The 72,089-nt window shown below is 36.5% G+C and overlaps 1 protein-coding gene across 1 annotated transcript; it reads left to right on the top strand.

The window, feature by feature from the left end:
- Window positions 1-42,979: 42,979 nt before the first annotated feature.
- On the top strand, window positions 42,980-61,455 carry LOC131048159 (probable galacturonosyltransferase 13). The gene is made up of 6 exons (XM_057982034.2): window positions 42,980-43,921; window positions 44,253-44,308; window positions 46,283-46,435; window positions 59,859-60,446; window positions 60,570-60,872; window positions 60,961-61,455. The coding sequence occupies exons 1-6, from the start codon at window positions 43,711-43,713 to the stop codon at window positions 61,237-61,239; spliced, it is 1,590 nt and encodes a 529-aa protein (XP_057838017.1). The 5' UTR covers window positions 42,980-43,710; the 3' UTR covers window positions 61,240-61,455.
- The last annotated feature ends 10,634 nt before the right edge of the window (window positions 61,456-72,089 follow it).

Below are 72,089 nucleotides of genomic sequence, written 5' to 3'. Positions count from 1 at the left end.
CTTAAACAGTATAGGTTGGTTAATGTTGTGTCTAGATTTTGTGATCCAGAAAAATTTATTAAAGTTGCAATGCCAAAAATGACACCTTGGGCCACAATAAAGGACCATGAACCATTGGATGATGAAGATGTGGCTAGAAATCTACTGAGAAAAGATGAAGTACAAGAAAGGAGAAGAAAATGGAAAAATTTGATGAGAGTTGAAGTAGAATTGAAGGCTACTGACCCTAGTTTCTCAGGTTTTTGCCCTGATAGCCCGTACCTAGAGAGGATTAACAAAATGCTGAGTTTATATGAAACTCTGATGGAACAAATGCCTCAAATTCCAGAAGTGGCTACTCGACAGCAAGACCCCCAAGATGGACATTCTTCACATGGCAAGAGGCCACTTAGTGTGTATGTTGATGATGTAGAGAGTGGGGATGAAGTTCAATCTACCCGAGTGCCAGCTGCAAAGAAACAAAAAACCACTGAGGTTGGTACAATTGTGAGGAGAGACCCTGCTAGAGCAATTGTTATAGAACAAGGACACTACTTTCATCAAATAAGGACAAATCTTACAGAAGTAGGGCAGAATGAAGAACAAGGAGAAACAAACGAAGCCCTTGCTCAAGGCTTTGATGAGTGTGTGATGTTGTCAAATGAGTTCATGAAAGATGATGACTTTGTTAAGTCAGATGAATTTAAAAGTTTTTTGACAAGGTTGAAACAAAATCAATTAAAACAAAATCTGATCATAGAGGAAGCAAATAAAGAAGAGAAAGAGGAGATCATCAAGGCACTGCAGGAATATGATCCTGATAGGGAGGAAATATTTGTGGAACAGGCAAGACAATTGATAAAGAGTACTGGTATGATTATGATGCCTGACTGGGATATCCAGTCTATTTTTATTATTGATCAGAGTAGGAAGCAAGAGGACCCAGTGTTTAGAACTGAATTTGAAATTGGAGATGTAATTAGAGGATCAGGATTTAATCCTAAGTCAAAGACACTTGCTGCTTGGTCTTTGGCCCATTCCACTCAAAAGCCCCACCTTCTAAATATCCAAGTAGAAAAGAAAGCTGATAGAATGATCTAGAACTTGCAAAACACAACTGACACGGAGATTGCCTCATTTTTTACTCAAGTTTCTTTCATGAATTTATCAAAAATAGAGGATTTGTCAAGAAGATACACAGAAACATATGCCCAATTGATTGGCTTGTCTAAAAAATATGAAGAGACACTGATGAAGAATGGTGCTCTGGAGGAAGAGTTAGTGGAGTTGAAAGAAAAAATTGCAAATGAGGCCCCTCCAATACAGATTACAGAACAAGTACAAGAAATACCAACTGATATGACAGCAAAAATGGAGGAATACACAAGGAAAGTTGAAAAGCTTGAAAAGGAACAAAATGTCAAGGCTATCTCTGTTGTGTCAAGAATTCTGAAACACAGGATTAGTGTGTTGAAAGACAAATTGATGGTTGTGCATGATTTGCATATTTCTTTGAAAGAGGCAAGCAAAACATCCTTTGAGGCTGTCACTTTTCTTGGACCTTTGTTCAATGTTTGGTCAGGAAGAAGCATATTAATGGATAAGCTAGATATTGCAATGATGTATAATGACGAGTTCACTCCCAAGATCAGTGACACTAAATACATGGTGGAGGTAATGAATGCAACTTATGCATTTTTCACAAGGAAGGATGTTCTTATAAATGAAAAATTGCAGACATTTGGGGAAGGTTATAATAAATTGGTGCCTTCAATTTATGGTAGTAATGGAGATTTGAAATCAATTTCTGATTGGACCAGCGAATTTGATTTGATTCTGGAGAAAGAAGAAATAATCAAGCATGTAAATGAACAGGTTCTGGTTGATACTAATTTCCTTAACGGTTTGCTTGATTCACTATTCAAGGTTGAGGTTGACCATGCAAAGTTTATTGTTGAGTCCAGGGCAGTTACAGATGCTAGATGGATAGATTCAGTTGCAAAGTTGGAAGAGGTAAAGGCATTCAGGTGGCCAACAGACAAAGAGGTGGACAAGTGGAAAGCCATGCTAAAGCCAAAGAAGAAATCTCAGGTTGAGGTTGCTACCCAAGATTCCTCACAGTAATCCTAAGCTTGGTGAATCCTCGGGTTGAGGTTGCCACTTTTATTGATCAATGATGTTGATCTTGAAAACTCTTATATAGTTATAAATTATAATAGCTCAACTGTTCAAGAATTTGATAAGTGCATAGTTGAATCGAATTGTGAATTTACTTTCTGATATCATTATGAATATAATATCAATATCATTTGCACTTTGAGCAATGAGATCTTCACATAATTGTCTTTGTGTTGAATTTATGTTTTCACTGTGAATTGAATGGTCAAGGGTTTTTCTGTTTACATATGAATCTGGGTTGTGTATGTAATGACATTATTCATAATTTCATTCCTATTTATCTGCAAATGAATCTTATTGAAGTTTATTATCAGGTTGTCTTGATGTTTTACTAATTATGTAATATGTTGTATTCCTAACTAATAATCTATTGTGGTGTTTAATACTTTCATTCTTAATACTCTTATGATTTTATATGCTATGGATGTTTATGTAATATATATGGAGGTGTTCTATGACTGTCTATAATCTGCCCACCAATTACAATGAGGTGAATCCTTAATTATTTAATATGATTCCAGACTAACAAAAATTTTGCATTCCTGGGCATAGTAGGATTAATAAGCATTAAATGAAAAATTACATACACTATACACCATAACAATGCAACAAATGAAAAAAGTTAAATCTCATGATTCTGATCATTTGAAAGAGATAGAATTATACACAAAATAAATTTATATATAACTCCTTCAAGAACTTGCACAAAGCTTGAAACTAAATGCTTTCATTTTCTCTGTAAATGACTATATAGTATACAGAATGCAACTTGCTCCCTTCACCTAGAGTCTAGAATCACTACTGTAACCAGAAAAGGAACCCCAATGACTATACAACTTGCAAAACTGCTTGAGCCATGCCATTATCACCCTGATGCCTTCATTTTGGATGGAATGTGAGATGTTACGTTCTGTCCAAGTCCAACAGATCATTTCCAAATAGAGGAGGAAGCCTTCATGCCTAGGAACAGAGAAAATGGAAAGAGGAACTTGAGCCTTCATGCCCATGATCAAGGAAAGTGGAAACATGAGCTTTAGGGTAAATGTAATATGTTGGGGAGGGGTCGCAGCTTCCATGTTGTCACAAAGATGACTGGCTGCCACTCCCCACCCAAACAAATCCTTCTTTCATTCCTCTGCAGGCTCCTTCTTCAAACCCCTTGCCATCCTATGGCAGAGTAAAAGCAGAGGATGTGCCATGCTTGGCCCTTCTTGACAAGAAAAGGCTTTCACACCCCCTCTGGCAATCCTTCTCACTTTCACAACCCCTCTGACAATAAACAAACTCACATAGAAGAAAACAAAAAAACACCCATCCGGTATCACAGAGCACACAACAACTCCATGCACGATCCTGCTCAAACATCATCCTCTTTTTTGAGGAAAAAATCACTCTCAGAAAATAAAAAAAAGGTTTCTTTTTTGAGTCTCTCTTCTACCAATTAAGTCACCACTCTATTGTATTTATAATATTTTCACACTTCATTTGGTGATGCTCATTCACGTGAAAAATCATCATTTTGGTGTTTTTCAACATGACTGTATACTCTAGAAGTCATGCCTATCAAATCAACTGCATCCTGCTAAGGCTCATCTATTGTGAATGATTTTGTTCTGATTGTATTCCTCCTTGATTGGACAAATTCTGCTTCAGAATACCTGACAACAAGAAACCTAAGCTCTTATTTCTCAGAGAAATCCATGATCTCCCATCTCTAACTCAGAAGCTATCAAATCCTTTTATGTCTCTGAAACCATCGTCCTCACTTGTCTAATCAACCTCGACTCAAGAGAAACCTTCAAACTAGTCCCTCAAGAACGAGTCAACATCCAAGCCTTAAAAAATTTAGGTTGTGAGCTAGCGACCAGATAGTTTGTGGTTAAGTTTTATGGTTATCGCCAGCTCGCGAGGTAAAATATCTGAAGATGTTGTCAAGCTGCGAGCTGGTGACAAGTTGGTTTGGGTTTTCATCACGAGGTCTCTAGCTTTTTGGGTGTTAGCGTTTTACGTTATCGAGCTGAAGATTGTTAGTGAAATTGCTTTGGTCGCGAGGTCTCGAGTTGGTCTGATGTCATACATTATAGCCGCGAGAGTTAGCGAGCAACTCATTTCATACAGTTGTCTCTAGCTCTCATGTTTGTTTAATGTTAGCATTTTTAGGTCACGAGCTAGCGACTAGATAGTTTGTGGTTAGGTTTAATGGTTATCGCCAACTTGCGAAGTTAAATGTCTGAAGACCTGATCAAGTCGCGAGCTTGCAGGTGAAGTGCTAGCGGTTAAGAGATAAATAGTTTTATGTTGGCGAGTACATGACAAGGGTTAAAGTTACCACTATCTCCAAGTCGTTGCAGTGACGAGGACTTAACATTTGTGGTTGAGAATTGCCGAGTGCCAGTTTAGTTTCCCTCAGTCGCTAGATCTCGAGGTTACGAAGGCTTACCATTTTCAGCTTGCAAGTTGGAGATAGAGAGAGTCATAAGGGCTTGTCGCTAGGTCGCGAGATTTTCTAATGGGCAGTCTTCCAAGCAGAGAGTTGACGACTATGTGCCACGTGTTTTAATTACTTAAAGTTAATATCTTGAAATCACCAATATTTTCTTTTATGGTTTGAAAATAGCTTGAAATCGCCAATTTTTTATTTTTATGGTTTGAAAATAGCTTGAAATCACCAATATTTTTTTTAATGGTTTGAAAATAGCTTGAAATCGCCAATATTTTATTTTTATGATTTGAAAATAGGTTGAAATCACCAATGCAAATATTTTTCTAGTTTTAAAAACATTACAATTCGCCCATGCAATTATTTTTTGGGTTTTAAAAACAGTAAAATTTGCCAGGATTTTTCACAAACTTTGAGCGATCACGGCTAATTCGCTAATGCAGATTATTATTTTTCTCCGTAAACCGCAAAAATTTGCCAGTAAAATTAAAATTTTCTTCGGAATTATACAACTTTTGCCAGGTTTTTACACCTTGTCCAAGGGAGGGGTTTCTTAAAGTTTTCCTTGCTTTAGAAAGAAACAGTTATACCAACAGTTGGAAGAATTAATGATAATTCAACCTCTACATTAGAGGGAAGCTCCTCATATGATTTACAATGAATTAACTGTACAATTGATTTTAGTAACACTTTTAACCAGAAAGTATTGAAAAGGCTTCAACATTTATCCATTAGCACAAATAAACGCCTAAATTTTCCTGAGAATTTGCTCAAAGAGGAGTTCACAGACTCTGATTAATATATATTTACTGCATACATTCAAAACAAAATGGAAACTTAGCAAGAGAAACTAGTAGCTTAATCAAGACTCTCTCATGCCTCACAGGCCAAGGGGGATTAAGCAGATTAACACCATGTGAGTCATTCAACAATCTATAATAAATATGAATCGAAATTAAAAGAAATGCAAAGATAACTGATTATCAGATTAAATTATGCCCACATAACAACCTAAGAAGAATTACGAATCTTAGAATGTACAGATTCAAACATATCACAACATTCCATTAATAATCAGCCATTATTTCATTTCCCACAATTTGTATCAAAAAAACTTTTCTATTGTTTCTAAAATCACAGTTTCAGAACCCATTCAAAGGCAAGATTTTCAACTTAAATAGCCACTAGGCCATAGTTTTTACATAATTAACAAATAACATTTACTTTCACTTCAGTGAAAGAAACCATTCAAATGACACAAAAGAAAGCTAAACTAATAGCCACTGAAAGGCCGACATTTCATTGTAGCACAACTAAGCATCTACCGCAACTGAGGAAGTTACAGGCTTGTCCTTTTTTGTCGTGGATCCTCGCCATTCTAGGTGTGTAGTCAAAAAGTTCAAGATAACTTGGAAATAGGGCAGGCCAATGTTAATGATCCTCTACTTCCACACTTTCTTGTCCATATTCACCTGCGTGACCTTCACTTTATGAACCTCCAAGTGATCCAAACAAACAATGAGCATTGATTCAATCCTTGCTACCTTCAAAAAGTCATCAGTAGTCAAAGATTTTGTGGTCTGAATGGAATGAACTCTATCTCGAAAGACTTTAATCATGTCTGCAACCTCCTCAATCACCTTAGCTCCCTCCTTCATGAGTTGGATATCAATACATTTAAGGTCCTTATGTATAGTGTCAATCAAATCAATCAATCCCCTGAGTAGCTTAGTGGACTCTTCATGGCCCTGCCCAATAATTGAGTTGCACCATTCCACATTTTTCTTTGACATGTATAGCACATTATCATCTAGGTTCTCCACCGGTTTCTCAGCTAGGAACTTCATCACTCTGGATACTTCTGAACATCATTCATTTGTGCAAGAACCGCTACCCACTTAATCCTTTCCTTTTCCCAGATGACTATCTCTAGCTCGAGCTCTTTACTCACAGTTTCTGCATCCTTATAAACCTTGACTAGATTAGTAATAAATTATGATCCCTGTTGAATTATTAGATCCAGCCATTTGTTGAACATCTTCATCGCTACCCTGTTCCTTTGAACTTGATCAAGCATCTTCTCGTTTGTTGGAGACTTAGGGTCAAATGACACTAGTATCTGCGACAATGGTTGAGGATTTGGATGATGAATAGCATTGATGTACTCTGCCATCTGTGTGACCATTTGCTTCATTTCTCTCTTGTATTTTTCATCTTTCCAAGTCCTTGAGATTATCCTCTTTGTAGAAGATTCCAAATATTTTACATCCATGACCCTTGATGCAACACCCAAATCTATTTTCTCCATTGTATAATCTTCCTCTGTGGCCTTATCTACATCTCTCCTAGGAATGGGCTTGGCCACTTCAGTTGTCCAGTGTCCTGTTGTGTCATCCACATCAAGCATTTCTTGTGTTTTGAGCTTTTTGGGCTTTAATGCTTTTCCTAAGCATTTACTAACCATGTCCTCCAATGGAATGGTGACCGACACCACACTCCTCTTCTTTCCAATGGCGGCTTCCAGCCATCTTGGTGCATTGGTAGGTCCTTTAGGTGGCGGGGTGATCTATGCATCTGGGGTGGTAACGATTACTAGGGTATTCATGGGATCCCATTGAGTTTCTACACCTTCATTTGTATCCACTTCTTGTATCCCATGCTCGCTTTGATCCTGTGGGTCCATTATTTGTTCAGGCTCTTCACTGGGGTCTAAGTCCACCATGACCTATTGTAGAACAGGCTCTCTAGTCTTCTTTTTGCTTCTTGACCGGGTTACTAGGGCAGCTGTAAGACCGAATGGTGACCTTCCTGACCTTCTTGACGGTATTTTCTCTATAGTGGGCTTTGAGACACCTGCAATATCAGTAATTTTATTAGTGGCCAAAAAAGGAGATTGAACCAAGATGTGTGAATCACTTCTTGATTCATGTGGGGACATGGAAGGACCCTCCTTGAATTTCCGTTTCCTCAACCATCTCTATGTTCTCGTGACAACATTGAAGGTCCTTGTTTTAATCCTATCATCTTCGTTTTTGTTCCAGTCAATTTCTGGAATTGGTTTCCCTTCAATCTCAGTACCAAACTCATGGTCCAAGATATCTTCCTCTTTATCTTCCAATACACCTGATGTATTAATTGGGAGCCTCAAAACAACTATCTATCGCAAAGTGAATCTTGACCACAACCTCTTTCTCACTTCATGCTCATCCTTGCAGTTTTCCCAATAATCCTCTATCTGAGGTTCATGGTAGAAATGACTGTCTATATTAAGATTCTCCCTTGTATAACCTTTGCTATCAAATCTTTGCCTAGCCACATATGGCTATAGGTTCATCCTTTTGAACTCCAGTTCCAGATTCAGAGCATCTGATACCGATTTGCAACTGTAATACCCAAGCTCAATGGGAAAAACCAGCTCGGATTCACCCTTTTCTCCTAGTATTTTATCTATATGAGCCAATTACCTACTCTCCTCTATAAGTACGAAGCTATCAAAGGCATACCTAGGCAATTTGAATGGCTGGCCTTCAAAACCACCTACCCGTATGTAAGTAAACCATGGAAATTGGATAAAGAAGCTCCCATAAATACTCACAAACTCCATAGCCTCTACGGAAATTCTCTTGTTGGCATTACCTTGAAGTTCAAAGGCCAGTCTTCCCGCAAAGACTTCATTCCATTTGTCAATTTGTTCAACATATCTTTGTTGTTGCAACAAAGGGTAAAAATTGTAAACCCTCATTCCATCAATCCAAGGTTCATTGGGTAATCCAGGCCAATCTCTTGTGCAGGCTAAAATATAAAACAAGTAAGAAGACATGTAAAACCCAGTCATACCCACAAAATTGCTTAGTCCTTCGTGAAGCCTCTCCACAATTACCTGAGACCAATCTAGAAATCTATCACTAGAAAGAACCACTTGGACGAAAAAGTACATCCAATCTTCCCAGTAGAAGGAATGTGAATTCCCCTTTACTCTGTTTAAAAGAACAACAATGTCCTGCACCTCAGTGATGAGGTGTTATCTGGTTAAGGGTTTGGGTAGTTGCGATCCTCCTTTCTGAACCCTCAAGAGCCAATTTCTTGCAATTACACTTCTATACTTGCTCTTCTTCTCAGAGAAATATGCATATGAATTTTAAATGGTCCAATCCTCATACTCCTCTTTATGCGGAATACCCATTGTCGCCATCACCGTTTCGCTATTAATACCGACTAACACCCCACTGTCACTGGTTCTGATACACTTGTTCTCAGAGTCATATCTATTCATGCAAGCCAACACTAAATCTGGACATGATGGGGCTAGAGGGAATGCAGCAGCTTCCACAAGAACACTCTTAACTATCTTCTCCATTAGTGACCCAACCTGAGGATTTTTAGTCCTTTCAAGAAAATTCCCTAAATCTACATGAACTAAGGAGGTGTCTTCCATTTCCGGTAAGATACTCACTAAACACGAGGTTCGGTCAAGCCTTGGCAGCACTGGCCTCATTTTAACTATGAATTCCCTTAACCAAGAAATTCTAACAGCAATACAGTATGCTACCCCAATAATTTTCATATTTCCCCCTTTTCTATACTGATAAAACTTCAGTGCACAAAGAAACACAACATAGGAGAAGACAACTAAACTTACCCGATAACACCATGGAAACTGGAAATTCTTCCAGAGAACAAAGCTGGATTTACCTTCGGTGCCTCCGATTAATTGAAGTATGGCAACTGCGACCTTCCTAAATATGGAAATAAACTCATATATTTTTCCTTTAATCAAATGAGCAAATATCAATAGGGTTGCACACACTTCATCATGATTTACTCAATTGTGCGAAGTAATGATGAAATGACAAACTTGACACCTTCTTAATTACCCCCCCACTTCCGCACAGGCAATTTGATGTTTTCATGATTACTTTCCACATTTAGAGTTTCAAAAAGTCAAATAAGGGAATACTCCTTCTTGTCATGCCGCTTTTATTTCCACCAAAAAGATTTTCGGATTAGTTTGAAAAGAACTTATGAACCTTGAACCACTTGAACACAAGGTTCAATGGTTCAAGTTCACTTAAGAAATAAATAGTAATGGGTGGCACACAAACAACACCGGGAATGAGCGACAAAGAAAAGGAATAATTAAAGTGAACCTTGAACCTTTTGAACTGCTTGAAATTAGGTTCAAGGTTCAAGACCACACATCAACTCAACATAAAAAGACTCACGTTCATCATATAACAATATGTTGCCACGACTCACTAAAAAAAAGCATTTTGAACCTTGAACCTTGAACCACTTGAACACAAGGTTCAATGGGTTCAAAAATTCAATGACCGAAAACAAAGGGAATGCGCTTGAAATTTTGGTGACAAAGACGGAAGCAACTTTCTTTTTAAACTATGCTTTGAACCTTGAACCTTTGAACCTTTTGAAAAAGAGTTCAACGGTTCAAGTATGAGGAGAACAAATGACCCGATGGAAACAAAAGGCACAAAAAGGCAACCCACGAATTGGAATATTTTTAAAAGGAAAAAAAAACTTACGGGTGGACTAACAATATGAAAGCATGTGTGTGTGATTAGGGTTTTGTCAAGTTCATGTCGTTTCATACAACATATGTGATTATATTAAAGAAGAAAAGAATCATTATTAGTCATTGTAGATCTAAGGTATACCTTTCCATTGTTTATTTTAGCATTTGCAATATTTCATTCAAGGTTAATTCCTAAACTAGGGTTTGACTTAGGCAAACCCATCTTGCCAACCTATTTCCCTTCTTGAGTGTGTGCAGGAATAGGTACAAAGTTGTGATCTTCAGAATTTGCTTTATTTACAGTGATGAATCAATCCCCCATTGGAGTGCGAAAAGTGTAGAGGACCAGAGTGACCATTGCTATGGTCTTGACAAATTAGGATCACCTTCTGGGAATAGATCTAAATACTCTTATAATTATCAGATCCAGGTTTGTGGCTCGATCCAACAACTATAGCTCATTGTTCATGCTTAATTACTTTAATTTCAACCTATTTGCCCTAATTTTAGCATCTTCAATAAATCAATTCAACTCAAGGGAAAGAAGAGACTCATTCAATATCACTGGAATCTGATCAACATTTAGACCTCTTAGGTTTAGATATACCAAATTCCTATCTTTCCCTAATGTATTGGTCCCTAAGAAAAAATTAGCAGTTTTCATACATCTATTGGTGGAAACACTAATTTTCCACCATTACACTAGTTTACATCATCTTCAAATTCTTAATGGTTTAAAAGTTATAGGTGTTGGAAAGTGAAGGTTTTTTTCAAAATGTTCATCTAAGTGTCGAAGTTGGCCAAAAAGTGTAACCCACTATTATGGGATCACCCAGATCTGAGACATTCACAACACAACATCCATGAGCATAATTGACACAACATATGATATGGAAATACATTAAAAAAAGGGTATTCAAACATAAAAGCAAGATATTCAAGCACAAGCTATCAAAATGAGAAAAAGAGACAATTTCATAACTTTCATTAATGAAGAGGCAAGGCAAGATTTGTAGTTATAAAAATAGGATTTATATAAGAGAAAAAGGGGGGAGCCCTAAAATTATGATATAAAATTTCCTTTATAGATCAGATATAACTCAGATGTTTCACATGAAGTTCAAACCCTATCTTAACTAGGGTTAGAAAACAATGACGATTTGAAGGAAAAATAGATCAAGATCTGATCTCTAGCATGCAAGTTGATTTTCTAGGAGGAAATGGGCTAGATAAATGCCCTCTATAGCTAATGTAGAACAACCCCCATGAAATCCGGGTGGCTCTAAGATAGATCAGGCATCTTGATTGTCCTTTTCCATAAAAAAAATCATCAATAGGCTCATAAAGCAACATGGGCACACTTGGGTCACATGTGAAAAGAAGAGGATGAATTTATTGTGCTACTTGGATAGTGGATAAGATTAGAAGGTCGTTAGAGTAGGTGAAAAATCAATTTTCTCCTCTTTTCTTGGTATTCTACCACCATGACTATTACCTTTTTGATACTAGATGTAATTTTTAATGTCAACCATTGATCTAGGCTATCATACAAAAATGGATGATCATGATTGATTTGGGATCCTTCATATCAAAGGATTAAAATACAATGCCCGATCATTGATCTGACGATGCTCACAAGCCCGCAGTGAAGAAATGGGAGCCATCAAATAGCCCATTGGGGTAGAGTTAAGTGAACAAATCTGGGAAGTCAAAGGTACTAACTTCCCCATGGCCTCATGAAAATTAGTGATTAGTGAAACTAACCATCGTGGTCCATAGGGAATAGAAAATGGTCTAACAAAAATATTCTTTGTGCACCCACAACTTGGTAGAAATTGAGAAGGTAACCATTATGGGGGTGCATAGTACCAAACTTTGAGGGACATGGTTAAGCATCAATCACAAAGAGCTAAGGCTATGACATAAAAAGACTTCCCCACATGCCCATCGAGGCCAAAGGGATAAAGGTCTATCCCTCATAGGGATGTGAGGCACTGAAGATTGTCTTTAAAAGTGATTGTTGATAAAAGGTAAAGCGAAGCCAATTCATTAACAATATAAGGGGACTTCAATTTGTCACTTAAGTGATGGTGACTGCCTATAACTAATCAACCAAAAATTATAACACATGCCAAAGAATGAAGCTAGGGTTGAGGTTCAAGAATTGATTTTAACCCTACAAAACTAACAAACTTGAACCCTAAGGGGAAATGCCTGCATGAGAAATAAATGGGGTCATAAATGACAACAATACCCTAGTGTGATTATTTATAAGAACTCTAAAAAAAAATCCAACATGATAAATTGAATATCATAGCCACATATATCAATTAGATTATCACCGAATTCATATATTATATTCTCAATATCTTTTATCATCAAGGCTTCCAATGCTTATCCTAACCCTGAGCACTTGGAAAGGTTATTATCACTTTAAGAAGATTACATTGGCCTTGGGTCCTTTATAGCTATAACACCCCTAAAGAAAATTGTTTCTTACACATAATGCAGTAGTTCTTACATAGATCCCAACCTACCTTCACAACATAAAAAACTCAAACCTAGTCACTCTTAGGTGTACATTGTACCCAAGGTTGGACACATGTTGTGTGCCCCTTTCTCCAAATGCCTCATAGTCAACCAAGACACCTTCTTCTTCTTCTTCTTCTTCTATGAGTGATCTCCATGCCCCCTTCCAAGTCTGATATAAATAACTTATATAACCTTTTAAGAGGTGGTTTCCAAACCATCACACCCTTTCGAAAAGGTCACCTTTAATTATCCATTAATAAATATAATTATTCTCTTTTAAGAAATTTTTTAATAAACATTCTTTACTAATCTTTCTTTAAACCAAAGGATTATAATATCTTTTATTTTTCCTCCCTTTTTAATTCTAAATTTTTTATTTCATAACTTTATCTTCTCTAGGAGAAAAAGCCACATAATAATATTCTAGTTTAAATTTTCTACTTAAAACTTAACATAATATAAAAATATAATTTACATCTTTTATATAAATTTATTTAAGATATCTATGTTCATTTGTTTATTCCAAATTTATATGAAAAGAGATCAGGGTATCTTTAAGTGACATTTAAATAAATATATATAGGAATCAACATTGAAATGATCATTGAGAATGGGGACATGGTGAATCATACTGTAGTTGTGATGTGTTTGTCCAAGGAAGAACAACATGGAAATATATAGTGAAAATGAGAATTTGTTCTCCCCAAAGAAGTTGGAGAGATCCCAAGAGGTCATTGAGGCCATTAGGGCCCTAGTCTTCTCTCTCTCTACTAAAATATTTGTATATTTTTTCTTTGTTTTAATGAAAAGGCCACTACTCCCATGGTAGCAATATATACACACACACACACACACATAGGTGTATATATATGTATGTGTGCGTGTATATGTATATATATATATACATATATGTGTGTATGCACACACACACACACACACACACACACACACACATATATATATATATACACACCAAATGATGAATTGATCCCATTTGTCAAACCTTCGCCTAACCCTAGGGAGGAAGTTCAACCTAAATATCCAAGACATAAAATGCTTAAGAAAATGATGGTTCATGTTCTTTTCCAAGTAAAGATCCTATTTTTATTAATCTTGATGAAGAGATGGATGAAAATGATGTTCATGCTAACAATGTTGATTCAAGTGATGAATATGAATATGTTGATGTTAAAAATGATTTGCCTAAAAAAAATTCACAAGCATTAATCCTAACTCCTATTAATAGACAAAGTGATCCATCATTATAACATGGTCCTTGTTTGTAACTTATGATAGCTCCATCTACTATTCTTGGTGTTGCTTCTCTTGCATATTGTCCACCATCCCAAAATTATGTTCAATGAGAGGGGATGGGGAGGGGGGCAGATAACTTGCTTGATAAGCTTCATTTGTGTCATAGATTCCAAGAATTGGCTAATCTTTTCCAAGAATTTCTCATTTTATTAACCTATGAATTCAGGAAACCATAATCAGATTTGATTTTCTCAATCTCCTCAATTGCTTTGACAAATATGGATGCATCCTCTGATTTGACAATTCCTTTTATTCTAAGTGACAATTTGGCTTCCAACTCCTTAAGCCATATTTGTTTGTCCTTTAGTTGGTCTGGGCTGACAAAACCTCCTGGGAGTAATTCAAAAACTTGATCAGTGTACTCTTTCTTGTACAAGTTGATCTTTTTGTCTGCATTATCTACTCCTTCTGCCAATTTTACTAAATCCTTTGTCATATCATTTGTAGATTTAATAATAGGGTTAGCCCCTGCCTAATCATAGGATACACAAATCAATTCTATATCATGCTCTTTGAGTCTCCATTTATCAAAAATAGGCATTAATATAGCCTTGTCCCTATTTAACTCATTCCACATTTCCAAAATCTTACTCATATTGTTATACATTAATGAAGACCCTATAGTGTCATCAAAACTTAAAATTGTAGCCTTTACCCTCTCTTCATATTTCTTTGCATATAAGGCTTGAGCCTGCTTTAAATTCTCCAACTCATGGGGAGTGATCTTGATCAACTGATAACTAGAAGGTGTTGGAGATGGTGGGAACTCAATAATGGGGCTAGTAGGTGGAGGTCTTGTAGGAGAAGAGGAGATCATCAATGTTGAGGACACACCTTGATGGTATTGTCCTGCCAACTAGCTTTGTAGCTTGGCAATCATGCTATCTTTACCTCTTACCTCTTACCTCTTCCTTGGCATTGTTGTAATCTTTTAAAACTATCTCCAACTTAACTTGGAGATACGTCTTTTCCTTAGCCTCCCTTTCTGCTACTGCAACACTAAACTTTGCAATTTCTAGCACAGTGCTAGCAACTTCTACTACCCCAGTGCTCTGCACTCTTTTCACTATCATTCCTCCAAGGTAACTTGACCCTGGGGTGTCCTTATTCCTCTTATTTTCATCTCTTTTAAGAGACCACATGACTAGTGCAACATTATCTTTGCTGAAAGTGACTCCCTCCATAGGTTTGGTCTCTTTTCTTACTGCCTCTAAAACCAAGGCATCTGCTATGTCCCATTCGGGGAGAATGAGTACCCCAGCCTATGCTACCATGTCCCTTCCCTGCTCAGGAGTGATGATCTTAAACTCATCAGCCATTTCTTGCTTTATCTCTTCCTCTACCATAGTTGGATCTCTGTGGGGCTGCTCCCCTTTCCTCTTTTCACACCTAGCATTAAATTTATCAATGTTTTGCTTCCACACAAACTGCATGAAAGCTCCTGGTGTGACAAAGTTATTATCGGCCAAGAAATCTTCACTGGCTTTCTTGATCTCAGGATCCTACTCCTGGCCTTTGAACTCATTAGTAGTGATGTTCATTTTAGCAGTAAGGGGCTCTTCTGGCATTCCCTCTTCCACTTAATCGTATGTGTATGTTATCTCTCCAAGGCTACCTAATTGTAACAGTTGCTCAGCTGCTACCTCTTCATCTCCTATATGAATAGGGGATTGAGATGGAGAGTACAAAGGTTCATCAGATTGTATTTGTTTTTCCACTCTTTGTTTCTTTGGACTATCTTGAATGTCAATGACATCCTGTATCTTCTTCATTCCTTTAGAGGTAGAGGGCTCCCCTGTTGTAAGCATCAACAAACTGTAGTTGGACTTCTTATGCAACATGTAATCACTAGGAGGGATTACTTTGGTAGATGCAGACCTGTTCAGAACCAGTCTTGCTTTCTCAGGGTTGTTTTTAATTACAACCTCCCTCTTTTCTTTCAATGTTTGCATCAAATCTTCAAAGCACAAAATTAAGAACTTTATCTTCTCCTCAAAAGGGTGAAAGCTAGACAAAGGGTCATAGCTAATGTCAAATTGGTGTACAAAGTCTAAAGCCTTTTTGTAGGCTGCCCACTTTTCCTTCCTTAGCTCTTGCTCATCTAAATCAAACTCATTTCTAATGAGGTCTTCAGGAAACTAGAATTGGTGGGGTCTACCTCTACATATTGCCCTCTTTCTAAATATACCATTGAAGAAATCTTCAGGGTCAGCACATCAGGATACTACAGTTGACAAATGATATGGTTGAAGGAAATCTTCAGAACACTTCCAACCTCCTTTAATTATCACAAATTGGTGTGCTATGGTAACTGTAGGGAAAATGGTCCCTTTACCTCTGCCTGTTAACTCCGCCTCCTGCACACCACCAATCTGCCTGAGGATCTCTACAATTCCCACTTTAAGAGGGACCTGATAGGGTAACAAAAATGGAGTGCCTTTGAAACCATATACTCTAAAAACTATGGAAACAGGGTATAAGTAGATATCACCCCAATTGTGGACAATTTTAACATACTCAGCAAACTCCTTTGGCCTAATGAAATCCAAAAGAACCTTAGGGACTCTTGGATTCTCTGAATAGATAAGAGTCCTAATCTTGGATGCAAAACATTTATCAAACTTTAGAAAGCTTGCATCTTCTCTGTCCGATGATAGCACTGTACTCCATAACTGCACTGGCATCTTCTCTCCATTTTTCTCTTTTACAATATCCATCCCACTTGCAAAATAGTCACCACCCTTGAATAAAAACAAATGCATCAAGAGGGAGTACCACCCAAAAGGCCTATCCACTTTCCCATTCTTTATTCCTATCAATCCTTCATGGATAGCATCACTGATAAATGAAGCATAATCAAAGGTCACTGCCAAAGAGGGGTTCAAAATTTGAGCAACCACTAGCATGTAATGAGTTGGCATATTTGCTTGAGCATCTTCTCCTAGAATTTGGCAAAGTGACCAATATAATCCTTTGGCCCTAAGGGTAAACAGATTTAAAGAAAAAGGCTCCTCAGTGCTAGGTCCTACAATCGTTATCCCGCCTATCTTCACAAATAATTCTTTAAGAGGCCCATTTATAAGGTGGTTCCTCTGCACACTGTAGACCTGAGCTAGTGATTTAAAATTAATAGGCTCTACAAAATTGGTAAATTCAGTAAGCCCAAAAGCATTTCTGAATTCCTCATTATTTATTTCAGTGAGGGTTTTCCCACTTGTATCCTTGACACTTCTTGTAATTGGGTCATAGTTGTGTGCAATATGAGTTAGGAGATCCACATCCATAAATACTCTAGGGACCACTAATTTTCCTACATCCAACTCCTAGATACTGTTCTGTGGGGCTGAGGAGTTTCTCATTCCAAATGCAACCTTAAATAATCCCAACCCAGACAACCCAATTTGAGGGTCTCTTAGCTAGTTGCCCTTATCATATAATCCCTCTCCTATTTTTAGGTGAGGAGCTCTTGGCACGAGTTCTTTTACCTTTACGACCACATTAGTTGACAATGTCAACTGTTCAAGGAAGTCATCACAGATAGCCCTCTCCTAATAATTAACCTTTCTTGAGAATTCTCATTTAGGTGCCATCTTAAAAACTATGCAAGCAATTTAACTATTACCCCCAACTATTCTGTGACAAATCAAGACCACAATTAAAACACACTGTTAAGTAATTGCCAAACAAGAGTATAAGAGAACCTATTATTTGCTTGAATAAATTTGTTCTGTGACTGAAGAAATTTGCTCTGTAAGTGCTTCTCTGCAACTACTCTTCAAAATGATGCCTTCATTCAATTGATACAAGATCATATATGGTAGTCGGGCTCTTAACTGTGACATTGATACCGCATGCTTCGGTCATCCCTTCAGAATTGAATTCATAGAAGAATTCAAAAATTTCGCTCCAACGAGTCATAACATGCCTGTATATTTTCCTTTTCGCTCTTTCGTCATTTCGCAGAGCATAACCTTCTAGCAATTTCACCAAATGAAATCATGCTAGCCGTCCGATCAGATGAGACATGATCGGTCTTTACACTATCTTAACATCTTTGCCTTTGCATCGGGCCCTACCTCTTTTTCACCATTTCGCAAGCTTTATCCCGCGAGCACTTTCCTTTTGCGAAGCTACGCCAAGCGTTAGATGGAACTTTAACCGCTTGGTCTTTAACCCTTACTAAGACCGTCAACCTTTTCACTAACCGCGCCTCATCTTGACGGCTAATGGTTTTTCGCTATTTCACAGGGGTTAATCTACTTGCATCTCAGGCCATGAAACAATGAGAAGCATTGGATCAATCTTAAGATGACCATCTTTTAAGTGAGACCTTTATTGCTTACCCCACTTATTCATCGATTAACAAATGGCACGTGGCATTCGGCCATTAGCCCTGGGAAACTCTTCGAGTTTAGTTCAGAATCAACCACGTGTCCTATTCCCTGCATAATTGATGGTTACACCTTGGCGGGCCCTGAATCACCTTTTGAAACTACGTGTCAATCAACACATCACCATCAATCCTCACAAGAAATAATAACTGTCATTCCATGTCATGCTAGGAAGAAACTCTCTTTCTCTTTCACCATTTTGCAGGCCTTAATCCTCAGTTGATTTGCAGCCACGAAACAACGAGAACCCTTGGATCAAAATAGAGTTGATCCTTTTTTACCTCTATGCTTTATCTGTTCTTTGGGCCCACCTTTTCCTTTCGCCATTTCACGGGCTTTAAAACACAAGCATCTTACCCTTGCAAACACACACGGACCGTTACATTATATCAAACTTGTTCAATGCTTAACAACCTACTTGAATCCGGCAAATGTGGGTTATATGACTCAGCATTATCCACCTGGTGTCTAGTCATTCCCGAATTGACATGTCAACTTTCTACTCACTGAGAGAAAACACTGGGATCCACCTCATCCTTGCCACCTGTATCTGCCAGGTCATTTATTATCCCGCAGCATGACTCGTCTTCTTGGACCCAGCTTTTAATCCTTAAATCCGATTCACTGACCACTTTGATTTTCAGCCATGTGTCATTATTTTACTTGCCATCTCAACCAGCTGGACTGCTTGCTTGGAACACCATGTCATTTCGCAAAAGCTATCTTTCGAGCATCTCTCTCATGCGAAACTGTGCTAACTGTTAGATCTCTAGGAACCTACGCATCTGTTATGCCTCTTATGAACCTCTTTTGTCTGGGCCAAAAAACCTTTCACTACTTCATAGGGCATAACACGTGAGCATCTATCAGCCACGAAACAACGCGAACCGTTGATTTCTCTTGAACTTGATCACCTTTTAGCCATGGAAAAGTCTTCACCGCTGGGTCCCACCAAGCCTTTTCGCCATTTTGTGAAAGGTATTTCACTTACTATTTTTGGCTACAAAGCAACGCCAGCCGTTAGATCTTGAGCGAGATGGAGTCTCGTTAAACCAGACCAAATGCACACAGTTGAACATGCTTTTCCCTTTCGCTATTTCACATAGCTTAACACACCCACAACTTCACTTAACAAAATGGCGAAAGCCGTAGATTCATCTAGAAGTTGCGCAACACTTACTGGACCCAACAAAATTAGAAGGAAAAAGACATAAGGCATAGATTTTTTTATGATTACTTAACAACCGCCTAGGTAAATAACAAGGGGGAACACTTCACACAACCCCAAGACCCATTACTTAAGTGGATAAAGTAACGCAGGAATATAAACCACAGGGTTTTGATCAGATATTTGAGCTATTTGAAACTAAAACCCTGAACCCTTAAAGACCTAAAATAGATTTGAAGCAGTTAATAGCATATCTGACTCAAAATTTCAAAAACCTAGCCAATCATGGGAAATGAAAACCCATTTCTTAAATAATAATAACAGTGGTTCTAACACGGGATGGTTGATCACAAGGTCAACACAAGAAACTCAGAAAACTCTAGAGAAACAGATCAAAAACACAGACCCAAACAAAAACAATAGGAAGCAAACAAAATATATACAAACAAAGGACTGACTGTGCATGGACTTCAAGAGAAATAATGTTTCAGGAATTGTCCATGCACTGGAAATTCCTGTACTTCATCATTCATATTTTTCACAAAATAAGAATCCTTTCCATTTAGATCACAGACCACAAAAGGGCCAATCCATAATGATTCCAACTTCTTGTGCTTTCCCTTATCTTGTCCTCTTGCATTCCACTAAAGAACAATATATTCAATTTGAAATTTCCTTAATGATGTCCTTTTATCAAAAAGGTACTTGGACTGCAATTGAATCTTTAGATTTCTCTTATGAGCTAGAGCTCTGATCTCTTCCACTTCGACCATCTAGACCATTCGGTCCTCCATAGGCTCTGACAAATCCATGTCCTCAGCTTGCAAGAACCTGTACACTGGAAGAAGATTGTTTACAGGCACTCTGGCCTATGTACCATATACCAATTCAAATGGTGACATTCCAATGTCTTTCTTGATAGTGATTCTGTCTGCCCACAAAGCTAGTTTCAACTTTTGATCCCATGACCTCTTGTTCTCTTCTAAAATTTTCTTGATAATATTCAAGAGGCTTTTATTGCTAGATTCAACTTGCCCATTTCCTTGAGGATGATAAGGTGAAGAGTAAGACATGAGTATCCCATGACTAGTACAAAAATTGACAAACTCTTCTGTCCTGAAACTCATAGCATTGTCCATTACTAATTTCACAGGAACTCCAAATCTAGTTATGATACAATCCATCAAGAAATCAATAACAATTTTACTTGTAGCTCTTTTGGTGGGAATGGCTTCAATCCATTTAGTAAAATAATCAGTGGCTACTATGATCCATCTATGACCTCTTCCTGATCTCTCAACAGTCTCTCCAATAAAGTCTATCCCCCATTGGACAAAAGGTGCTTCCACTATGACTAGGTTCAAGGGTAGAGCTCCTTCATATTTTAGTTTGGATGAAAACCTTTGACATGGGTCACATCTCCTGACATATTCATGAGTATCCTTGAACAAGGTAGGCCAATAATACCCAGCTCGGACTATCTTCCCAGCAGTTGTCTTAGCAGAATAATGACCTCTGCATATTCCATCATGCATTTCAATTAGCATTTTCTTTGCTTGGAATTCATCTAGACACGTGAGTAACCTTCCATCTCTATTTCTCCAAAACAAGTCACCTTGAATGAGAACATATATTTAAGACTTCAATTTTAGAGTTCTTCTCTAATTATGTGTCGTTCCTTCTGAAAATGTAGCATCTCTTTAAAATCGGACTATCTCTGAATACCAAGGTTGCCTTTCAATACTAGTGATTGAAGTACTCTTGATTTCAACATTATTTATCTCAACATTCAAAAGATTAGATTTAGTCATGAGCTTGGCTAGACCTAGGCCTCTCACCAATTTGGTTATCTTTATTTCTAGGTCAAATTCTTGGATTCTATTGATCCATCTGCACCTTTTTCCTGTAACCTCGGACTGGGATAGAATATCTTTAACTGCAGCATGTCGGACATAAGCAGTGATTTTTGCATTCACTAGGTATGGCCTAAAATCCTTAACAGCTTTAACTAAAGCATAAGCCTTTTTCTCCATCATTTCATACTTTAATTCTACTACTTGCAAAGACTTGCTATAGAAAGCTATGGGATGTTCATATCCCTCATTATCCTTTTGTAGCAACATTGCAGCTACTGTATGGTATGAAGCAAAAGAGAACAAAGAGAAGGGCTTACTGTAATCAGGAGATTTCAGCACTGGTGCTTCCTGAATGGCCTTTTTAATTTCAGCAAAATCCTTTGAGGCTTCTTGATCCCAACAAAACTTGGTATCCTTCTTGAGCAACTTGACAATGGGTTTCACTATCTCTACAAAGTTTGCAATGAATCTTCTAACAAAATTTACTTTGCCTAAAAAGGACTAAATACCTTTAACATTTTTCAGTTCAGACACTTTGTTTATTGCTTCAATTCTTTCAGGGTCTATTCTTACCCCTTCCTTGGAAACAATGTGCCCCAATAATTTTCCTTCGGTGACCCCAAAATGACATTTCTTGGGATTTAATGACACACCAAATTCCAAAGCTTTATTGAACACCTTTTCCAAATGCCCACAGTGGTCATTGGCCTTTTTAGAGAAGCAAGTTAAATCATCTTGATAAACCACCATGATGATATTGATAAATTCCTTGAAGGCTACATCCATAGCTCTCTGAAATGTAACTCCAACATTTTTTAACCCAAGTGGCATTCTTACATAGACATATGTTCCCCCTGGAGTAGTGAAAGTAGTTTTAAACTATTCAGATTCTCTCACTAACACTTGATTGTATCCTGAAAAACCATCCATCATGGACAAAAGATCACAACCTGTTACTCTTTGCAGCATAACTTCCATATTTGGGGAAGAGTCGTTATCTTTTAAAGAAGCAACATTCAAATTTCTAAAATCCACACACAATCTAATGTCCCCATTTTTCTTTCTTACTGGGACCAGATTGGAGACCCATGAGGAATGTCTTATAGGTTTGATAATCCACCCTTCTCTTAACTTAGTCAATTCTTGTTGCATCTTAGTTTCTAACAGGGGATTAATAGGTCTCTATTTTTGCCTGAAAGGCTTAGCATTTGGAAGTAAAGGAACTTCATGCTGAAAAAGGTCTTGTCTATACGCCTTTAGGTCTTCATAAGACCAAGCAAAAACATGTCTATATCTTTTCAATAAATTAATAAGATTAGTTCTGACATGAGGGGGTAATTTCTTCCCAATGTATACTAACTTAGGGGATGATTCAGTCCCCAGCTTTACCTCCTCCAATTCTTCCAACTTGGTGGTAGATTGTTGATGTAAGTGACTGTCATTGTAATTGATCATGCTCTCTAGCTCTACTAACCCTTTAGGTATCTCATTTGTTTCCAACTGGACCAAGTCGTTTCCAAACACTATTTCCTTATTGTCAACCACCTCCACCAGTGCGTTGCAATCAATCATCTATCCATCATAATCATCAACATTGGATGAACCTAAGAATATCCTCATCATCAACAAAAACTTGCCAATTATACACATTATCAGGGATGGCAAGCCTAGATTTTATTTCCACAGTGGAGATGCTGGTTAGTGTTGCGTCATCATTTTTCAAGGCAACATTAGCTAGGAAATCTGCCATAATATTCTTTGCTCGCTCTATCCAATTAATAGAAAATGCATCAAAATGCTCAATAACATCCCAAATTGCATGTTTATATCTCTTTAATCGATCATTTTTGGATGCATATTTGGATCTTACTTAAGAGACAACCAATTCTGAATCTCCTAACACTGTCAATAGCTGGATTCCATGCCTTTTTGCAACCTCAAGCCCCAATAACAGGGCTTCATATTCTGTAGTATTATTTGTGCATTGGAAAGCCAATAAGAAAGAATACTTAAAAGTTATACCTGATGGGGATACAAAAAGAACTCCTGCTCCAGATCCTTCTTTGGAGCAAGCTCCATCAAAATACATCTACCACAAACCATGTTGTTGTGATTCTAGTTCGACCACAATGGGATCAGTATTCTTCAACTGGGGTAAAATTGGTTGTAGTCTAAAATTATCAAGATCCACATCAATCATACAATTGAGCATATTGGGGTCTACAATTTTCAATTACTCTAGGAGCACGTGGTTCTCTATACAACTTGACCTGATTCCCATTGATTGGGATAGTAGCATAAGATAAATCCAGTTGGACATTTCCTCCTACTATTGTTGCCCATTGCCTGGACAACAACATACCATAATGGGGTTTAGTGTCAGTAACAATAACGTCCATTTTATAAGTTGCCTCAGGGAATGCTGCTATTTTTACTTCAACATCTCTCATTGTACCTATCATAGGTACTTCCTTGTTATCCATAGCATAGCATTTTCCATATACAGTGGTTACTGACAGTCCTAGTTCTTTCATAACACCATAGGGCATCACATTAGCAACATCTCCTGAATCTATCATGCAGTTTTTTATCAACTGGTTATTTACCAACAAAGTAATATAGAAAGGATCTACTTGTGAAGGCTCTTGAGTGATAGTGGTTCGAACATAAACCTCTGGGGTTTGGAATTCCTGATCCTTTCCAATTTTAGCTGAACCGGTGGGTAGGATTGTGTCACTGTCAGATATATTAGAAAACAAAGACAAAGTTGCATCCCCATGTTCTTTTATTTTCAGTAATTCTACTAATGGGATAGTAACCTTCATTTGTGTAAGAGCTTGAGCCATGTCAAATGTAGAACTGCTGTTTAATTCAGTATTAGCTCTAACTCTTTCTGCCTTAAGATAACTTGCCCTTTTTGTTGTGGCAGCTCCTTGTATATCACTGGCATTTTTATCATCTGTACTCTTGGGTACATCTTTAACTTGTTCCTTCTTTTCTTGACCGATTTTAGGGAAAGTAGTAGCACTACTTGTTGCCCCCTTTTGAGTAATCTCTTTTATGAATATGGAACCAAGTTCACCCTGATCAGTGTCCTTCTTAGTGCTCCTTAAGTGATAATTGTGTTTTTCTTTAGCAATAGTAGCTTTGGTGAGACTTGAACTTCTTCCTCACTAGGCCTTCTAAGATGAACTTCTTCATCTTCAATTGTTACCACATTCAAGGTAGGATGCCAGTCCAGTTTTAGTTGTCCTTGAACAAACCTTTCATTATCCAACACATCACTGTATTCACTTTGCATAGATTCCTCATCACTTTCTATAATAGTCTCAAACATGTTAATGTCAGGCTCAGCTTCTTGTCTCATGGATTCTTCAAGAGCTTGAGCTACCGCACACTGTTGAGGAGAATGTGGCCCATCACAAGCAATACACCAAGGACTATTTTCTATATTATGGACATTTTTCCCTTTTAAAGGATCCGGAGTATCCTGATTTTGAGCAATTTTAGGCTTCTCATTCTGGGGTTTACCATCTTTCCAGTTGGTATTATAAGGCATGTCACGCAGTCTAGGGGGTCGATCTTGCCAGTTATAATGAGGCTTGTCATTTTTGTTTACCTTGGCAGTCAGATCCTTCATAGCAATGACCAACTTTTCTATCTTGTCTTCCTCCTTAGCAGCTTTGCTAGGTTGCTGTTTTGTTTCTTGCCATAACCAACCATCTGTTCTCCTTCCTAACTTCCCAGATGCTTTTCTGTTGCTTTCCACATTAATGGCAATCCTAAATGCATCCCTCAAGTTATGTGGATTTTTATCCCTCAGGATATAGGCCATCTTAGAATCAAATGCATTATAGTAGGTGTTCAAACACATATTATCATCTAACCTCATCACCTAATATAATCTATGCATGGCCTTTTGAAATTTGGCATTGAAATCGGTGACCATTTCATTATCAAATTTTTTTATGTTATTAAATTCATTGAGCATGAAGCTCACATTTGTTTTATCACCCTATTGTTCTTGAAAATAATTCTTAAAGTCCTCCCATGACCCAATGCTATTAACTGGAAGACCTCTGTACCAATCTCTTGCATCATCAACTAGGGACTGAACAAACAATTTCATTATGAAATCTTCATCCCCTATCTCATAGTCATTTATTAGGTCCCCAAAAGATTTTAAATGTTCTTCAGCACTAATTGCATTATTTCCAGCAAACTTATGGAGTCTATCCCTTAACTCAGTGGGAACATGGTTGGGATATCCTAGGATCCCATCAAAGAACAATTATCTATACTGCTCCAAATTGATAGGTCTCCTTTGAAAAGGGTTAGCAACATTATTGTTTCCCAGGTTCATCCCAACTTTTGGAATTGGGGACTGAGATATTTGGCTATGTTGATTGTTCACACGGACTTGACTAACTATTGCTATATTGGTAGGCACAGTAGGCTGAATTTTAGCCAGGGGAAGGAAAATTTGCTGAGGATCAAGCTTACTAAGACCTTCTGATGGAAAAATAATAGGGGGAGCTTTTAAGTAGCTAATTTTTCTTTTCACTTCCTGATTAGCTGCTTCCAACTCAGCTTTCTCTAGTTCCATTTGGAGATCCTCTTTTTCCTTCTTCATTCTTTCCATCTCTCTCTCATGTGTTGTTAGCCTATGAGAAATATCTTTTGTATTTTTAGGTTCAGTTCCATCATCCACCCATTTCTGCTTTCCTTTATCAACATTATTCCTAGGAGGCTGTGAATCATTAAGCATTTCCCTGTTTGGTTGGACTACTGACCTATATGCTGGCTTGGCCTTGGGGATCAGAATTTCTCTGATCACAGGGCCTTCCTCATCACTCTTTTCTTTTTCCTTGGCCAATACTTCAAGATCAGCTATCTGTCTAAGAAGCCTATCTCTCTCCATTAGTTTTGCTTTAACCTCCTTCTCCTTATTTGCTTCCTTTTGGGCTCTTAAGGAGATTAAGTGGTGAACCCTCCTATTTAAATCTTCAGGGAAATTCTCCTCAGAGTTAGATATATTGACTTGATCAATATCAATCAAGCTAATATTCCCATCAATTGTTCTAGGAACAGAATGTCTGATTGCATTTGAACTAGTCCTATCTCTCGCAGACACACTAACATGAGATATATCTTGATTTAAAGCATGAACATTATCTATATTTCCAAACAATCCAGAATGGAAACCTAATATATCATGTTCAGAATCTCTGGAAGAAGAATTAGACTTTGCATAAATAGGTCGATCAGGTGTCTTACTGGTATTGTTATTCTTTTGCACCCAAGTAGCATTTGATGGTTCGTGAAGTACTGATCTCTTTTGACCTCTTCGTGACTGTATTGGCAAGCCTTCCTGCAAAGTTTCACGAGGATGCTTCTTCATGAATGATCTGGTGTTTTTTCCTCCTTGCATTATGCTTGTCTCTCTTTTAGAATTTTATGTATTTCACAAGGACTGGTTCCAAGATAACAGAGTCGCCACCCACAAGATTATGGGAATTATGAAAACAAGCTTAGAATAAAACGTTGAACAACTTGCGACCAAAATCATAAATCAAGAGAAAATAATGAGAACTTCAAAATAGAGACCTCCAAGCGCCACTGCTATATTCACCGAAGCAACAATTGATTCCACAAACACACGATGAATTTTTTTTTACATTTAGGCACAAATTTGCATTTGGATCCTTATTTGTGACTCAACCCAGCAGACTCACCACTTTTGTTGTTCTCAAAATCTGATTCAATTTAACATGCTTATAGTGACATGATAACTCTATATGCAGAGGAGATATTAAAGAGAAGGAAACTTCTAGGACAACATATGACAAGGTTTGATTAAACTTCTACACTTCGGACTTATTTAAAGTCCAGGCGGGTAGACCTTTGTGAAACTAAATTCACACTTTTAAAAGATAAATCCATAGCAAACCAGTCTGAAAACCAGTGGATATAATCACCTTAAAACTAACTGGAACAAAGGAATGAAAATTATACTCATGTTCAGTATTGACCTACAAGATATGTAATAGACAACCTTGATCTATACCAGTGCCTTATCCAAGGTCACAGAGTCATCTAAGTTCAAACAATACTCCAACAATCAAATATCACCACATATCCCATTACTTTGGCTTCTGCAGATCCCTATATATCCCTGACACACATAAGAATTTATTCATACCAAACTAAATTGTGCTCATCAAAAATTCAAAATATCCCACAAAGAACTTACTGGTAGAGATGACTCTTGCATATTTAATTCCCCTCCTGAAGAGAAAAGCTAAGAAACATATCTACTGAAAGTTGCCTTACAACCCCTATTCAAACGAAATAACCCTAGATTATTCAGAATGAAACAGTAAACACTTGCAAACATATTTGAAGACAACACAAAGTTTTAACTCAAAACCAATGGTCTGTGTATTGATATTTTCTTCAAAAAACTATTACAAGAAACCTTCGAATATTCTCCATTAAAACTTGGAAAAGCCCAGATAAATTTCTGTAGCATTTTCTTACAATTCTTTGCGATCATTTTTCTACTAGTTCTGGTATCCATTTATAACAATATGGATGCACACATAGCTTCAGACTTTCCTAGGAGAGTTTGTTACAATCATTACTTCTTAAGAAGAAGTTACAAAACACTTTACAAATGCGGTTACAAGTCTCTTTCAACATCTGCGGCTTCTTCTTCTTGTTGCTCTGTTGCAATGTTTTCTAACTGCTCCACATCAAGCACGACATATTTTCTTGTCCATTCCTGATACACCTCATTAGTAGGCCATCAGAAGTTAATTACTTATGCTTTTGTCTTGGCTAATCTTTTCCAAGAATTTCTCATTTTATTAACCTCTGAATTCAGGAAACCATGATGAGATTTGATTTTCTCAATCTCCTCAATTGCTTTGACAAATATGGATGCATCCTCTGATTTGACAATTCCTTTTATTCTAAGTGACAATTTGGCTTCCAACTCCTTAAGCCATATTTGTTTGTCCTTTAGTTGGTCTGGGCTGACAAAACCTCCTGGGAGTAATTCAAAAACTTGATCAGTGTACTCTTTCTTGTACAAGTTGATCTTTTTGTCTGCATTATCTACTCCTTCTGCCAATTTTACTAAATCCTTTGTCATATCATTTGTAGATTTAATAATAGGGTCATCCCCTGCCTGATCATAGGATACACAAATCAATTCTATATCCTTCTCTCTGGGTCTCCATTTATCAAAAATAGGCATTAATACAGCCTTGTCCCTATTTAACTCATTCCACATTTCCAAAATCTTACTCATATTGTTATACATTAATGAAGATCCTATAGTGTCAACAAAACTTAAAATTGTAGCCTTTACCCTCTCTTCATATTTCTTTGCATATAAGGCCTGAGCCTGTTTTAAATTCTCCAACTCATGGGGAGTGATCTTGATCAACTGACAACTAGAAGGTGCTGGAGATGGTGGGAACTCAATAATGGGGCTAGTAGGTGGAGGTCTTGCAGGAGAAGAGGAGATCATCAATGTTGAGGACTCACCTTGATGGTATTGTCCTACCAACTGGCTTTGTAGCTTGGCAATGATGCTATCTTTACCTCTTACCTCTTCCTTGACATTGTTTTAAGCTTTTAAAACTATCTCCAACTTAACTTGGAGATCCTTCTTTTCCTTAGCCTCCCTTTCTGCTACTGCAACACTAAACTTTGCAGTTTCTAGCATAGTGCTAGCAGCTTCTACTACCCCAGTGCTCTGCAATCTTTTCACTATCATTCCTCCAAGGTAACTTGACCCTGGGGTGTCCTTATTCCTCTTATTTTCATCTCTTTTAAGAGACCACATGACCAGTGTAGCATTATCTTTGCTGAAAGTGATTCCCTCCATAGGTTTGGTCTCTTTTCTTACTGCCTCTAAAACCAAGGCATCTGCTATGTCCCATTCAGGGAGAATGAGTACCCCAGCCTGTGCTACCATATCCCTTCCCTACTCAAGAGTGATAATCTTAAACTCATCGGCCATTTCTTGCTTTATCTCTTCCTCTACCACAACTGGATCTTTGTGGGGCTGCTCCCCTTTCCTCTTTTCACACCTAGCATTAAATTTATCAATGTTCTGCTTCCACACAAACTGCATGTAAGCTCCTAATGTGACAAAGTTATTATCAGCCAAGAAATCTTCACTGGCTTGCTTGATCTCAGGATCCCACTCCTGGCCTTTGAACTCATTAGTAGTGATGTTCATTTTAGTAGTAAGGGGCTCTTCTGGCATTACCTCTTCCACTTCATCATATGTGTATGCTATCTCTCCAAGGCTACCTAATTGTAACAGTTGCTCAGCTGCTACCTGTTCATCTCCTATATGAATAGGGGATTGAGATGGAGAGTACAAAGGTTCATCAGATTGTATTTCTTTTCCCACTCTTTATTTCTTTGGGCTATCTTGAATGTCAATGACATCCTGTATCTTCCACTTTCCTTTAGAGGTAGAGGGCTCCCCTGTTGTAGGCATCAACACACTATAGTTGGACTTCTTATGCAACATGTAATCACTAGGAGGGATTACTCTGGCAGATGCAGACCTATTTAGAACTAGTCTTGCTTTATCAGGGTTGTTCTTAATTACAACCTCCCTCTTTTCTTTCAATGTTTGCATCACATCTTCAAAGCACAAAATTAAGAACTTTATCTTCTGCTCAAAAGGGTGAAAGCTAGACAAAGGGTCATAGCTAATGTCAAATTGGTGTACAAAGTCTAAAGCCTTTTTGTAGGCCACCCACTTTTCCTTCCTTAACTCTTGCTCATCTAAATCAAACTCATTCCTAATGAGGTCTTCAAGAAACTGGAATTGGTGGGGTCTACCTCTGCGTATTGCCCTCTTTCTGAACATGTCATTGAAGAAATCTTCAGGGTCAGGACATCAGGATACTGCAGTTGACAAATGATACGATTGAAAGAAATCTTCAAAACACTTCCAACCTCCTTTAATTATCACAAATTGGTGTGCTATGGTAACTATAGGGAAAATGGTCCCTTTACCTCTACCTATTAACTCCGCCTCCTACACACCACCAATCTGCCTGAGGATATCTGTAATTCCCACTTTAAGAGGGACTTGATAGGGTAACAAAAATGGAGTGCCTTTGAAACCATATACTCTAAAAACTGTGGAAACAGGGTATAAGTAGATATCACCCCAATTGTGGACAATTTTAACATTCTCAGCAAACTCTTTTGGCCTAATGAATCCCAAAAGAACCTTAGGGACTCTTGGATTCTCTGAACAGATAAGAGTCCTAATCTTGGATGCAAAACATTTATCAAACTTTAGAAAGCTTGCATCTTCTCTGTCCCATGACAGCACTGTAGTCCATAACTGCACTGACATCTTCTCTCCATTTTTCTCTTTTACAATATCCATCCCACTTGCAAAAGAGTCACCACCCTTGAATAAAATCAAATGCATCAGGAGGGAGTACCACCCAAAAGGCCTATCCACTTTCCCATTCTTTATTCCTATCAATCCTTCATGGATAGCATCACTGATAAAGGAAGCATAATCAAAGGTCACTGCCAAAGAGGGGTTCAAAATTTGAGCAACCATTAGCATGTAATGAGTTGGCATATTTGCTTCAGCATCTTCTCCTAGAATTTGGCAGAGTGACCAATATAATCCTTTGGCCCTAAGGGTAAACAGATTTAAAGAAAAAGGCTCCTTAGTGCTAGGTCCTACAACCATTAACCCGCCTATCTTCACAAAGAATTCTTTAAGAGGCCCATTTCTAAGGTGGTTCCTCTACACATTGTAGACCTGAGCTAGTGATTTAAAATTAATAGGCTCTAGAAAATTGATAAATTCACTAAGCCCAAAAGCATTTCTAAATTCCTCATTATTTATTTCAATGAGGGTTTTCCCACTTATATCCTTGACACTTCTTGTAATTGGGTCATAGTTGTGTGCAATCTGAGTTAGGAGATCCACATCCATGAATACTCCAGGGACCACTAATTTGCCTACATCCAACTCCTAGATACTATTTTGTGGGGCTGAGGAGTTTCTCATGCCAAATCCAACCTTAAATAATCCCAACCTAGACAACCCAATTTGAGGGTCTCTTAGCCAGTTACCCTTATCATATAATTCCTCTCCTATTTTTAGGCAAGGAGCTCTTGGCAAGAGTTCTTTTACCTTTGTGGCCACAATAGTTGACAATGTCAATTGTTCAAGGAAGTCATCACAGATAGCCCTCTCGTGATAATTAACCTTTCCTGAGAATTCTCGTTTAGGTGCCATCTTTAAAACTATGCAAGCAATTTAACTATTACCCCCAACTGTTCTGTGACAAATCAAGACCCCAATTAAAACACACTGTTAAGTAACTGCCAAACAAGAGTATAAGAGAACCTATTTTTTGCTTGAAGAAATTTGTTCTACGACTGTAGAAATTTGCTCTGTAAGCGCTTCTCTGCAACTACTCTTCAAAATGATGCCTTCATTCAATTGATACGAGATCATATACGGTAGTCAAGCTCTTAACTGCGACATTGATACCGCATATTTCGGTCGTCCCTTCAGAATTGAATTCATAGAAGAATTCAAAAATTTTGCTCCAATCGGTCATAACATGCCTGTGTATTTTCCTTTTCGCTCTTTCGGCATTTCGCAGAGCATAACCTTCTAGCAATTTCGCCAAATGAAATCACGCTAGCCATTCGATCAGATGAGACATGATTGGTCTTTACACTGTCTTAACATCTCTGCCTTTGCACCGGGCCCTACCTCTTTTTCGCCATTTTGCAAGCTTTATCCCATGAGCACTTTCCTTTCGTGAAGCTACACCAAGCATTAGATGGAACTCTAATCGCTTGGCCTTTAACCCTTACCGGGACCGTCAACCTTTTCACTAATCGTGCCTCATCTTGACGGCTAACGGTTTTTTGCTATTTCGCAGGGTTTAATCCGCTTGCATCTCCGGGCCATGAAACAGCGAGAAGCGTTGGATCAATCTTAAGATGACCATCTTTTAAGTGAGACCTTTATTGCTTACCCCACTTATTCACCAGTTAACAAATGGCACGTGGCATTTGGCCATTAGCCCTGGGAAACTCTTCAAGTTTAGTTTAGAATCAACCACATGTCCTATTCCTTGCATAATCGCCGGTTACACCTTGGCGGGCCCTGAATCACCTTTTGAAACTACGTGTCAATCGACACATCACCATCAATCCTCACAAGAAATAACAACTATCATTCCACGTCATGCTAGGAAGAAACTCTCTTTCTCTTTCGCCATTTCGCAAGCCTTAATCCTCGGTTGATTTGCAACCATGAAACAATGAGAACCCTTGGATCAAAATAGAGTTGATCCTTTTTTACCTCTATGCTTTATTTGTTCTTCGGGCCCACCTTTTCCTTTCGCCATTTCGCGGGCTTTAAAACACAAGCATCTTACCCTTGCGAACACATGCGGACCGTTAGATTATATCAAACTTGTTTGATGCTTAACAACCTACATGAATCTAGCAGACATGGGTTATCTGACTCAGCATTATCCACCTGGTGTCTAGTCATTCCCGAATTGACATGTCAACTTTCTACTCGCTGAGAGAAATCATCGGGATCCACCTCATCCTTACCACCTGTATCTGCCAAGTCATTTCTTATCCCGCAGCATGACTCATGTTCTTGGACCCACCTTTTAATCCTTAAATCCGATTCACCGACCACTTTGATTTTTGGCCACATGTCATTATTTTACTTGCCATCTCAACTAGCTGGACTGCTTGCTTGGAATGCCATGTCATTTCACTGCTTCATGAAAGCTATCTTTCAAGCATCTCTCTCATGCAAAACTGCGCTAAACGTTAGATCTCTGGGAACCTACGCATCTGTTATGCCTCTTATGAACCTCTTTTGTCTGGGCCAAAAAACCTTTTGTTGCCTCGTAGGGCATAACACGTGAGCATCTATCAGCCACAAAACAACGCGAACCATCGATTTCTCTTGAACTTGATTACCTTTTAGCTGTGGAAAAGTCTTCACCGCCGAGTCCCGCCAAGCCTTTTGACCATTTCACGAAAGGTATTTCACTTTCTTTTTTTGGCTACGAATCAACGCCAGCCGTTAGATCTTGAGCGAGATGGAGTCTCATTAAACCAGACCAAATGCACATAGTTGAACATGCTTTTCCCTTTCGCTATTTCTCATAGCTTAACACACCCGCAACTTCGCTTAATGAAATGGCGAAAGTCGTAGATTCATCTGGAAGTTGTGCGACACTTACTGGACCTGACAACATTGGAAGGAAAAAGACATAAGGCATAGATTTTTTTACGATTACTTAACGACCGCCTAGGTAAATAACAAGGGGGAACACTTCACACGACCCCAAGACCCATTACTTAAGTGGATAAAGTAACACAGGAATATAAACCAGAGGGTTTTGATCAGACATTTGAGCGATTTGAAACTAAAACCCTGAACCCTTAAAGACCTAAAACAAATTTGAAGCAGTTAATAACATATCTAACTCAAAATTTCAAAAACCTAGCCAATCATGGGAAACGAAAACCCATTTCTTAAACAGTAATAACAGGAAACCCAGCCCCGTGTTGGCCCATGTCAAAAAATTAATGTGTTTTTTGATTGGCAAGTATAAAAGGAGGCATTCCCCTCCCATTTGCATATATCACACATGTATACCTAATAATCATATTGGTCAATCAATTCAAGAAATCAAGCATTCAATTCAAGTGAGCAAGCAACCAGTCTTCCTTCAAGCATAGGAGCAACAATAACGTCAAGATTCAAGCATTGGAGTTAACATTCATGTTCCATGTTGTTGAAGACTTCATGAAACCCTAATTTTGTGTGGAGACAAACAAAACTTCACAAGGAGGTATATCATTTGTGTTTTCAGTCACTATTCAACATCTCCCTCAAAAGGAGAATATTTCCATTACTACAATTAAATTACCTTTCATTTCTATTTCATATTTAATTCCAAAATCAGGGCCTAACTTAGGCAAATCCCTATTCCTAGCCTATTTCCCCTTCTTTCTGTGTCTAAGAAATAGGTATGAAGCTACGATTTTTAAAATAAGCATTATTAACAATGACAAATCAATCCCCCATTAGAGTACAATAAGTTTGGAGGACAAGGGAATGGAAAAAATGGTCTCAACATTTTAGGAGCTCTTTCTAGGAACGGGTCTGAATCTGCTTACATTGCTCAGATCTAGGTTCATGGCTCAATCCGACGATTGTAGCTTATTGTTTCTACATTTTTATCTTCATTTGTAGCACTTTTACCCTAATTTCAACAATTCAACTTATAAAAGAGGGTTATCATAAAAAACCCCCAATCCAATCATAATTATTAGTCCTAATCCTTGTTGGTTTGTGACTAGATCTATTGGATTGGGACCCTCTTTTAAATGTGATGGTCTCTAAGTAAAAATTAGTGGTTTTCATCCTTCTTGTGGTGGAAACCCTAATTTTTCACCACTATATATATTATATAGATTATATATTATTTTAGTTAGGTTAGGGTTATCCTCATGTAATTTAATAATATAAAAAAATGATAATCAAATAATATTATTGTAATGGGTGAAAATTAGGGTTTCACGAATTAAGGTAGCAAAACCCTTAATTTTTCTTAGAAGACCATTACATTGAAAGAGGAAGGGGCCTTATAGATCTAGGCTTAATCCCTCTAAGGAAAAATCTCTTAAATACTTTAGGTTCCACTTGGGGTTAGGGTTTATTCCCTCTTTCTACGTTGAATTGTGAAAATACTGAAAATAGGGTAAATGAGTAAATATTAAAGATATTGGGCATAAACAGTGAGCTACAATCATTGTATGGAGGCATTGGCCAGGATCTAGTCAAAGGAATATGTTTCAGATCAACTCCCAGATGTTTGGCTTGACTTTTCAGGACTGTGGTGGTGGTCACCTTGATCCTCCAAATTTCTCGCCATCAAAAGGTTAACATGTTCATCTTTGTGAATCTTGCCAATCCTCCCAAACACATCTCTATACCTATTCTTGCATATAGTGAAAAGAAGATAAATTACTGGGAATAAGGGTTTGCCTAAGTCAAACCCCAGTTTAGGAATTAACCTTGAATGAATAAATACAAATACTGAAATAAATGATAGATAGATATAGCCTAGATTTGCAATTGTTGATGATGTTGCTTTGCTTTTTCAAATGTAATCACATATGTTGTATGAAATGGCATGCACATGAAAAAACCCTAATCACACACACATTCTTGCATAGGAATGGTGTAATTTTGCTCCATAATTGTTGAATGATGAATATGCAGCCTTGAAGATCTTTGAAACATTAGGTTGGTCAAATGTCTTTATATAGGGGTATCTAGGTAAACTACTAATTAGGTCAATGTCCAACGGTCATGAGGAGCCATGAGGATCAATTCCCATTGGGAAAATACAACTCCTACCCCAATTCAAATTTGGGCCCTATTGAGAGGAACTATGGCGCAAGTGCCATAGTCCTTGTACATAAGGGACCAAGATAGGGCTCAGGGGAGAGGGATACCTCACTAGGGGAACCACCAATGGGTTTTCATGGCCTCATAACTAGAGGATAGGCATAAAACGGACCTAGAAAAGTGATGAGGATAGGACACAATAAGGTAGGGGCACAAATGTGAGGTGTAAATTGGCCTAGTGACAATTTACAATGCTACATTTAGCCCCCACTTTAACAGAAGTACGAGCCCATGCAAATACTCATGGTAAAGTAGATGAAGAGATGAAAGAGAGGAGCAATTAGGAGCACAATAATAAGGAGTATAAGACCACTAATTTCAAGGAACCAAACCCCCAATATTAGGATCTTAACTCACTTAATCAAATACAAGGGCACACAAAACAAGACAAAAACAAAAAGGAAAATAAAGACAAACAAAGACAAAAGGCAAAAGGACACACAACATGCAAAAGCTAAAAACCAAAAACAAGACCTCAAGTCAACTAGCAGAAAAGACCTTGATATCAAAATGTCTCAACCACTAATATCACTCTTGAAAATGTCATCTCAAGAATACCAATGATCACATAAAAAGAGCAAGAGCATGCATCATCCATGAACTACAAATAGAAAAGCTATGAGCTCATAAGAAGAAAGGGGAGACATGGATACATGTTCTAGATATGTTTTTCTAGGTGATCCATGAGAAGAAGAGTGAGAGAAGACATGAATACACATTCTAGTTGTGTTTTTCTAGGTGATCCATGTTGGGGAGGAGAGTACAAATAGTCTCTAGTTGTGTTTTGCTAGTTCCTCTCATCCTACTGTGTGTGCAAGTGGTGTCTAGCTTCAGAAGTGTACTAACTTTCTCTTTTTAAAATCCTTGAATTCTTAGCTAATAAAATTAAGTAGATTGAAAGGAAATTCCTTTGGATTGGAGTGGAAGAAAAATAAAGGATAACTCTTGCGGGATAGGATAGGGTTTGTGCTCCTAAAAGATAGGGTGTTCTTGGGATAAGGAAGCTAAAGCTATTTAATAAAGCTCTTTTAGCTAAGATCGAGTGGCAATTCATTCAAAATTCTAAGGATTGGATTGATATAATGAAAGCTAAGTATCTTTATAATGAATCTACAAATTTGGTATTCTGGGAATCTGACCTCCTGCAAGGATCATAATCTGGAATAATCTTTTAAACATCATATCTGTTCTCAACAAGGCAGGGAGAAAACTGGTAGGAAATGGTAAAACCACTTCATTTTGGGAAGATTCCTGGACCAATGAGGGACCCTTTTCATCCATACCTTTCTTAATATCCATCAAAAATCACCTCATCAAAAAAAATGACAGATTTCTAAATAACTATGTAGATTGGCAAGGAGATAAGCTTGGATGGAAGAATTTTAAAGAACATGTGGAAAATGTTAATACTCAGGAAAATAGGGACCCGAATAGATGGGATCATGACATTACTATTCTAATGGAGCAACTAGAAGGGTGTGATTTACTTGACAAAAATTCAGAAGATCAATGAATTTGGAAGTTGTCTACGTTGGGAAATTTCTCAATTAAGTTGGCCTACTCCTTGATGGAGAATCAAAATGTTATGTTAATGGATTGGAAACAAGTATGGATCCCCAATTTGATCACTAAAATTAACTATTTTTGGTGGTTGGTATCCCTCAATAAAATATTAACTATTGATAACCTCAGTAAAAGAGTATTTACTTCTTCACTGTCCCTATACCTCGGAGGTTTGGAACTTTGTTTAATCCCAACTAAACGTTGATTGGTTGATTCTTAGCTACATTGGACATATTATCTCGGTCGGTCCTCATCTCCATTTTCATATCCTGTCATTAAGGACTTATGCAGATATCTTCCCCCCTTTGTTGTGTCGGGAATTTGGATATAAAGAAATAATAGGGTATTTAGATATCATAAAAGAGATGCAAGTGTCCTAGCCCAAGTTGTAAAACAAAAAATCAAGGAAAACATCAATGCTATTTCTTATGGGGTTTCTAAATTAGTACCTAATTATATAGAGTTGAGGGTAAAACTACTATGGGGAATCAATCATGATCCTCTCAAAATAAACTAGTAAAAGATAGAGGCTAGAAAGAATAGTAGATGAGAAGCTGTTAAAGAAGGATGGATCAAGTGCAACTTTGATGGTTGCTCAAAAGGGAATCCAAGAATCTCTCCGGCAAGAGGAGTCATTAGAGACCGCAGAGGATATCTAATAGAGGCCTATGGGTGCAATATAGGAATCTCTTCTAACAACAAAGATGAAGCATATTTTGCATGGAAGGGAGTTAAAAGACTTAAAGATATGAACCTAGATACTATTATATTGGACAAAGACTCTAAACTAATTATCTCAATTCTAAATGGTTAAAGTATTGACCCTTGGGAGATAAGAAAATTGACGGAGGACAATAGACGAATTATATGAGGTTTTCCTTATTTTAAAGTGGTTCATACATATAGGGAAAGTAATATGACCGTAGACGTATGACCAACATAGCCTTAAACTATAAAGAGTGGGAAATTTTAAATTTCCAAGATTGTCCTAAAAATCTGAAGGAAGTCATCTTTAAAGAAAGGAAACAAGGTGGGAATTTTAAAAACATATTTGTAATGATGAAGGCTAACCCTTCTAAATACTCAAATATGCACATTTCTCCTCACCTCTGCACGAGGGCCAGCTATGGGCATCAAAAGCCTCCGTTGGCACATTGGCTTGAATTAAAACTTAAAGTCAAGAAAGGGATATGCAATAATGATTTATATTGGAATATTTGTACCAAGCTCATGTGGAAGGACACTTGTATTATTGAGAGGTATGACAGTGTTCAAGAAATTTCTAAAATGAGTTTTTGTAAAAGCTTTAGCATTATTCTCCCCGACTGCAAGTTTTTCAATCTTGAAAGAAATAAGGAGACTTCGAAGGAGTAGAACTTGAACCTTGACGAAATGGGAGGAGCCATGAAGATAATGGAGTCAAGGGATCACTTGTTGCTACAAGAGAATGAACAAATTTGGGGCTTGGTAGACAATACCGAGTTAGTTCCTTATATCCTCTCCATGAAAGGTCATATAACAAAACCTTGTCTGCTAAGTTTTGTAATTATTGATCTAAAGAAATAATTAATGTTTGTAGTTGATTGCGAAAGCCACTAGTCTTAGTTATAGTGAAGTGAAGGTTGTTAAAAATAGTTTAGGTGATTATAAGGTGTTCATTCAAAAGTTTTTAGAGAAAGTGAGAAACTTAAAGCTATTAAAAATGGTTATGAAAGGGAAGACCTCCTTGGCCCATATGCTTTTCTTAGCCTATATTTGATGAGGTGTTTCCCATTGGAGGGGTACTACATGATTTTTCATGGATACCACTTCCCGCTCCTAAACCATATTCATCACAAGGAATTTATATATATGCCCCGCTTTCTTTTCATCTCTCTAAATAATAACACCAAGAGTGGAGCCTCCCCTCCCCTTCATCAAGGGCTGATGTATGCCCTTTACATGCATGAACTTCAGATGAGTCCTCATGGTAACTGTTCGCTATCCCTCTTTCCCAACAATGCTACAAGCCAAGTGAAAATTGAGCCGATAGAGAGGAGAGCCCATACCCCGAAGAAATCCTCTGGCTCCAAAAAAACAAAATTGCAGTCCAAAAGTGTTGGCCTTCTTTTGGGGGGAAATAATGTCTCACCTAATAGCTCCTTGGTAAAAATGTTAGGCAAGAATTCTCCAATTCATAATCTCCTTGATATAGATGTTGAATTGATCAAGCTTACCCTAGAGAAATGAAAATTTTTAGAAGCAAAATTGGTAATCCTAAGAAAAAGAAAGCAAATTTCCAAGACCCAAAGTCAAGTAGTGGGGATATTGTAATTAAATAAATAGATCAACACCCCAAACAAAATATAGAAAAAGAGGGAATCGAATCAAGAGAGAGGAGGTCTGAAAGGTAAACAAAAGGATAAAGGTAAGAAAAAAACCAAACATGAGAAGGCTATTGAGCCTGAAATAGAAGAGGAATACCTATCAAATGAGGAAGAGGACTTTGAAAATCCAAAGGATGATGCTGGAGGGGAAATGGAATGGGGATCTAAGGTGGAAGGTGAAGAAAATGATATTGTTTAGGAAGATATGGAAGACAAAGATAACTAAAAAGACCAGTATACTAGCCAACACAATGCGAAGGATATGGAAGAAGAAGACAACAAGAAAGACCACTATACTGGTTTGGATAATGAGGATAATATAGAGATGAGATACTGCTTAGAATTGGAGAACAAAAATGAGGATAGAGACAACAAATTGGAGATCTAGATAAGAGAGATGCAATGACGCATTATAGACTTGGAGGCACAAGATGAGTTTAATGAAGCCAAAAATGAAATTGAGAGTGCTATCAACTCTCTAATTCACATAACCAATGGCATAATGCAAAATTTGATTATGGGAGTGGTCTTAGGAAAATCAAAGTTGAAAATGATGCTTCAGAAAAAGAATAAGAGAGACAATAGGAAAGAAGAAGGAGGGCTAGAAAATCAACATTTGAAAGTTAGTTGATGCCTGGAACAAGATCTCAGGAGCAGATGACTAATGTTGTTGTTTTCTATTATGCTTAGGTTTAGTTTCAGTTTAGATTTAGTTGCTACTTTCTTTAAGACTGATGGCCTTCATGGCTTATGTTGTGATATTTTGATTTGCTACTCTCATGGTTTGGATTGAACTATGTGTTTTTTGATGTGGACTATTGATAAGTTTTGATTGGGTATATTGTTATTGATGATTTGTAGTTTGTTTTTTGTTGTTTCTTTTATAGTTAATGTTGTGCTGATCTAAGGGATCATAGTCCTCTCCCCACTTACTCAATAAAAAATAAATGGTATATATTATAGATAATTATAACTCCTACCTTCATAAAATATTATTAATATTTATAATATAGTATAAACATTATATTGAAGCTTAATTCAATTAAAAATTATATAATTATAATAATAAGATTTCTAAACTTAACTCTTAATTAATATTATTTTAATTATAATTTTCACATTAATAAAATATTTTTAATAACTATAATATAATAGAAATGTTATAGTAAAAATAATGATTAGATAATTTAAATTCATGATTAAAAATAAACTATGATTTTAAAAAATATTAAAAAGTAGAAATCTAATTAAAAAAAATTCTTATACAAATTTAGAGTTATAAAGTTTAGTATCATTAGTTTTAAGTGTGGGTTGTATTCATATTTTCATAAGCTAAAAAATCATCTAAAAAAATGGGATCATTTTAGTGTATTGGTAAAATCAGTCAAAATGTTTTGTCTAATCAAATTGTCATAAAATAATTTTTACAATTTAAAAAATTTAAAAATAGTAATTTCTTTACTTATGAGGAGATTAGTACCAATAAGCATCATAGAAAATTGATTGGTAAAAAAATATTGAAAACACTCATTTATCTATATGTTCTATAATGTGCATCTTAAATATTAAACAAACAAGTACAACTTGCCTCAATAAAGTAGATGGAATAGCATCACATCCTAAAAATTGAACAAATCTAACTCCTTTTTTGTCACCCCCTCTCAATACACATCTCAAATTATTTTCATGAGATATTGTATTTTTTTATAGCCCAAATTCTCCATTTTCACCAATTAGACAATATATTATTTTCTATTTTTAAATATTAAACCCTTGAATATGAATGTGCGTAATATAATATAACATAAAATAATTACAAAATAAGTATAACATGTTTTTAAAAAGAAAGGCAAAATCTACACATCATATGTTCAAATTTATTTACTTCAAATTTATATGAAAAGAGATTTCATTTTCTTTTTTTATTTCCTTTTTCATAATAGATTGTATAAGTTAAGGAATAAAAAAAAATTTAAGATAAAGATAAAAATTAAAATACAAAATATTTTCAAAAGGATGATAATGACTAGATGTGAAAATAATAACTTATATATTCCCTTTTTTATAATAGATTGTACGAGTTAAGGAATAAAAACAAAATTAAGATAAAGATAAAAATTAAATAATAAAATATTTTCAAAAGGATGACAATGACTAGATGTGAAAATAATAACTTATATATTTCTATAAACTTAGAAAATTGATTGGTGAGAGACATTGAAAATCTCATTTATCTATGTGTACTGCAATTTGCATTTCAAATATCTTCTTTTAATAAGATTGTGTAAAGATACGTTTAAGTGACTTTAATAAATATTTGTAAAGATACGGTTAAGTGAATTACAAACAAAGTGTACATACCCTATCCCTTGTGAGATTCGAACTCAAAAATCACAATAAGAAGAGACACCTAATTGCGTACATACCCTACCCCTTGTGAAATTTGAACTCAAAAATCATGGAGACACATCTCAAAAATTATGAATGCAACATCTATAACATCTAAAAAAACATGAACACAACATCTCAAAAATTGTGGATGGAATTACATGACATTTCAAAAATTGAATGAGTTTGTCAAAAAGAGAAATAAAGTAAAAAACAATGATTATATATATTTAAACAAGTTTTCTTTCTATTAAAAAATCATATATGACACATCTCAAAAATCCTAGATGAAATAACATGACATGATGTCAAAAATTGAATGAATCTATCAAATGAAAAAATAAAGTAAAAACAATAATTATATTTATATAATTTTTTTTATCATTAAAGAAATCATATATATCTTCAAATATAGGTAGAATCCAAAATAAAAAATGCACCTAATCTGATTCTAAAACAACAGACTTACTTTCATATTATATCTGTTATTTTATTTTTGACTTACCTTATTTTAAGCCTGAATGGTGCTGTTTTTGAAACCAGAATAGCTACAGCCCAAATTTAATCAAATCTAAATAAAAAAAATAATAAAAATTAAATACCATATTAAATATCAGCGATTAAAACTCATTTAAAACAAAACAAAGCCATAAGCCACTTGGTAATGGTTGACATGTTCATATTTGTTTGACTTGTATAATTCTATTGGCATTCAAGTTTTCCAGGCCAGGTGGCAATACAAATTTATGGGATCATGCCTGCGGCCGCTGTAAATACACGTGATGTAATAATCTCAATTGAACTTATCGAGATGGAAGTGGAAGGAAACCAATCAAAATCAGTGAAGCGGTTGGCGCTCTGTTCCAAGGAATTGTGCCCCACCGGCCTAAACGCTGCTTCTACTCAATACCCACTCACCTACCATCCCAGAAATCTAACTTCCAGACCACAGACAAGCCAAAACTAGGCTTCAAATCAGCAGAGCTTAGACTCTAAGCATTTCACAGTCACACAAAACTGAAAAAGATTTGACTTTGAGACGGATATAGTAGAAAAGTCCTGTAAGGACTCACGGAAATGAGAAATTGAGACAGACCCAGTTGGAAATTCCCCTGTTTTGAAGCAAGTACGCATGGTTTCAGAAGGTCCTAGTTGAAAAATCCCCAGTTCCAATTTAAGCCCACATGAAAAGAGAAAAGTGGATTTCGGAATGATACAATGTGGTAGTTTAATATCGTCCATCCACTTGGAAAGCATTGGGATTTGATCAAATGAATGATGAAGAAGAACTGATTTTTAAAAACATTGGTAATTGAGCAAGTCCATGGTGAAGAAGAACCGATTTTGAGGAGATTTCGGTTATAAGACATTTGGGTACGAGAGGATTTCAATTGAGAAGGATATCGGTTGGTTTGTCAATACTGAGAAACAGCTCTTAGATATAGCGATTCAGTATAGAACAAGCCTTCAAAATGCAGGTGCATATATCCCCTGGTATGAGAAGAATCACAATATCAATTTCAAGTGGTCTACTGGACTTGATGAAGATTAAGGTTTCAGGGCGCAAGCTCTCGTACAGAACTAAGGTGTATTGCTTATTACTTCTGGCATTGTTGATGTCATCTATATTTGCTTGGATTGCGGTTGTTACCCTGGAGGAGGTCAGCGACTGCTCTTCATTGAGTAAGTCATGCTTTCTATGTAATACAGTCAATTTAGAAAACAGCGCTTATAATCTCATGTGCAATCTCGAGATCTTTTTTGTATTTTAGGATGAGTGCTGTTAAAGCCGAAATAGAATTACACTTTGTAAAAGCTGGTGCAGTTTGTCAAACTATTTGTTTTGGATTGAATTGAATTTTTATGGGTTTTAATTTATTTATTACGAATTATAAATCTGGTGGTAGTGTAGACAAGTTTCTAACATGAAGTTTGAAGGCTAAAGAGTTGATGCCACCTGAACCATTTGTTTCAGAGGCAAAAAACTGACTTGAAATTGGCATGGTTTATCCAGACTGTCTTGGGCGGAGATTGACGCCAGGGTTCTTGAGGGATTCGTACAGTTCAAGTGTAAGTCATAGGTCTTGTTTTACATATCGGGGTTCTTGGTAAATATGTAATTATCCTCTTTTTAATTCTCTCCTTAAATGCATTATTTGATGCGCAGTTGTTTCTTTCAGACGATAGAGTGAGTAAATTAATTCTTTTGCGGCCAACATATTTTGTAATTTGTCTTCTAAAGTTTGTCAAAAAATACAATCAACTAGCTTTGATTCAAAATAGGCCAATGCCACAAACCCTGGAATCAGACAGTAGATGATTATGAGGTACCAAAAAGTCCTCCAAAGTCCGAACCACTAACAACACAAGTGTTAAACTCATCATCATGCCCAGAGATCATTATTCAAATATAATATCATTCGGTCAATACTTATATTAAAAAAATTAACATTTCCGCAGCTGAGAGAGACCGTCATGTACCATATGCAGGAGCCCAAAACAAGAAACATTGTATCACAGAGAAGGATATTCTATATTTCTAGTTGAATCTGAATGAAGTTCAGCTTCATTTCACAGAATTTCAGATAGCAAGACTCAACAAAATTGATGAATAGGTTTATGATGGTTTCAGAACCCATGTTACTCTTCCCCTTTTCCACAACTCCTTCATCAAATCTACACAGATTACCTTGATAAGCTTCTCTGACTTTGATATATTCATCCTCCAATATTTTAATTGTTAATTAATAGTTATGTGTTTCAACAGTAATGACATCCTCACTCATGGTTGCCTCTTTCCCTTACCATGACAGTTCTCTTCTCCACACATCTCATGGCCAGCATATCATTTAAACTCCTTTTCCAGTTTCTAGATGTCTCCCATCTCTTCTGGTTGTTACCAGCCATTATATCAAAGATACAATTGTCCAGATACAAAGCTATATTCTTGATGCTATGGTTCAAGTGCTACAATATTTTTTGTCCCTCTGAACTTGCCTTTCATCCTCAGGAAGCTTGAAGTCAGAATTAATCTCTTTCAAGAATCAGGATTTCTCCAACCAGTACTAATCTGGATCTCCTTTCATTTAAGGCTCTTCTATGCTCTATTGAGGAAGCTTTATGTTCATCTAACCCCATTATCTTTAGCAGCATTAGCTGAGAGGCAAAAGCTTGAAGCCTTTTTCCATGGTCACCCTGTCCATACTACCCTTAGCCATACCATAGAAAATCATGGTTTATTTCTTCCCAGAATGAGACAATTAACCACTCAACTATCCTTGTTGCTAATCAGAGTAAATGTATAGCATATGATAATTGTAGCACTTGATCAAATAATCTACTTACAGAACACCCATTCCATATGAATCTATGATAGAAGTTACATTATACCGAAGGAATACCTTCATATTCTGTAGCCTCCAGGTACTAAAAGCTTCACTCTGGAATTCCTGAAGCCACTGAAAATGTCGACACCACAGTCCAATTACATGCCAAGCAAGTATGTACGTTGCTAAGGATCAATACATAGCATCCAAAAATCATAAAGCTTAACCAAATAATCTGCTGACCAGTGTAACAGCTATTCCATATGAATCCATGATGCGTTTAAATTATTCCCAATAAATACCTTAATGTTCTGTAGTCACAAAGTATGAAAAGCTTCATTCTGGAATTCCTGAAGCTGCTGAAAATGCTGACACCACAGTCCAAGTACATGGTCTCTAGGTACCATTACACAGGCAATTAACTAGCATACATTCTCCAGTAGCTCTACCTACTTATTTTGATCAGTCTCAAACTTTTCAACCCCTTGATCTCCCCAATTGTTTGTCCATATAGCCATGTTAACTAGGTGGTCCACCACCTTATGAGATCATCTTCTAACATAGGGATAAATAAGATTATTAAACCCAGGGTTAAGATTATCATTATATCATATCAAAGAATCTACTTTCCGATGCTTATTCTAAATACATATGGAAAGATTGATTATTTGGTAGTGTTACCTGGAATTAACAGTGTGGTATATGTTGCTTGGCGCAGAGAAACATCAAGGATATGTACGAAGTTTTCAAAGTAAGTAGGCAAGCACCACCGGGAGGGCTGTTAGTCCCAGATTCATATGCTGATCTTGTTGATGATCTAAAGAAAAGTGGTTATGACATTAGAACATTTGCAATCAAGTTGAAAGCCATGGTATGCCTTCACCTTTATAAATTGTTATTTCTCGAGATCCTATTTCCATATGTTTTGTGACTATTTATTACTGTTATAATAGTTCAAGACTAGATAATTCACTATCGTCTTCTGTTTTGCAATTTATTTCCTTAATGGTTCAAGACTAGAGAGTTCGTTTTATCATCTTAGAAGTGCTTCAATTCAATGCAGGAAATGGACCATATGAGTTCTTTCATCAATCAGATAGTTCTTTTAAGATTTTATAGAAAATATTAGCTGATGAATTTAATGTAGAATATATCTATGATCTCAGTTTAGTTGAATGTGTGAACCGCAATAGCCTAAAAATGGCTCATCACTAGTATACAATTTTCAATTCTTTTTCAAGTCTTTTACTGATCAAATGGGTTACATATTTTGACATCTATGGTCCTGATCTTTATAAGACAATGGATATTATGAATATGACTTGTCTGTGCTCACACATAGGACCTGATCCAGATCTTAGGAAGAATTGCTAGAACTTGGGTGTGTTACAAGCAATATTAAACAAGAATTCAGAAATTGAAGTACAATTAGAAATGACGTGAAGGAAATATATAGAACTTTAACATACTTTATTAATTTGAATGTTTTGTACATGACATTCTATCAAAAAAGATGAATGGTTGGTTATCTTCTTCTCTCTTCTTTTCTAACTACATACAATGTCATCAAAGGGAAAGAACAACTATGGAAGTTGAAGCAATTGATTTTCTGTATGCTAGTCTTTTCCTTTTGTTTCTTGTGGATGAGTTGTGTCAAAATCTATGGTTCAAAATTGGCCCCATAAAGGACCAAATCACACACATTGTTGGTACTTGGTAGTGCCATGTATGGAGAGTAAATCTCTCTAGTTTAGGTCAACCCACAACAAATCCTCTCATGAATATTGTTAAATTTGTGCCCTAGTTCAGTAATCAGATTTGTAACATTTAATTATTTGTTAGCATTTAGTAAACCATAATCAAGTAAATCCAAGAATGAAACAAGAGAGCAAGAGACAAACACAAATACCCTGGGAAAACCTCCAAGGAGGAAAAACCCAACACTAAAGACCCACAGGTCAGATTATGTATTCAATCTTAATTGCACAAATACAATACTTAGCTTGATTCTCCAGATCTGATTCCTTTTAGTATATCAGATCTGCCCTTCTAAATACACCAAATCTGCACCAAAATGCCTTATATCCTCTTGGACAAGTTCGCACAATCCTCTTCTATATTTCACAGCTTTAGTTGCAGAGCTAGTTCGCTGATTGTGTGAGAGATGAAGTGATTGAATTGTGTTTGCAATTTAACTTTGTTTATATGAGTCTTTAACCCATATACCCCAAGTCGGCCTTAATCCTTTTTGGCGCCAATTTGTTTTATTGAGGTGGTGCATTTAGTGCGGTGTGGAGGTATGGGGCCGGACTTGACTTGGGGGCACGTTACCCCTTTAAGATAGGACCCAGTCCTATATGGGTTCGGATGTTGCCTTAAGGCAATCCGAACCCATCTTACCTAGTTATAAACAACAAATACTACATGAGATTTGGGCTGCTCTCTAGATAACATGATACTGTAAGGTTAGAATTGCCTACTTTGCAATCTTTGCCTTATGTTATCTAAGTTGCCAGTTTTGGTATGGGATTGACTATGGGAATGTGATTTTGGTATGCTGGTACGACATATTTTTCCTCTTGGGTACGGTATGTTCGGGTATGGCTGTATTATGTGTGTGTGTGTGTGTGTGTGTGTGTTGTTTTGTGATCGTTAAAGCTTTGCTGCAATTGTGTACCTGAACCATGGTGGTCCTATGGTTGGGTCCATACAAATAGGATTCATATAGGATCTTGGATAATGCTTTGTGATCATTCTATGCAATTGTGAGAAATCAAAATATAAATAGGGAAATAATTAAATTCATCATATAGGAAATTCTAACAACATTTAAAACAAACAATAACATCAAACTAGAAGGAGGGAGGGGATTTATTATATTTTATAAACTCAAATTATCACATACTATAGAATTGGGTTTTTATTACCCAATCACACAAGCCAGAATAAAGAAACCTCTTTTCTTAGTGCAAGTTGACAAGGACCAAAGATTAGATGGTTTCCTAAATAATATGCCTTACATGTTTGATCAATGTAAGCCCATTTCATTGTGAGATCATTTTACATGATCATAACTAAAATGATTGTTCATGGATTTCAGCCTGCCCTTGTAATATTATTCAATATGTCCAAGCAGGAATTTTTTTTTCTAAATTTTGGCTCCCTTTTTTTTTTTTTTTAAGCAAATTAGGGAGATTTCTAGCTATTCTTGGGGCAATCGAGGGGCATTTCCTACTGACAAGACCTTTTTCAGACACATTTCCTATTGAAATCCAGCTATAGGTGTCGCAATTGCTACTTTAGTTTGTTAAAGAATATCAAAGGACAAATACAGCGGTCAATAGCAAGTCAAATTAGGCAAATTACTATAAAATTTTGGTTAAAACAATAGACTATCAAGTCAAATCAGCAAGAACTAGTCAACACAAAAGATTGCAGCCATGAATATCGTCAACACAACATCTTTTTGGTCAAACAATAGTCCTTGCTCAAAATACCAATAAATAGGATCAAGTGAGCATTTGTGATCTTTTGGGGGTGCTTGGGAGTGCCTTGAGAACGCCTTGGGAGCATCTCAAGCACCTTGGGTTCACTGTGGGTACGGTATACCCATAGATAGCCCATGGTGGTTGGGATGCTTCTAGGGTGCTCCTATTGCCATTCCTACTCCCGAAGTGTTGCGGAGTTGGCACGAGACCGGTTTTTGAATAACCCAATAATATAGTTTGTTTTTGCATGCATTTTGGTGTACCCATAGCATGCATTAGGACTCCTTTTTATCTATTTATGGCTTAAACCTATCTTTGATATGTTTTATACGACCCCCAAACCTACTTGCATGCCTAGAATCATTCTTGAAAGTCTTGGGTCAAAATTCATTATTGTAACAAATGCATTTAGGCATTGTGTAAGATAAAACTCATCTAGATGTTAGAGTCCAAATCAACCCCTCTTGATTCCAACCATAGTTACAAGACTTAGACTTGGCAAACTAATTTTTGACTCAAACTCAAACTTGCTACTTGGACTTAACAATGGCTCGACAAAGACTTGGAAATTGAAAAATTATGAAATATAGAGATTTTCAAAGGATTTAAAACTTTTATAATGCACCCTTTAGTAAATCAAATTCTAAGACATAATAAACTTATCTAAGAAGTTACTTTAATCACATACTATAATGGTGAGCAAATGGGGTTCACTAGTCTAAACACGCAAACTAGGAATCAAAACAATTCACAACAACATCACATTAAGGAAAAATGAATCCAAAAGGCCCAACTTCAAACATACTGGAAAGAGCTAGGCACAAATTGAATTTACCTCCTTTTTGTTGAATTGATGCAATTGGATAAGATAGAATGATTAAATGTAAGAACTAGGGCTAATGAGGTAAAATTGAGAGTAATCAGCATAAATAGGAAGTTTTAGAACAGATATGGAGACTTTAAGTACAGATCTAGAAATGAGAGTCAAAGAGGAACCTGTGTTTAAAATTTGAGCTCGGAAATGTTGAACTATGGGGCTAGGTGACCTAGTCTTGAAGGTGTCAAATACAGATATTGGAAACACATTCGGGATCAGGATGTCGCTCAAAATATTTCCTTGAAATTTCATCAGAAAGTGTAGGACTATGGGACTAAGCCCTAGTGTCCAAGGTTTTCTGTTCCTTCAAAATCTCTCTCCCAAGCTTCTATTGTTGTTAAATATCCCCTTCAAACCCTTGTTGCTGATTCAAACCCTTTCCCAATCTTTCCCCAATTATATTAGTGACATTTAACATCTCTCTCCTATCCTCCATTGCACAAGCACACAACACCCAGTGATAAGACATCCTCCTAGTGTTTATTGGTCATTGATATACGCTGTACATATCACAAGCACCCCACATAGGAGTATGCACATCCAATCTTTCCAAGGCTTTGTTGTTGATGGTTGAAAATTGAAATATATCTCCTAGGGAATTGACTAAGGTAGTCTCCCAAATAGGCTAACCCCTTTCTCTTACCCCAACTTAGATGTTGAAAATCTAAGGTTCAAGCACTTAAAGGAAACCTATAGGTGGATTTAGAGTTAGTAGAAATAGATTATCATTCATAGGAGGTTCCAAGAATATAGAAAACAGAGGTCTTTGGAACTTGGTTGCATTTTTGGCCTCTCTAGCACCCCATGTAGGAACCCCAACAAAATTCACAAATAATAAACCATAAATACTCTAGCAATAAATTTTTTTTGGTATCTTTTTTATTTTCATCAAAGGACACGTGCAAATTTAAATTTACTAATTTGATACAAATTATTGGGCACACCCTACTTATAAAATTGATAACACCTCTGATGACCCTAATGACACTCTAAATCTATATTTTCTTCTTTGTTGTTTTGTCCCTAAGATAGTCCAGTTGCTACACTTGAATTATTATGTCTCCAAATGGCACAAGTTGTACATAGTTGTCACACTACTGAGAATAAAATTATATTTCTATGATATGGGAAGTGCCTTCTTTTTTCCCCAACTCTTCTTATAATCCATTCTTTCCTTTTTTATATGACTCAATCATAAGTAACCCCAATTATTTAATTGACAAGTCTTAGATAACTAAATCTAACCGAATTAAATGGAAACTATACCAATGAATGCGTACTTCAACTCAATTGCCTCATTACATTAGTTTACTTACTCCCAACTGAAGTAACTACAACATATATGTTTTCTATTCATATTCTGCTAACCACTCATTATACAGATTAGAGGAGTAGTCCCCACATTTCCTTAATGTCAAAAGGACATTCCAAGTCCTCCCTCCACAAATCTGCCTGCCCTTAAGCAAGAGAAGGCTGGGTGATCTAAAATATTAGCTGACTCCCCAGTGGTACCCTTTGGAGGTAAACGTTTCCATTGCACCAAGAACTCAGTGCATACATGGTTCCTCAAACATTTCTCTCTAGTCCCAAGTATCTACCTAGGCACCAATACTAACTTTAATTCATTGTTGAGAGGTGGAAGATTAGTTGAAGGTGTTACCTATTGTTTTTCATTGCATTCTATATTTTTGTGCATGTATGTTGTGTGAACTCTGTTTGCAGGGTCCATTTGTTGATATTTCTTCCCATTCAGTACCTTTTAAACCCCTTACCCTCATATTTTCCTGCAAAAATCTTAAAATAGAGAATTGTGTGAATCTCTTCAATAGCTTCATTGATATTTTCTGTTGTATTGAGTAGGAAGACACCATTTAACCTAGGTGCATCACCGCCCTTTCCCTTTCATGCATTTCTTCTCCCCTTTTCCCTAGCAATCAATAGAGTAGGATCATCTTGTATTGGGTTGGACCAGCACCTTTCATCTAGGTTAGATAGGGAAACAACCCTTTATCTGGAGGTTTGGCTTCATTCAGCAAGGTCCCACACCTTGAAGCGATTCCAATGTTTCACTGAGCTGTTGGATTTGGAATCCAACAGAAGGGTGCAGTTCAGATTGACAATGTCACAACACTTTGCTTTAGAAAGTAAACTTCCAAAAATTTTCACCCAAAAATTTGAGATATTGTAACATTTTTCAAAAGGTCTCTTAAAAAATGAAGACTAAATTAATAGAAATTTGTGAGAGCTTCAAGAATGAAGTTCCACCAGGCAAGTTAGAAAACTGATGATGCCCCAAAATGATAAACCTACATATAAGGCCATAAATGTTGATTTGAGGGCATGCGACTTCAGACGCACACATCCATAGCATCAATACATGGGCAACCTTTTGGAAAGGCTGATTCATATCTAATATAAAAGCTAAGATAAAACTTGTAGAGAGAAGGATGGACGGAGAGAGAAGGATGCAAAGAAGAAAAAATGAATGGGGTATGTTCCAAAAACCACCAATCAATTTGCTCTCCCTTCAACATTCAAGTAACTCATCGAATATGAAGGAACCAAGGCCTATGGCCAAGTCTGGCTCAACTTACTTCCATGAAATTACTTACTGTGAATAAGCAATTCATTTCCATCTAGTGGCTATAAGCAGGTCAAAACAAAGCAAACATGAAATCAAAGCCAAAGGACAGTCCATGTATAGATATGGAGAGCAAAGCCAAAAACAACTCTTCATTCGTCAAGAATGGAATTCGATTGCACTATTGCATCAAGATTGAAAATATATGTTCTTTTTAAGCGACAGTCAAAAAAATTTGCCCATATGTGAAAGAATTCAAGAGACAAGTCGAACTCCAAAAAATATCCTTTTGAGTTCCCTTGTTGCTCCTTTAGCTAGTTTTTCCTTCACACTTGTTCATCCATGTGATTAGAGGTAAACCTGTACTGAAAATCTATTTGGGTGTTGCTCCTGATAGTTTCCTATATTGAATTTGAATGAACCAGTGCATTGAGCTTAAAAAATACTTGATTTCAAAATAACACTAGAAAAAGTTTCTCATATGTCATTGTGCAAGAAATCATGACTTAAGTTGAGGTTCCCAAAAATGCCTTTTGAGCTGCCTTGTTACCCCTTTAGCTAGTTTTACCTTTGCACTTGTTCACCGATGTGATAAAAAGTAAAATGATAAAAGGATTTATAGACTCAATTATACTTAGGGGTCATGACCGCCTTCTAGAGACTAGAAAAAGAAACTTTGAGGTTGCCATGTGGGACAATGTGACTAGCTTATGCCATGGGTTCATGCCTGCATAGTGGTATCCTGGTGGTACCATGCAAATTTGCTGGCAAATTCCACATTATATCTAGGCAGAGATTAGGTTGCATTCATAGGTGATGATGACATGGCAGTTTAATTGCTGTTGATGGGGCAGATTGGCAAGGTCCAGATGACAGGGCTGCTCAAGTCATGGGTTGCTGAGGTGACACTTTTGTGAATACCAGAAACAAACACAGAGTTGATTAAAATGTTCACATGGTTCCTACTAACATGGGTCCACATAGATGTCTTGATAGAGGGTCTATGTGGTGGTTTGGAGCTGGTGTTAAACTGTTTGCCGGAGTGTATTGTTTGCTATTTCCTTCCTTTCATGTGTTTTGTGTAAAATTATTTTCATATATTAGTTGTGTAGATAAGATTTGTCCACATGTTTTTGTGTCACATATTTGCCAACTCCATTCCTACAATGAAACCAAAGCCTTGATTATAGCCTTATTTTTATGATTATTGAATATTCAGGGAACTTTGGAGTTTCATTACTTTTGAAAATGCAACTGAAGCGTTGGCATGAATGTAGAGTTTACCTAACACATTTTAGGAAAATGTAGCAATGTGAGAAACACTTTTGTTACAGGGAAATGAGCTGTATCCAATCATTTCCAGTTGCAAATAGAATATTTAAAATTTCCTATGTGGGTTTACAGTACTTAGAAGTTGTGATAAGCTGGTAAAAAATTTGGAGGTCCTGGTAACTGACAGATCAGGCAAGTAAAATTCCTTGCCCAGGCTTTAAATAAGCATTAATCATATCTGGTTGAACTTCTATTCCCTAATTTTTTTTGGTGGGGCCCTCTACGAGGGACAATTCCCATGGGGATTGAGAGCTGGGACACTGAGTAATTTCCCAAGCTATCGCCTTCAAAAGAGATGACTCAGCGATGTATCTGTTGCATGCTCCCATCCATTTTGTTACACGACCATATGCTTTTGGTTTTATGGACTTTTCTAGACTGTCAAATATTTTGAAACTCCTAGAATATGTAAGGACATTAAATAATCTATGTTCTACAGCATTTCCAGGACAAAGATGGTGGGATGGCAAGGAATGCATTTTACAGATAACAGTCTGAGGACCATTTTTAAGGGATGGCAGGGGGACAGCAATATAATGAACAGCATTATAACAGCAACGATATAAACCGACACTGTTAAAGTGATGTTGGATATTTCTGCTGAACCCTTCATGCCAATCACATTCCAAAAAGAAATTGTTTGTTTGCATTTCTTTAACAATACCACACTGTACAAGACCATGGCCAATGCACCTTTAATCACTTTTGAAACTGACAATAATAACTGACTCTGATACCATGTCAAGAATTTTGAAGTTTGAGATCCTTTTGAACAATGAAATCAGAAATACAAATTATTGCTGTTAGTGTTAACTGCTATATAACTTACATCGATAACTATGAATATGAATCGTGATATATTTATTGCTGTTGTCACGATTAATTTAATTGTTGTTACACTGCGTGACTGCTATCATGATATATTTATTGCAGCTGTTATAATGCTGTCATGTTATATTGCTGTTATAATGTGGTCATGATATATTGAAGTCTCTTTTTTCTAATGTTATGAATGATTTTATTTTTTATAACATTATAAAAAATTGCTTCTGTAGCAGACGCCTGGCTGTCCCTGGGACAGTCAAGGGATGTCTGAGACGTCCCTGCCTGCCTCAGGGATGGCTAGGCATCCCCTAACTGTTTTCCTGTCATCCCCTATAATGGGTACACATTTCCTATAAATTTCCAGAATTTGCCTGTTGGGGGGACAGTCAGGGGACGTCCCCTACTGCCTCTGCATCTCCAAATATGCCTAAGGGGACAGGAAAGAGGTTCGAGGTGTGGGGAAACATGCCCATGTAACACAGTTTGTAAGTGGACCTAAAGATAACCACTCAGGCTTTTCCTATCATATTGTGGTGTAAGTTTCTTGATAATTACATGAAATCTTTACCTTGAATTAAATCACTTTAAGCTATTCACAAACAACCTTGTTGCTCAAAGAGTAGCATAGACTTAGTTTTCAATGAATAGAACTTAGTGACTTCATTCATGAATTGTCCACTATAGATGCAATGAACTTGCATTTCTAGAAAATACAAGGAGATGATGATGACAACTCACTCTTCAAAAATAGATATTATTCTAAGGAATAAGTTGACTCTTCATTCTCCAAAAAGGAGTAAGTTGAGACCTCATTCACCAAAAAAAAAGTTATAACTAAACCTAAGTAATAAATAACCTAGGTGAGTTGAATTTAAGGTGTAATAAATGCATAACTACACCAATGTAGCAATAAACTGATCCCATTCATCTATGCTCAGATCAATTGCTTCTTCATATCGGACCACACCATCATTCATAACCATCATGCTCTAACAATAAATTAGAAAAATGAACATTTTTCCTGTTCTTTGGGTCAATGTAAATATAGCGATTTAAATCTCACCCTAATCGCAGGTTTTTTGAATCTTCTCTTCCTCAAGGTAACCACCTCCACCTTATCTCTTTTGATTCGTTCAGTTTGCCATCCTTCTTTCTCACCATGTTGTATGATAGCTTGAAGGCTCACATAGCCTTTGAAGTTTTGAACAACTTATTCCCTTTTTTAAGTCAGGGATTTCATTGTATGCCTTGATCAACTCTTCTGCCAAGTGATTATTTTTCTCACAGTTTCCTTCTCCTTGGGTCTCTCTCTCTCTCTCTCTCCCTCTCTCCCTCTCCTACCTACCTACCTACCTACCTACCTACCTATCAATTTATCTAAAGATAGATGAATATAGATTAAAATTTTAATAAAATCACATTTTGTACATGTATATCTAACTTAACAAGCCATGTCAAACTTATTTTTATTTTTAATCTTTAGTATGTTTGTATAGCTAAGAATATTGAGAAGCATTAATAATGAACTATCAAATTTGTTTTTCCACTGGTAGTCATTTCTTAGATCATTGCCAAGAGAGAACAATTTGGTGTATTAGACAGCGTTTACACAAGCATTTCACAAGATTGCTTGTTCCATTTACCTTATATTATTTTGAGGTTAGCAACCCTTTCCTTTTGGATTTGAACATGTGAGTTCCATTACGAATTGCACACTTTCACCATCATATCAAGTCAGGTGTAGTGTGTGAAACTCAATTCCGTCAGATTAAAATCAACAATATCGTTAGGAAGGAAAAATTAAGCAATCCTTGTGTATAGTGTTGTTCAAGTGAAAGAATTTGATGGTACAGTATGATTGCAGGGGTCAATAGGACTCTAACAATTGGTAGCTATATCATCCCAACCAGGAAAATCTCGAAATGAAGCCAGGGTCATTTTCAAGATCGATATAATATTACCAAACCTTGACAATAGAAGGTGTTGAGCAATGTTCCATAGTATTTCTAGACAGAGACAACAAGAAACATGGGGACACAGTTAGGGGATGACAGGGGTTGGGAAGGGACAGCATTTAAAAGAATGGAAATTTTGAAAATATAGAAATTTCAACTATCCATACAGTAAGGCATTCACCATATTCATTATAAATTTATACAACTATATTACATAATGTTAGAAAGGAATTGAGATTTCACAATTCAACTTAGAAATTAATTAAATTTCATTGTTATCATTTGAGTTTAATTGTCACTATGTATATACAACAATAGGCCAAAAGGCTAAAACTATAAAATGACAAAATGTGGAAAATCTGAAAAACAATATATTATATAATTCAAGGCACATTTCTGGATAGGGAATTGTATTAAGTTGGTAACCATGCCTTTTCCCCTCACTGAATCACTTTTAAATTTTGTTTGAAGTTTTTTAATGCCTAGATAACTAACAACCCTGGTATTTGTGTACTTTGGTATTGGAATTTCATTAACATAAAAATCCCTACAGTACTCCATTACTGATGAGGCATAACACTGCAGTAGAGGTTGTTTTGGTCCACAAAAGGCCACTATAACCACACAAATTGCAGTTGTATATGAATGTCAATGAACTGAAAAATCCTATATTCCACCAAGTTTCTAGGATGATGATGATAGGAAATGGACGGACGGACGGGTTTCCAGAACAACGGGGGTTGAGAGACCTCTCTATAGGTGATGACAATTAAAAAAATAGGGGAAATTTGAAACGTAGAAAATTTCAAAAATTCATATAAACATATTTAGAAACAATAGAGATGAATTGAGAATTCACAAGTTGACATACAATTTAACAAAAATTCAGTGTCTAATCATTTGCATTTCATCACCAATGTGCATATACAACAAAATGAAAGGGCAAAAGGCGTCAACCACAAAATATAGACAACTGGATCTATGACTGCTATGACTCTACCTCATCTTTGCCTAAATTGAAATCAAGCTTTGAATCTGAGTTCCCGGCAATATGAGGGATTGTCTCTAGTTTAGTTGCACAAAATAATACTTGGTCCTCAATTGATCTTTAGGCATATATATGATCAAAACCTACTAACAACAAATCTCCAAACTTGTGCCATCAAGCGTTTGTATTCAGTTGCTTCCAAACTTGCACTTTTTATCTTGCTATGCACTATACAAAATCATGATGCAGCATGAATTCAATTGCAGTTCCTGGACACAACTACCAATTGTTACATTTGTACAGAGACCAATTTGAAAGTAATTCCTACACTTACTATCATTGTTATTCTCTTGCACCATCCTCCACGATCATCAATGACTCCAAATTGACTTTTCCAGGACTGTTCTATGTAATTCTTGAAGACTGATGCACTAAACCATTATTAAATTATCCCTTGTACTGTGCTTGGATTATTCTATGATTCATTTAAAAATTTTAAAGCCTGCCATTTGTTGCCTGAACTATAAACTGCATTAATTTGGGCTTTGTCTTTGCACCTTTTGTAACACATCTTTGCACTAAACTATCTTTGTTTAGTATTCCTTCACTACATAGAACTGTTCCTACAAGCACACATATAGTCTTTTTGATCGCATTTCCTATGTGCCTCATGGTAAAAATATGTGTTCTTCCTACAGTATCATATATATCTGGTGTAGATTCATGCTTTGCTTCACCGTGTTTCTGATGCATCTATTGCTGTATTAGTCTTGATTGCTCAGCACGGATCTTTCAGTTGCCTTCATAAATCTTGGTATCGTTGGACACTCTACTTGCAGCGGTCTCGATAGTTTATTGTTTTATTAGAGGGATATGAATTGTTTTTAGAACTTTAGTAGTGGGGATAGCTAGCCCAATGTTTCCTGCCATTTCCAAGCTGTACTTGAGACGTTTCTTGAGACATGTAAGAGGCAGGGGATGATGGGAAGGTATTTCCAAGGCATCCTCAAAACATCCGCGGTATAGGGAGTCAGAGACACCTGAAATAGAGCATGGGACACATCTCTGGGTTCCTTGGAAAAATATTATATTCGATAAAGAAGGAAACAATATAACTGGGTTTATTGACCTTTTTCTGTCACATTGTAAAAAAAATTTATTTCAACTTTCAGCCATTTTGACATCATTCTAATTTCTCATAGCCATTATTAGAAATAATAAGGCAATGACAGGAATAACAGTTTAAGCCAGGTGGTGGATTATGGACATAACTTTAACAAAGGCAGTCAAACTTTTCATTGTTCCATTTTTAATAAAGAGGTCAAATTATGGTACACTATAAAAAGACCAACAGGTTGCAAATACAATCTGGGTTTGATATAAAACTCTCCATCAAAATAAATAAAGAGATCGAATTGTGGTACACTGTATGGAATCCCTAAATTGATCAAGAATCCACTTCAAAATATTTGATTAAGTTTTTTGCCTTCGTAAAACTGTAACTGCTGTCTGGGGATGCTAGCTGTCCCCAGAATGGCTGGGGCACCCCCTGGGGATGACAGACAACCATTTATTGACAGGAAGGGGGGATAGGGACAGCTTAGGGAGGTTTCTGATGAGTCCTGACATCTCCAAAATGTCATGGGAATGGGGATAGCCAAAAAAACCCCAGAGATGCATTCCTGTGTATCATAGGCATTGAGGATAAGGCATGTTCTTTGACAAGATGTGGAACAGATATATCTGCTAATGTTGATTTCATAAACCTTGATTAGGTCTACTAAGTGAATGGAATCATGTAAACTACAGTATCAGACTCCCATTTTGACAACTCTCCACCAGCACATTCAATCTTGCGTAAATATATATTTGTTAGAAACTTAGAATTGACTGAAAATTGAGCAGGCTGTATCGGCCTTGTATGAACTTAAATTGGAGCTTGGCACATTCTTAGATGTGCTTCTTTCTATAGTAAATTCAAATTGTACATGAGTTCCCATTCAATTAATGGAGTAGTTGCTTCCTGCACAGGTGCATTAGCTGAAGGCTATTATGATTAATTTAATTACTTATATATATATTGCTAGTAAAGCATGTTGTTTAATGCATGTGAGCACTAATGTAGGCTGAATGCATTATTATGTAATCTAGGATGTAACATTATGTGTATCAGTTTCTATTTGCAGCTGTTTAACCATTCAATACTCATGCTCAAGTTACTGTTCTATGGTTTGATGCACTTTTCCAGATTGAGCAAATGGAATGGAAGATTAAATCTCATAAGTTAGAAGAATATCAATATAGACAGATTGCATCGAGCAGCATCCCAGAAGGCTTGCATTGCCTTTCCCTTGGGCTCTCTGATGAGTATTCCTCAAATGCTCATGCCCGGAAGCAGTTGCCATCTCCAGAATTAGTATATCGTCTTACAGAGAATACCTATCATCATATTGTCCTGGCATCTGACAATGTCCTTGCAGCATCTGTAGTAGTTTCATCAGCTGTGAGAAATTTTATAAAGCCAGAACAATTGGTCATACACATAATTACAGATAAGAAGACATATTCAGCAATGCATGCTTGGTTTGCCTTGCATCCTCTTAATCCTGCCATTGTTGAAGTGAAAAGCATAGACCAATTTGACTGGTTGACAGAGGATCAGACTCCAGTTTTGAAAGAATTAGAAAACCATGTTAAGGTTCAAAGATATTACTACGGAGACCATTCAATTGGGAAAACTACTAATGACAGTCTTCATGTCCTGAACTTGAAACTGCAGTCAAGAAGCCCCAGATACATATCAATAATGAACCACTTGCGCATATATCTTCCAGAGGCAAGTGAATCTCCAAACCCTTTTAAGATTTCTCTTTCTTTTTTAAATTATACCCTAAATGAAATTATTACATGGATAAGTGCTTGTCTCAATCTAATTGCCTTCTTACTTCTCTGGGTTCAGCTCTTTCCAAATCTCCAGAAGGTTGTGTTTCTTGACGATGATGTAGTAGTTCAGCGAGACATATCCACTTTGTGGGATATTGATCTTCAAGGAAAGGTTAATGGTGCGGTTGAAACATGCAGGGGGAAAGACCCATATGTTACGTCAAAGAGTTTCAAGAATTATTTCAATTTCTCTCATCCACTTATATCAGGGAATTTGGACCCAGATCAGTGTGCATGGGCATATGGTATGAATATCTTCGATCTGAATGCTTGGAGAAGGACAAATATCAAGGAAGCTTATCATTACTGGATCAGAAAGGTAAATAGAATGAGTTATTGTTTGATACTTGTATTGCATTCATACATGCCAGAGCTCTTACCGATGGAACCTCACTTTTCTTTCACAGAATCTGGAATCTAATTTCACACTCTGGCGATTTGGAACATTACCCCCAGCATTAATCTCTTTCAATGGTCATGTTCATCCCATCGATCCCAGTTGGCATATGTTGGGATTAGGATATCAATCTAAAACTAATCTTGATGATGTACAACAAGCTGCTGTAATCCATTACAATGGGCAGGCTAAGCCATGGCTCGACATAGCATTCCCACATCTAAAACCTTTTTGGACGATGTATTTGGATTACTCTGATGAATTCATCAGAAGTTGTAACATTAGATAGTCTCAGCTTTGATGCTTTGAGCTGTTTGTTATACTGCAGGGAATTGAGGGTAATGGTGAACTACTTGGTTAGTTACGTGCCTTTTCTCTCATTTCAATGAAACTGTAATTCCAGCTGTCTGCAGATCCATGGATGAGCAAAGATGTGTGCTAGAAGTTAATCCTTTTGTATTTTTGTATTCTGTAAAATTCTCATTTAAAAGCAATTTTGCTCGAAGCTTTGTTATTGTATGATTTTGTGCATGGACAACATAGAAGTGCTATATTAGAGTTCAGATGCTGCGGAGCAAACAGTATAAAATCGACCATACGAATAAAATAAGGAATGACAGATTCTACTGTAGATTTAATGAATTTGTTCTAACGAAGAATTACATTGTACTTATCCGGAAAAAACGTGTTGGAAGGACTGCAGATCCAATCCAATTAAATTATAGTGCAGCCATGTTGGTTTAGAATTTTCTCAAGGTTTAGAAGAATGTAAGCTAAGTTTAGGGCTTGATAAAATCCCATTAGAACGACAAAATTTTCTATAAAATAGTTTTTATCTAGAACGTATAGATATTTAGGTAAATGTTTTGTGGAGAAGTCTTTATTGTGTTTAATGAAGTATATTTAATAGAATATTATATTATATATATAACTAGCATATATATCTTAAATTTTAATTTAATCTATATAAAATATGCTGGGAGATATCTTTCTCGAGGCATCTATTTTTAATGAATTTTACTTTGTGGAGAAGTCTTTATTGTTATCGATTTATTATTTTTTAATGAAGTATATTTAATAGAATATTATATTATATATATAACTAGCATATATATCTTAAATTTTAATTTAATCTATATAAAATATGCTAGGAGATATCCTTCTCCAGACACCTATTTTTAATGAATTTTACACCCTTAAGTCAAATAGGTGCCTCAAGAAGCATATCTCTCGACATATTTAATATGGATTAAATTAAAATTTAAGGTATATATGCTAGTGGTAGTGGCATCGCGCAACATGGAAAATATAAAATAAATCAATATATAATTATATAGTATCTTTTTATTAAAATAAATTATATTATAATATTATAATATTATTATGTAGAGATATATGAAATTTTATATATCTATTTAGACTATTTTTAATAATATATATGTGTTGCAAGATCAAAGCAAATACTAAAATCTAAGATATATTAAAATTTATTTAATGGCAAATATTATGGTTATGGTTAGTGTTAGCGTTAAGGTTAGTGTTAGGGTTGGGGATAAGGTTTACATCATGGTTTGGGTTAGGGTTATGATAATGGCTCAGGTGTATATCATGGTCAGGGTTAGCATCAAGGTTACAATTTGGTTTTGGTTTAGGATTATGGTTAGGGTTAGGGTTTACGATTATGGTTAGGATTATGGTTTGGGTTACGGTTTAGTGTTAAGGTTAATTTTATGGTTAGGGTATAGTGTCAGGGTTTACATCAAAGTTAGGGTTAGAATTAGGGTTATGGTTCAATTACACCAAGGTTAGAGTTAAATTGGTATAAAAGTTCAATTAGGATTAGGGATTTGGCTAGATTAAGGTTAGGAATAGATTAGGATTAAAGTTCAGTTTAGGTTAGGGTGAAGGTTATAGTTAATTAGAGTTAGGGTTCAAATGTGATGAGGGTTTGATTATGGTAAGGGCCATATTAAGATTATAGTTCAATTACAATTAAAGTTTAATTTAGCATTTGATTTAGGCTAGGATTTAGTTATGGTTAGATTAGGGTTCAAGTTGTAGTTAGGGCTTAATTGTAGGGTTATATTTAAATTTAGGGCTAGGTTATGGGGTATGTGCACAAAGATGGTGGTCAGAAAAGTGGACACCACCCAAAAAAAATATGAAAAAACAAACAGCGCGTATGCGGTTCTAAAATTTGAAATTCTCGCATATGCGCTGCTTTTAGGAAAATGAACACGTATACGTTACGCCTAGGAAAATGAGCGTGTACGCGCTAATAATCCAAATATAACTGCGTACACGGTGCTTGTTAAAAAATATTTTTTTAAAAAAACTGGGTCTCATTTACCCATGAATAGCACGTTTTTATTTTGTTTTTTTTCATTTCCTCTCCTAAACTACGAACGGGGTGCTAGATTTGTCCTCCAAGCTATGGATCAAGGTTAGTTTTTGTTTATTTTTTGTCTTTCTTTCCCTTTTGTTCAATTTGTTTTACATTTTGAATTTAATTTCATTAATTTTGATTAGGTTTTTTCATTTTTTGTTTCAAAAACCAGATTCTTCTAATCGACAACAAGAATAACCAAATGCACCTCCTGAAAACCCACAAGAACAACCAAATAAAACTCCTGAAAACACACAAGAACAACCCCCAATTCCTCCTCTTGACTGCACACCCGAAACACAGGAGCAATTAATTAATCAGTTAGGACAAAATACATTTAAAATCAATAGACTAATTGTTAAATTGAAAACTTTTGAACTTGAGCATCATCAATCCCTCACCACTAGCCTAGAAATATTAGCTAACTAGCCTAGAAATATTAGCTAGTGGTGCCATAGCTGTTTCCACACAAATTACCAAATGGAGAAGCTTTAGGGACAAGTGACGTCAATTCTATGCTGATGGGCTATCATATAATAGAGTAAAAAACAAAATATTACTAAAGAACAAATATGTGCCGTTTTCATTGATCCCAAAACTGGTTAGTCATTACCTCTTAATGCAAAGAGGTTTCTCATACATTGGTGTACCAATGTGGAGATGAAGAATCTTTTTTGGCAGAGGTGGTGGATGGTCTTTGATGATCCACCTTGTAATAATTATGACATGTCATTAATTATATTTTTTGAGAAAAGTATATTGTGAGTTTGTGCTCAATGTGCGCTCAAACTATTTTGACATGAGATAGATCCATGGTAGAGGCGGTCGCTCTACCCAAGATAGACCTAAAGCCCATAGGCGATTACCCGTGGAGAGTCGTCGCTCCCTAGCACCCAAACCCAAGGTGCATCAGGCTGTCCCAATAGAGATGAAAGAGTCGATGGAGCTATAGACTCTTCAGGCAGCCACAACGTTGACTGGTGCCATCATCTAGCATGGGACGCCATTAGCACACCCTATTGTATTGGATGATGAGCCATTAGGTGGCGACAAAGAGCCCATCCAACATATGCGTGTCAATTGCTCGGGGATAGATGATGCAGCTGGTGTAGATGGATCCTCATCTCATCTGTGCACAATTTGCGGGAGTAGATGTCAGGCCCGCACGACTAAGGATTTCGCATTGACAGATGAGTTGATGGACATGGTGTTTGCCCATGAGTGATAGACACAGGTGTGTTGATTTGAATTCATAGCATTTTATTTATCAATCACTTTAAATTTGTAATTACATAAATGAATTTTCATTTATACATCGATTTAAATTGAGACATATAATATGCATTTCAGGATGCAACAATGGTATCCCAAACTCCTACCCCAGTTACTATAGCTGCAACTTCGATGCCTGAGGTATAAATTTTGTAACATGTTAAAATAGAATAGTACACTTTGAATTCAAAAAAATACAAGATATACTATCTTTAATGCTTGGTCCAATTTTTGGTTTGTAGATGTTGACAGGGGACGAAATGTCCCAGATTGATGACATCACGCTCTCAGCAATCGATTTTGGCCTACAAGGCTATACTGTATCATACTTTGTACAACCCTTTTTATGTATTGCTTTGATGGAATATGCAAGTCATTTCATTTTAGATTTTTAAAATTATGTTTAATTTATTATCTGTACTAATATCTCATGTTAATTTTGTTTTTTTAGGGTACCCCCTCCACATCTAGGGCTCGTCCTAAGAAAAAGAATTCCTCAAAGACGCCAAAACGTGGGAAGAAGGTAATTGAACACATTTTTAGTTGTACAATTGTTTGAAAATGTTGAAATCAAGTATTAGTTGGGGTTTGTAGATTGATTAGTATTTTTTGTCTATTTTACATGTACAACGACCATTGAGCTATGTGGATTTGTTGAATGCACCTGATTCGCCCGTGGATTAAGAGAGGGCGGAGGTATGTATCTCTACTTTATTTTCTTGATTTCATGATTATATGCATGCGTACATGTGAACTTGTGATATATTATAATCTTATAATTTTTTTATATAGGAAATATCCATACCTATTTCATCAATGGCGAACCCTCCTCCGTGCACTGGAGAAGCATCTCAGGATCCGATAAACTTTTGTTTGATATGTAAAATTAATTGTTTTTAGCCTTCAATACTTATCGTTATATGAATTGCATTTAATCGTTGAACATTTTTGTATAGGTAATAGCGACAATTTCTACATCGATGCTAAGTCATTCTCAGTCCATTGGAGAAGCATCTCAGCCACATGTACGTCATTGTTCTCTATATTATAGCTTTTAAGTGTTTTTGATATATTTATGTTAGTACATTGTATTAATTGTACATTTAATCTACAATAGACCTGGTACAACCATAACGTGGATCCATTTAAGTATGTCTTCAAGAAAACTCCTAAGAGTGACAAGGAGAGGAGAGTGAAGACATTAGCTCTTAGATCAATCGATGAGGTAATCTACATTTCAACTGCAAAGGAATTAAAGTTAAATGCATAGCTATGTTGTTAATTATGAACTATTTTCTACAAAAGAATTCTAACTTGGCTTTTGAATTGTGGTTTTGCAGCCATCTATAGAGCCGCGTACTGCATCGAAGAGGCTTGATTTTGATGATCCACCACAAGTTTAGGATCATATAGTGTTAGTTTTGGTCATAGAATGACCAATACATGTAGATATATTCTACATTTTTACTGTATATCGATTTGGACATGGCATATGCCACATCTTTGTAATACTTGTATTGACTTGGCAAACATGCCTTTTTTTATATATATAAATATCGATATTTGATCCAATAAATGTGTACTGAGTTCATTATTTTGTATTCGTTGTATTTTGTGGTTGTCCTTTTATAAATTTAAATGAATATTTGCATATGTAATCAACAATATGAATATAAACAACAAAAATATATGATATAAAACATTGCAATCGTGGAATATGATTTGATAAAATTTCTAAAATGTTGAATTAACCCTACAGAACTCCTTGTATTTAGTTCATTATTGTGTATTCGTTGTATTTGGTGGCTTCCCTTTTATAAATTTAAATGAATATTTGCATATGTAATCAACAATATGAATATAAACAACAAAAATCGACAATATGAATACAATATGTGTTTGGTGCGAGAACACCCTCACGCTCACAATGGTCAAATTTAGTTCGTCGTGTGCACAAACCGATATTGGGAGCACGTCTGTGTGGGAAGATTTACGCTAGGCATGCCTCTGTCATGCATCCCAAAGCGTTGGAATGCCAAGAGTCATACCATACCGGTGCGATCTCTCAAGTGCTCTGAGTCCAAAAAATTGTCAAAATTTGACGGACTATTTTTTCAAATCCATGACACATATGGTCAATCCATTTGAACCTGTGGGGTCACGTGAGGCTCCTCTACAATGGCATATCTCAGTTTTTGATGACTCAAAGTCATTTTCAATTGGTAGCATTTTTTGCCTGCAGCAAAAACCGTCAATTGCATGCAATGCAAAGTTGCAAGATTGGCTATAATTTATTTGGTTCGTCGTGTGCACAAACCGATGTCATGAGTGCATTTGGGTGGGAAAGTATATGCTATACATGCCCTTGTCGTGCATCCCAAAGCACCAGAATGTCTAGAGTCATACCGTACTGGGGCGATCTCTCAAGTGCCCTGAGTCCAAAAGAATGTCAAAATTTGACGGACTGTTTCTTCAAATCTAGGACACATATGGTCGATCCGTTTGAACCCGTGGGGTTGCATGAGGCTCCTCTACAATGACCTATCTTGGTTTTTGACAACTCAGAGCCATTTTCAATTGGTAGCATTTTTTCACCTACTGCAAAAAACTGTTAGTTGCATGCAATGCAAAGTTGCCAGATTGGCTAGAATTGATTCGGTTCGTTGTGTGTCCAAACCAATGTCGTGAGCGCATCCGTGTGGGCAGGTTTATGCTAGGCATCCCCTTGTCATGCATCCCAAAGCGTCAGAACGTCGAGAGTCATACCGTACTGGGGCGATCTCTCAAGTGCCCTGAGTCCAAAAAATTATCAAAATTTGATAGACTATTTCTTCAAATCCAAAACACATATGGTCAATCCGTTTGAACCCATGGGGTCGCGTGAGGCTCCTCTACAATGACCCATCTCGGTTTTTGAAGACTCAGAGCCATTTTCAATTGGTAGCATTTTTTCGTCTATTGCAAAAAACTGTCAATTGCATGCAATGCAAAGTTGTCAGATTGGCTAGAATTGATTTAGTTCGTCGTGTGCATAAACCGACGTCGCGAGCACGTCTATGTGGAAATTTTTATGCTAGGCATGCCCCTATCGTACATCCCAAAGTGCTAGAATGTCGAGAGTCATATCGTACTGGGGCGATCTCTCAAGTGCCCTGAGTCGAAAAAATTATCAAAATTTGATAGACTGTTTCTTCAAATATAGGACACATATGGTCAATCCATTTGAACCCGCGGGGTCGCGTGATTCTCCTCTACAATGGCCTATCTCAATTTTTGATGAGTCAGAGCCATTTTCAATTGGTAGCATTTTTTCGCCTGCTACAAAAATCGTCAGTTGCATGCAATGCAAAGTTGCCAGATTGGCTAGAATTGATTCGGTTCGTTGTGTGCACAAACCGATGTCGCGAGCACGTTCATTTGGGAAGGTTTATGCTAGGCATGCCCCTGTAGTGCATCCCAAAGCACCAGAATGTCGAGAGTCATACCGTACTGAGGCGATCTCTCAAGTGCCATGAAACCAAAAAATTGTCAAAATTTGATGGACTATTTCTTCAAATCCAGGACACATATGGTCAATCCATTTGAACCCGTGGGGTCACGTGAGGCTCCTCTACAATTTTTTATCTTGGCTTTTGACGACTCAGAGCCATTTTCAATTGGTAGTATTTTTTCGTCTGCTGCAAAAATCGTCAGTTTCATGCAATGAAAAGTTGCAAGATTGGCTAGAATTGATTCGGTTTGTCGTGTGCACAAACCGACATCGCGAGAGCATCCAGGTGGGAACGTTTACGCTAGGCATGCCCCTGTCGTGCATCCCAAAGCACTGGAACATTGAGAGTCATACCCTATCGACGCAATGTAGAAGTTGCTTGACAACTTTTTTGACAATTTTTTTGACAACAATGACAATTTTTGCTCAAATTGTATCTAGTCTCAATCTATGACCCCTATGACCCGATAATGACTCAAATAATTCTCCATGATTATACAAGAATCAAGAATGCTTATGATTGACCAGGGACACATCACATATATCCAGAACACAGTCACAAAACATTGACACATAAAATAGTCACAAAACATTGCCACATATTATTCAAAAATTGGCCTCTAATATGGTCAAATCAGCTCTTGGCTATTTGATTATACAAAAAAGTGTCTTACAAATAATCTCATGGGCTTTTATACAAAATTTGGCATTACAATATGTGCGATTCAACTCATCGCCATTTTAATATACAAATCATCTCATGGGCTTTTCTAAAAAATTTAGCATTACAATATGTGCGATTCAGCTCATCGCCATTTTAATATACAAAATCTGGCATGTACATATGTACAAATCAGCTCATTTCCATTTAAATATACAAAATTATGCCCCTAAACATGTAAAAATCAGCTCATGGGCATTTATATATACAAAAAAATGAATATAGAACAATTCGTCGACGATTTATACAAAATTCTCAAAATCATTCTACTCTGAATCATAGAATCAATCAAGTGAGCCTTCAAGATTGACTCTAGCCCATATTGTGTCAAGTATTGCCTTGTGGTCAGATTCACGCACTTTCCATAAAATCTTGTTATGAGGTCTACCACGATACTTAATCAAATGAATATTTGTTGCAACAACAAGGTTAGAGAAATGAAGAATATGTCTGTGTGTTTCACAGTCCTCGAACAACCAAACATCAAAATTCTTGATAGGGTATCTCCGAAGCCATGTTCCTATCATGACAACAAACCCTACTGGGTACTCAATACCCTCTCCGTCAATGATTGTGGTTGTCAATTTTCTTTTTGGCTCAACACAACGACACAAATAGTAATCTATTCCTTCTTCATTGTTCTCTTTTGCAACAACTGCATACACATGACCTCCATTTTATAAAGTGTTTATTAATACCAAAAATAAAGTATGATGTACAACAAAATGAACCAAAAAGAATACTTGCAAAAAAATTAACTCAAAAAAATCACTTGAATCCACTAGGTCGGATACATGGTCAAAATCCATTGATGTCTCCATCTGGCTCAATTGTAGTGCTTTGAGAATTTGGTATGAATCAATGGGAACCAATAGTCTACAAGACCATTTGTCAACCCACTCTTGTGATTCACATTATTCCCACAAACAATAAATGCATGAAGAGAAAAAACATACCATCTGTCTCGTATAAATTACCAGTGACCTGCAATTGTACAACAATCTAGATAGTTTTCAATGTTAGATTCAGTGATCAACCAAAATTATCTACAAACCATTGACGTACCTAGATTACTTGGACCTATCATAGACTTACACCATCGCACAATTGTTTCTGCATCTATCAACTCAGCACCACCTTCGTACTTCAATTCTTCCCTAGCTAGGGCTCTTTTCGCACATGCTCTTGCACCATCGTGCTCTCCCTTACCATGTCTAGCCTCAGTGAAATTCCAAAAATGTTGTACACCGCTTGTTATATGCATCCTTGTCAACCAATAAAACATCCTTGCATTCTTGAATTGTGCGGTGCAATTATCTGACCATATTAAGTGTCGATTGTATCGTATGTTCCTTTCCGTTAAACTATCATAGAAAATTTTAAAGCATCCTTGTACAAAATCCAAAGAATGAGTACGATCATCACTTATGTAGAAGTGATACTCTCTTACAACCTTTCTATCCTCCTCTGTGCTATCATCTGCATGCATGAATGCTATGTGTACAAAAATAGAAACTTGTGTAGAGTGATAATACATGGATTGCACTTCATTTTGAGGTTGTAGTGTATAATTTTCAGCGAAATCAACGATAGAGACAATGGTGCCAAGAGGAAATGTGCCCTTACATAACTTGAAGTTCTCATCTAACTATTGAGCTCTATGTGTATGCATTATGTATTCATAAACTAGTTTCTCTTGAAACATTTTCATAAATTGAGCTACACATATATCATTTCTCACTAGCTCACATCTCTTCAAATCTTTTCCATCTTTAACTCCATATGTGACTATCTTGTATTTTCCGAAAGAAACTAGTTTCGTACCAATTTCATGTGGGCTCTCCAAATGTACGCATCTTGGTAAACGTTGCAAACCACCACACATAGCACAAGAACCTTCCAAACAAGGCATCTTATATGATAAATGCAACCATCATGTCTATTACATAGCACACTTGAAATAAATTCTCTTACCGACTTATGAGGTGCTTGTATATTACATCCTGCAAAGCATCGTTAGTGTGCAAAATAGAACAAATATGATGAAAAATATCATAATGCATGGAAAATTCAATATGCATCCTACAACAACACGTGGTGCGTACATGATTAATCTTAATATAAAAAGGTTTTGCCATTTCAAAAAATCTTCGAGAAATTCTTATTTGAGGAAACTTTTGAAGGAATCTTTCATAAAATTTAGTTTGAGTCATATCCAAATAGTGTTTGGCATGTGGCTCATGATTTGCAGACCCAATTCACCTTCTAACAACATCTCTTTGGTTGGCCGAAACTCTGGTGTTGTCATGCCAAAAATTTTCAATTAATGTTTTTAGTGCATCAACAACAATCTTGTCTTTGCATGGTAGTCTACCCGAGAATGCCCAAAGAGAATTATTGTTAGATTCCTCTATTTTTTCCCGCCTCTTTAATGCTTTACTTAATGTTGTTCTACTAACATTTAATTACTTACTTGTTTTGCTTATCAAATGATCTTTTTTTATTTTCTTTCTCATTATGGTTGATGTAATGACACATCGAGTAGCATTAGAATCTATAGTACGTGATTTTGCAATAACTTGATATGCATCAAATAGATTTCTCACAATAGTTCTTTCACTGTTACTTTCAGATGATCTTAGGCCTAGAATTTTCATTGTCTCTCTAAAATTCAAATTTTTAATCTTTTGAACAATTAATTGACATCTTGCCATTTGATTTAAGTTTTCAAAATAGTTTTGCCATATTCTTTTAACCATTCTCCTACAAGTTCGTTCATTCATTTTATTGGGCATTGGCTTTAATATATTCTCATCAATGTCAATTAGATACTTTGGTTTCCTACGAATGATTCTAGGAGGTGTTAGCATTGGTGCATTATGTACATTCAATTCATCAAGTAGAGAAGGTGTAATATGTTCATCATTTAATTGATTATTCAATGCGGTATCTTCTTCAATTGCATTAGGTTCATATGGTAAATCAAATGTCTGTTCTTCAATTGCATTCGATGCATTATATTCATTTGGTAAATCGAATTGAGATGTTGAGGATGACATACCTTCTTCTCCCATTGTTCTTATGTCACGCAATTTCTTCATACGTTGCCTTTGTCTTTCCTTTTGAGCCTTGTGTTGTTCCATCATTCCTCGCTTGTTCTTTCCCATGGTTGATATCGGTTGTCCTAAATAGAATCATATTACATATATATGTAAACAAAAGTTTATAAGAAAATAACTAACCATAAATATGCATCTTATCACTATTTTT

This window comes from Cryptomeria japonica, chromosome 8 (assembly GCF_030272615.1).
Source record: "Cryptomeria japonica chromosome 8, Sugi_1.0, whole genome shotgun sequence".
NCBI lineage: Eukaryota > Viridiplantae > Streptophyta > Pinopsida > Cupressales > Cupressaceae > Cryptomeria > Cryptomeria japonica.
This window is presented reverse-complemented; position numbering and strand designations above follow the sequence as displayed.

What these genes read in the sequence shown, in the direction of transcription:
- LOC131048159 (XM_057982034.2), top strand. Translation starts at nt 43,711, where the DNA reads ATGCAGGTGCATATATCCCCTGGTATGAGAAGAATCACAATATCAATT. An exon ending in CAATCAAGTTGAAAGCCATG is followed by an intron (nt 46,436 to 59,858) that starts GTATGCCTTCAC and finishes GCACTTTTCCAG; the next exon opens with ATTGAGCAAATGGAATGGAA. An exon ending in ATCATTACTGGATCAGAAAG is followed by an intron (nt 60,873 to 60,960) that starts GTAAATAGAATG and finishes TTTCTTTCACAG; the next exon opens with AATCTGGAATCTAATTTCAC.